This window comes from Colossoma macropomum, unplaced genomic scaffold (assembly GCF_904425465.1).
Source record: "Colossoma macropomum unplaced genomic scaffold, Colossoma_macropomum, whole genome shotgun sequence".
Classification (NCBI taxonomy): Eukaryota; Metazoa; Chordata; class Actinopteri; order Characiformes; family Serrasalmidae; genus Colossoma; species Colossoma macropomum.
Genome location: NW_023494799.1, coordinates 32,716,484 through 32,788,572, shown reverse-complemented (window position 1 = coordinate 32,788,572; position 72,089 = coordinate 32,716,484). Strand labels below are relative to the sequence as shown.

Here is a 72,089-nt window from a genome sequence, read left to right as displayed (position 1 = left end):
TTGCCAGCTTCTTGTTCGAATTTTCCCGTTGCACCTTAAATGGTGCAGCTTCAGGCACCAGAAAGTGACCCCTGCACCATTTAAGGTGGAACGGGAAAACAAGACCCTGGCGAATAGGAAGCCAACTTTAGCTTCGTTCTTCTGTGTATAAAGATTAGAAGTGATTCACACATTGATGGATTTGCTGAGCGTGTGTTTTATCGGAGCTCGCGCTAAACTTGGATTTAACGTCACGTGCAGACTGAATACTTTCCCACTGGTCCGGACGGCCAATTAGCATGATCTCTTAATAAAGAATGAAAAGCTACCGAGAGCAGTTCGTGCAGTCTAGATTAATCTATGTCTGAGGATTATAATAAATCAAATGGGTGAAGATCGGTTGAGTAATAAGGAAGTTGTGGCTGATTTAATCCTGAGACTCTTCATCTCTCAGTACAAGTGAATTTGTTCACAAGCGGATCTTGACCGCTCCAACATGGCGGACGCGCAGACGCATCGCCTCAGATAGAGAACAACAAAAGCACAGCTTTTGCAAGGGAACGCAAAACCTTTGCGAAGGAACGCAATGTCATTAACTTTTTTTTATTTTTTTTTAATAACCACGGCCCCTTAGGGGCTCCGCCGCTTTGGGAGTGAAGCGACAACCTTTTTGCTTTCTCCCTATGCTTAGTTTCTCTGCTACACTCAGATTTTCCCTCTCAACATCCAGAAATTCAAACCGAAGGATCTCCTTTCCACATTGTAGATGATCGTTTTATTGCCTTGTTTATGGCGGACTGTCTGTCCACTGTTGTGTCTTCAGGTAACAACATGGAACAGTCCCTTGTAACCATGGCTGAGGGGTGGGCTGCGCTAACATTACTGAAAATAAGCGCATGTACAGTAAATCTATCCTCTGTTTTCATGCGGCCCCTTGGCTCATGGGGGCCCTGCGTGGCTGCCGCATTTGCCTAGTGGAAAGACCACCCCCGAGTCCTGAGTTACCAGAGGACACCAGAGTTCACCCAGCTCAAGCTTCTAATTCAGTCAAACGTTCTCTTAACTGTGATGTTTCAGTTCTGCACCCTCAGTTAGGTAAACACTATAGAATGTATGTAGCTATAACCACACATGCAGTCGTATGCAAAAGTTTGGGCACCCCTGGTCAAATTCCATGTTTTTTGTTTCTTTTTCTTAGGATAAATGAACACATCCTCCGCAGTGAACACATTTTAATGCCCAATTACTGTTTATTTACTGAACTGAAGGTATGTGAAAAAATAACACAAAGTTTTATAAAAGTCCGTGCAAAGGTTTTGGCTTGTTTTATAGTTTTCAGTAAACAAATACAAACTGTGTTAACACTCTCAGAGGATGTTTTAACTTATTATCACTTAGAAAATCCACACAACATGGAAACTGACCAGGGATGTACAAACTTTTGCATATAATAATGTATGTCCTGTATTGCCTGCACGCTCTATATGCTTTGTATCCAACTAATGTAGGTAATTGCTAAAAGCTGAAACAGGTGTGATTAAAGAATTTTACAGAGCTGTGGTCCAGGAGAACTGGAGTCTAGAACATCTAATCTAGATCAACATTTAAAGACTTTGTCTGGTAGAGGCAAGGAGAAGCTCAACCAGAGAAACCGGCTCTGGCTCAACTCCGTCTTTTGGTGAACAGTCAGCCAATCGCAGCGCAGGGGGGCGGAATTTTGAATATGGTACCTGCTGCCATCTCGCGGCCACAGTGCGACATGACAGGAGAGTTCAAATAGCACAGCTTTCATTTGTTATCACTACAACAAATTAGGTAAAACCAATGCAATACATTCAAATATATCAGTATCATACGCTTTAAAAATGAGATTTAAAAGTGATAAAAGGTGTCCTACTGCCTTTACTAGATCGGTTATGGCTCCATAAGCTCATTCCAATTGCACTACTGTTTATATTTGCACTATTTATTCCCAGAGACCTTAATCTGTATGTGCCTTATGTTACTTTAGTGTTAATTCCAGGACCTTCTTATATTTATATTTTTTTATTATTATATTTTTTTTACAATTAGTGTTTATTTTGTTTAAGATTACTGTTTAGTGTTTTTTTAGTGTCTATTTAAATTCACACTTTTCCTGTTTACCGTCTATTTAATGTTATCGCTACATCATGGGCTCTGAGAGTAACGCAGTCTCAATAATCTGTATGTCCTGTACAAACTGTAGTTTTGACAATAAAGATGACTTGACTTGAGTTGAACTCAGCACTGCTGAATGAACTTCATGTTGCCAACCAAAATAGTGGCGCCAAAGAAATACTATAAATAACAGAAACATATGACATCACTCCTGATCAATCCTCTGCTGATTGACTACTGTTTGAAGGTGTGATTCTCAGTGTTATCTCAGTGACGCTGCAGGGGGGCAGCTCTTTGTGACGTAACAATGATGAAAGCCAGTGAGGCTGCAGGGGGGGCCCCGCTCTTTGTGACGTAACAGTGATGGAAGCAAACCGGCTTTTTTCTAAGACGGTAGTTTTGTTGGAGCGCGTGATGACGTCATCAGACCGAGGTTATAAATAGAGGTGCCGCGACGCCCGCGCCTTTATCCGCAGACACCAACACAAGAACGATCACGATGCCTCGCAGACGCATGCGCAGAGCCACTCGCCCCGTGCCCAAGAGGCGGAGGGCTGGAGCCGCGCGCAGGCGCAGAAGGACCGCGGTAAGCAAGCGCCGTTAGGCGCCTATCCCCCCCCCACCACACACACACACACACCCGTGCTTAAATATAAGCATTCAGCAAAAGCAACTGCACGAGTTTATTCTCTTTATTTACACTAAACGTCCACACACTGAGCTCACATGTAAAAGAATCAGCTCAGCTTAAAATGATGAAGATAAAAAAAGATTATGACTGATAACGTGACTGATAAAGTTCGTTTACTTCACACATGATGATGATGATGGACACAGGACAACACATATGAGGATGAGGACAACACACATAATGATGAGGACAACACACATGATGATGATGATGGACTCAGTTCAACACACGTCATGATGAGGACAAAACACATGATGATCATGATGGACTCAGGACAACACACATGATGATGATGATAATGATGATGATGATGATATGATGATGATGGACTCAGGACAACACCCATGATGATGATGGACTCGGGAGAACACACATGATGATGAGGACAAGACACATGATGATGATGATGATGGACTATGGACAACACACATGATGATGATGGACTCAGGACAACACACATGATGATGAGGACAACACACATGATGATGATGATGACGGACTCAGTACAACACATGATGATGATGGACTCGGGATAACACACACGCTGATGAGGACAACACATGATGATGATGGTGGACTTAGGACAACACACATGATGAGGACAACACACATGATGATGATGATGGACTCAGGACAACACACATGAGGATGAGGACAAAACACATGATGATGATGGTGGACTCAGTACACCACACATGATGATGAGGACAACACACATGATGATGATGGTGGACTCAGGACAACACACGTGATGATGAGGACAACACACATGATGATGATGGACTCAGGTCAACACATTTTATAATGATGATGATGGACTCAAGACAACACACATAATGATGTGGACAACACACAGGATGATGATGGACTCAGGACAACACACATGATGATGATGGTGATGGACTCAGGACAACACACATGATGATGATGATGATGATGGACTCAGAACATCACATATGAGGATGAGAACAACACACATGATGATGGGGACAAAACACATGATGATGATGATGATGACGATGATGATGATGGACTCAGGACAACACACATGATGATGGACTCAGGACAACACACATGATGATGATGATGGACTCAGGACAACACACATGATGATGAGGACAAAACACATGATGATGATGATGGACTCTGGATAACACACACGATGATGAGGACAACACACATGACGAGGATGGACTCAGGACAACACACAAGATGATGAGGACAACACACATGATGATGATGATGGACTCAGGACAACACACATGATGATAAAGACAACACACATGATGTTGATGATGATGATGATGATGATGATGATGGTGATGGACTCAGGACAACACATGACGATGAGGACAAAACACATTATGATGATGATGGACTCAGGTCAACACAGGTTATGATGAGGACAACACACATGATGATGATGGACTCAGGACAACACACATGATGATGAGGACAACACACATGATGATGATGATGATGATGATGATGGACTCAGGACAACACACATGATGATGATGGACTCAGAACAACACATGATGATGAGGACAACACATGATGATGATGGTGGACTCAGGACAACACACACGATGATGAGGACAACACACATGATGATTAGGACAACACATGATGATGATGATGGACTCAGGACAACACACATGATGATGAGGACAACACACATGATGATGATGATGGACTCAGGACAACACACATGATGATGATGATGGACTCAGGACAACACACATGATGATGAGGACAAAACACATGATGATGATGATGGACTCAGGACAACACACATGATGATGATGATGGACTCAGGACAACACACATGATGATGAGGACAAAACGCATGATGATGATGATGGACTCTGGATAACACACACGATGATGAGGACAACACACATGACGAGGATGGACTCAGGACAACACACAAGATGATGAGGACAACACACATGATGATGATGATGGACTCAGGACAACACACATGATGATAAAGACAACACACATGATGTTGATGATGATGATGATGATGATGATGATGGTGATGGACTCAGGACAACACATGACGATGAGGACAAAACACATTATGATGATGATGGACTCAGGTCAACACAGGTTATGATGAGGACAACACACATGATGATGATGGACTCAGGACAACACACATGATGATGAGGACAACACACATGATGATGATGATGATGATGGACTCAGGACAACACACATGATGATGATGGACTCAGGACAACACATGATGATGAGGACAACACATGATGATGATAGTGGACTCAGGACAACACACACGATGATGAGGACAACACACATGATGATTAGGACAACACATGATGATGATGATGGACTCAGGACAACACACATGATGATGAGGACAACACACATGATGATGATGATGGACTCAGGACAACACACATGATGATGAGGACAAAACACATGATGATGATGATGGACTCTGGATAACACACACGATGATGAGGACAACACACATGACGAGGATGGACTCAGGACAACACACAAGATGATGAGGACAACACACATGATGATGATGATGGACTCAGGACAACACACATGATGATAAAGACAACACACATGATGTTGATGATGATGATGATGATGATGATGATGGTGATGGACTCAGGACAACACATGACGATGAGGACAAAACACATTATGATGATGATGGACTCAGGTCAACACAGGTTATGATGAGGACAACACACATGATGATGATGGACTCAGGACAACACACATGATGATGAGGACAACACACATGATGATGATGATGATGATGATGATGATGATGGACTCAGGACAACACACATGATGATGATGGACTCAGGACAACACATGATGATGAGGACAACACATGATGATGATGGTGGACTCAGGACAACACACACGATGATGAGGACAACACACACGATGATGAGGACAACACACATGATGATTAGGACAACACATGATGATGATGATGGACTCAGGACAACACACATGATGATGAGGACAACACACATGATGATGATGATGATGACGATGATGATGATGGACTCAGGACAACACACATGATGATGGACTCAGGACAACACACATGATGATGATGATGGACTCAGGACAACACACATGATGATGAGGACAAAACACATGATGATGATGATGGACTCTGGATAACACACACGATGATGAGGACAACACACATGACGAGGATGGACTCAGGACAACACACAAGATGATGAGGACAACACACATGATGATGATGATGGACTCAGGACAACACACATGATGATAAAGACAACACACATGATGTTGATGATGATGATGATGATGATGATGATGATGATGGTGATGGACTCAGGACAACACATGACGATGAAGACAAAACACATTATGATGATGATGGACTCAGGTCAACACAGGTTATGATGAGGACAACACACATGATGATGATGGACTCAGGACAACACACATGATGATGAGGACAACACACATGATGATGATGATGATGATGATGATGGACTCAGGACAACACACATGATGATGATGGACTCAGGACAACACATGATGATGAGGACAACACATGATGATGATGGTGGACTCAGGACAACACACACGATGATGAGGACAACACACATGATGATTAGGACAACACATGATGATGATGATGGACTCAGGACAACACACATGATGATGAGGACAACACACGTGATGATGATGATGGACTCAGGACAACACACATGAGGATAATGGTGGACTCAGGTCAACAACACATGATGATGATGACGATGGACTCAGGACAACACACATGATGATGAGGACAAAACACATGATGATGATGGTGGACTCAGGACAACACACATGAGGATGATGGTGGACTCAGGTCAACAACACATGATGATGATGACGATGGACTCAGTACAACACACATGATGATGAGGACAACACACATGATGATGAGGTCAACACACATAATGATGATGGACTCAGTACAACAAACGTGATGATGAGGTTCTACACGTGTTGTACCCATGATGATGATGGACTCATGTCAACACACATGATGATGAAGACAACTCACATGATGATGATGATGGTGGACTCAGGACAACACACACGATGATGAGGACAACACACATGATGATTAGGACAACACATGATGATGATGATGGACTCAGGACAACACACATGATGATGAGGACAACACACATGATGATGATGATGGACTCAGGACAACACACATGATGATGATGATGGACTCAGGACAACACACATGATGATGAGGACAAAACACATGATGATGATGATGGACTCAGGACAACACACATGATGATGATGATGGACTCAGGACAACACACATGATGATGAGGACAAAACACATGATGATGATGATGGACTCTGGATAACACACATGATGATGAGGACAACACACATGACGAGGATGGACTCAGGACAACACACAAGATGATGAGGACAACACACATGATGATGATGATGGACTCAGGACAACACACATGATGATAAAGACAACACACATGATGTTGATGATGATGATGATGATGATGATGATGGTGATGGACTCAGGACAACACATGACGATGAGGACAAAACACATTATGATGATGATGGACTCAGGTCAACACAGGTTATGATGAGGACAACACACATGATGATGATGGACTCAGGACAACACACATGATGATGAGGACAACACACATGATGATGATGATGATGATGATGGACTCAGGACAACACACATGATGATGATGGACTCAGGACAACACATGATGATGAGGACAACACATGATGATGATAGTGGACTCAGGACAACACACACGATGATGAGGACAACACACATGATGATTAGGACAACACATGATGATGATGATGGACTCAGGACAACACACATGATGATGAGGACAACACACATGATGATGATGATGGACTCAGGACAACACACATGATGATGAGGACAAAACACATGATGATGATGATGGACTCTGGATAACACACACGATGATGAGGACAACACACATGACGAGGATGGACTCAGGACAACACACAAGATGATGAGGACAACACACATGATGATGATGATGGACTCAGGACAACACACATGATGATGATGGACTCGGGAGAACACACATGATGATGAGGACAAGACACATGATGATGATGATGATGGACTATGGACAACACACATGATGATGATGGACTCAGGACAACACACATGATGATGATGATGACGGACTCAGTACAACACATGATGATGATGGACTCGGGATAACACACACGCTGATGAGGACAACACATGATGATGATGGTGGACTTAGGACAACACACATGATGAGGACAACACACATGATGATGATGATGGACTCAGGACAACACACATGAGGATGAGGACAAAACACATGATGATGATGGTGGACTCAGTACACCACACATGATGATGAGGACAACACACATGATGATGATGGTGGACTCAGGACAACACACGTGATGACTCAGGACAACACACATGATGAATGCGGAAACCACTGATGAATGGGAATGCATGGCTCAGGCAACACACATGATGATGAGGACAAAACACATGATGATGATGATGGACTCTGGATAACACACACGATGATGAGGACAACACACATGACGAGGATGGACTCTGGATAACACACAAGATGATGAGGACAACACACATGATGATGATGATGGACTCAGGACAACACACATGATGATAAAGACAACACACATGATGTTGATGATGATGATGATGATGATGATGATGATGATGGTGATGGACTCAGGACAACACATGACGATGAGGACAAAACACATTATGATGATGATGGACTCAGGTCAACACAGGTTATGATGAGGACAACACACATGATGATGATGGACTCAGGACAACACACATGATGATGAGGACAACACACATGATGATGATGATGATGATGATGATGGACTCAGGACAACACACATGATGATGATGGACTCAGGACAACACATGATGATGAGGACAACACATGATGATGATGGTGGACTCAGGACAACACACACGATGATGAGGACAACACACACGATGATGAGGACAACACACATGATGATTAGGACAACACATGATGATGATGATGGACTCAGGACAACACACATGATGATGAGGACAACACACATGATGATGATGATGATGATGATGACGATGATGATGATGGACTCAGGACAACACACATGATGATGGACTCAGGACAACACACATGATGATGATGATGGACTCAGGACAACACACATGATGATGAGGACAAAACACATGATGATGATGATGGACTCTGGATAACACACACGATGATGAGGACAACACACATGACGAGGATGGACTCAGGACAACACACAAGATGATGAGGACAACACACATGATGATGATGATGGACTCAGGACAACACACATGATGATAAAGACAACACACATGATGTTGATGATGATGATGATGATGATGATGATGATGGTGATGGACTCAGGACAACACATGACGATGAAGACAAAACACATTATGATGATGATGGACTCAGGTCAACACAGGTTATGATGAGGACAACACACATGATGATGATGGACTCAGGACAACACACATGATGATGAGGACAACACACATGATGATGATGATGATGATGATGATGGACTCAGGACAACACACATGATGATGATGGACTCAGGACAACACATGATGATGAGGACAACACATGATGATGATGGTGGACTCAGGACAACACACGATGATGAGGACAACACACATGATGATTAGGACAACACATGATGATGATGATGGACTCAGGACAACACACATGATGATGAGGACAACACACATGATGATGATGATGGACTCAGGACAACACACATGAGGATAATGGTGGACTCAGGTCAACAACACATGATGATGATGACGATGGACTCAGGACAACACATGATGATGAGGACAAAACACATGATGATGATGGTGGACTCAGGACAACACACATGAGGATGATGGTGGACTCAGGTCAACAACACATGATGATGATGACGATGGACTCAGTACAACACACATGATGATGAGGACAACACACATGATGATGAGGTCAACACACATAATGATGATGGACTCAGTACAACAAACGTGATGATGAGGTTCTACACGTGTTGTACCCATGATGATGATGGACTCATGTCAACACACATGATGATGAAGACAACTCACATGATGATGATGATGGTGGACTCAGGACAACACACACGATGATGAGGACAACACACATGATGATTAGGACAACACATGATGATGATGATGGACTCAGGACAACACACATGATGATGAGGACAACACACATGATGATGATGATGGACTCAGGACAACACACATGATGATGATGATGGACTCAGGACAACACACATGATGATGAGGACAAAACACATGATGATGATGATGGACTCAGGACAACACACATGATGATGATGATGGACTCAGGACAACACACATGATGATGAGGACAAAACACATGATGATGATGATGGACTCTGGATAACACACATGATGATGAGGACAACACACATGACGAGGATGGACTCAGGACAACACACAAGATGATGAGGACAACACACATGATGATGATGATGGACTCAGGACAACACACATGATGATAAAGACAACACACATGATGTTGATGATGATGATGATGATGATGATGATGGTGATGGACTCAGGACAACACATGACGATGAGGACAACACACATTATGATGATGATGGACTCAGGTCAACACAGGTTATGATGAGGACAACACACATGATGATGATGGACTCAGGACAACACACATGATGATGAGGACAACACACATGATGATGATGATGATGATGGACTCAGGACAACACACATGATGATGATGGACTCAGGACAACACATGATGATGAGGACAACACATGATGATGATAGTGGACTCAGGACAACACACACGATGATGAGGACAACACACATGATGATTAGGACAACACATGATGATGATGATGGACTCAGGACAACACACATGATGATGAGGACAACACACATGATGATGATGATGGACTCAGGACAACACACATGATGATGAGGACAAAACACATGATGATGATGATGGACTCTGGATAACACACACGATGATGAGGACAACACACATGACGAGGATGGACTCAGGACAACACACAAGATGATGAGGACAACACACATGATGATGATGATGGACTCAGGACAACACACATGATGATAAAGACAACACACATGATGTTGATGATGATGATGATGATGATGATGATGATGATGATGATGATGGTGATGGACTCAGGACAACACATGACGATGAGGACAAAACACATTATGATGATGATGGACTCAGGTCAACACAGGTTATGATGAGGACAACACACATGATGATGATGGACTCAGGACAACACACATGATGATGAGGACAACACACATGATGATGATGATGATGATGATGATGATGATGGACTCAGGACAACACACATGATGATGATGGACTCAGGACAACACATGATGATGAGGACAACACATGATGATGATGGTGGACTCAGGACAACACACACGATGATGAGGACAACACACATGATGATTAGGACAACACATGATGATGATGATGGACTCAGGACAACACACATGATGATGAGGACAACACACATGATGATGATGATGGACTCAGGACAACACACATGAGGATAATGGTGGACTCAGGTCAACAACACATGATGATGATGACGATGGACTCAGGACAACACACATGATGATGAGGACAAAACACATGATGATGATGGTGGACTCAGGACAACACACATGAGGATGATGGTGGACTCAGGTCAACAACACATGATGATGATGACGATGGACTCAGTACAACACACATGATGATGAGGACAACACACATGATGATGAGGTCAACACACATAATGATGATGGACTCAGTACAACAAACGTGATGATGAGGTTCTACACGTGTTGTACCCATGATGATGATGGACTCATGTCAACACACATGATGATGAAGACAACTCACATGATGATGATAATGATGGACTCAGGTCAACACACATGATGATGATGATGATGATGGACTCAGGTCAACACACATGATGATGGTGATTGACTCATTATAACACACATGATGATGAGGACAACACACATGATGATGATGATGGACTCGAGACAACACACATGATCAGGACAACACACACGATGATGATTATCATGACACATCATGACAACAAACTCTGGAAAACACACTCAACAAGGATAATGGACTAAGTACAACACATATGAACATGATGATGATGGTGAGTGTAGGACAACACACATGATGATAATGGACTCTGGAAAATACAAATGATGACGATGATGGACTGAGGACAACACACATGATGATGATGATGGATTCAGGACAACACAAATGATGATGATGATGGACTCAGGACAACACACACAATGATTATGGACTCTGGACAACACATGATGATGATGGATTCAGGACAAAACAAATGATGATGATGATGGACTCAGGACAACACACACAATGATTATTGACTCTGGACAACACATGATGATGAGGACAACACGCATGATAATGATGGTGGACTCAGGACAACACAAATGATGACGATGAAGATGAACCTGGGTCAACACACACAATGATAATGATGGACTCATGACAACACACACGATGATGATGATGATGGACTCAGGACAACACACAGGACAACACACACGATGATGATGATGAACAGGACAAAACGAATGATGATAATGTAGACTCAAGACACAAAACATGATGACGATGAAGGACTCAGGACAACACACATGATGACGATGAAGATGGACCTGGGTCAACACAAACGATGACGATGATGAACTGAGACAACACAAATGATGGCGATGATGGACTCAGGACAACACAAATGAACAACTGCCTATCCTGTGTGGTCTGATGCTGTTGCTTTATCTGAATTGATTGTGTGCCCACTGCTCGCCAGCCTTCTGGACCAGTTTGACCACCAAGGAGCTTCCTGCTGAGCAACGTTATACAAACCTCACCTGCACACCACTGACCCTCCTGATGATACTGCTGCATTTTTAATCATAGACATTGCTACTCCTGCTTTTCCTCTTTTTCTATATCTTATACTAATGATCAAATCTCATTCTCTGCTGTTATTGTTTGCTGTCCAGTGTCGACCAGAGGAGGATGGGTTCCCCTTTTGAGTCTTGGTTCCTCTCAAGGTTTCTTCCTCTTGCTCTTAGGGAGTTTTTCCTTGCCGCTGTTACCATTGGCGACGCTCATGGGGGGCTTGGACCTGGATTTTTCCGTAAAGCTGCTTTGTGACAACACCTGTTGTAAAAAGCGCTATACAAATAAACTTTGACAAAGGTGACCTTCCTTGCTAAAGGGCTGCTCTGGACAAGCCTTTTCTGCTGATGTCAATAAAGAGCACTTCTTGTAGCACAATCACGGCCTCTAGTGTCTCCTTATTTACCAACACGCTACAGTACTTATCATTATGACTGAAAGCCACTCAGCCCTCTGAGTGCTGCGCCAACCATCATCTTCGTTATATTAAACTGAACTGTCAGTGTGAGACTCTGTGTTTGGCTTCAGGTCTGCTGTGAAGGAAAAGCGAGGATTACCAGTTATTTACACACAGAAACAACCAAAATCGTGTATGTGATGTGTGTGCAGATGAGAGGACATGCTACTGCTGTCACAAGACAACATGCCAGTCCAGAGCAAACGCCCTAGGCCTGAGCTAACACGCTAACAAACATGTTTTCGAAACAGTAATTTGGCCTTGAGACATTTGAGGTCTCTCCCATTCAAAAAGATAGGCGTCTGGTCTGGTATGATTGAAATGACTGATGGCTGCCAAGTGAACAGACTTTCCCATAAGGACTTTGATATTAATTAGCTCAAATCTAATTAATATTTTCATTAATAACACTGCTTTACACAAGCACACCCACACAAACAGTCTGTTCATCATCACAGTTTACGTCAGCTTATTGGAAGCACAATAGGTACGGTGTAAACACATTAACACTGTTTATCTTTTTATCTTATTTGCTGTCTAAAAATAAACACAAGATCAGAGCTGATCGAAGTTTATGTGAAGGAAAACTTAAAAACGATCACATACTGTTTATATCAGGGTAATGGGCATTACTGACCCCCATTGCAGCCTCCTCATATGTCAGTTTAAATACGTTTTCAATCTCATGTAGTAATTTACTAGTAAATCTGTGCAGTATTCATTTGTGAATGAATATTTAAAGCTACACCATTGGTTTAACCAGCTTCATAAATAAAAAGTAATTTTACAAACATTTTTGGCTCTATTTTATCTCACACACACACACACACACACACACAAATTTTCTAAACTGCTTGTCCTTCAGGGTCACGGGTGGAGCTGGAGCCTATCCCAGCGGTCAATGGACCGAAGGCAGGAAACACCCTGGACGGGTTGCTAGTCCATCGCAGGTTAAAGAACTTTTAAATATAGTGTGAATTTGTTAGAGTTTAACAGTGCTAAATTGTTAGCCTTTAATTTTGCCACAATATCAGCTTATTATGAATAACTTATGTCAGTTGGCTCATTATACAATATGTGTATCAAATTCACAAAAATGATTGCCATTCTGTACACAAGCACTGCTTATATTAGCCTCAAAACCTCCACTATCAGTAGCTAAACAGGTAACCGCACTCACCGCTTTTTCACACGATTAGAAGACAGACTGCTTTCTGTAGGATTAAGCAATAGAGCAGGGGTCGACAACATGCAGCTCCTGAATGGTCACCAATTCTCAATGGTCACCGTACCTACGGAAGCCTTTTTAAAAAAATAAACTCATATAGTATCTCATATGTATGACTTAGTGTCTTATAATGAGAACATTTTCTCATAATGATAAGATGTTAATTATGCCTAATTATCTGAATTGTCCTAATTATGAGAAAATAAGTTATTGTGATATGCAAAAGCATCCTTATGAGATGACTTATAATTATGAGATACGTTCTCATTATTGTGACTTACCAGATGGCTATAGTCTGTTTCCAGTGGCAGAAACAGGTCACCATTATATTCAGAAAATATTAACAGGGACAGAGCAGGAGAGAGGGCTGCGTCCCCCACCCAGTCCCACAGCCTGTGGGTGCTGGAGCGGCTGCTTCCCCAAAATCACTTTCTTCAACAAGACGGAGAGAATCCCGGTGAGGCAGAGAGAGGAAGAGCGGCTCCAACAAGTTCAGAGAGAGAGAAGAGAAACGGACCTGAACAAGAAGGAAAGAAGCAGAGGAAGCAGGAAAAGAAGAGGAGTCTGCAGAGCGCCAGTGAAAGTCAGAGCGAGAACGACATCAGATGTTTGGAAGAAACAGCGAAACAGCATGAGATGGAGATCATGAGATTCCGGGAGAGAGAGGAAAAGCTGAAAGAAGAGCTGGAGAAAATCAAAAAGAAAACAGCGACGAAAGAGTGGGAGACTCTGAAAATTGTACAGAGAGACGAGAATCTCAAGAGAGAGCTGCAGGCGATGAAGGAGACACAAAGCTGGCACAAAAAAAAAGAGAGAGGATGAAAAGGAGGTCACTGACCAGAAAACAGTGGACATAATCACTGTAAGTTTAAGGGAAGAAATGAAGATGGGCAGAGAAATGGAAAAGTAGAAAGAGGAAGAACAGCTGAAAGAGAGATGAGAAAGACAGAGGACAACAGAGAAATACACAGCATAGGGCTGGGCTCAGTGCTGGAGTTCTGGAGGGAAAAGGAGCAAGTCCTTCAGTGTTGAAATCCAGCAGGAAAGCGCTGACCATGACTGGGACAAGCCTGAAGGAACTTCAGGAAGCTTCAAGACTTTAGCTGGCTAGTTCCTCCAAACAGAGGAGCCCTGCTCAATCTGACCCCGAACTGTTGAGCAGCTGACACAGTTGAAACAAACGCTTACAGAGAGTTGTTGAAAGAAGAGGTGATGCAGTACAGTGATAAACCTGCCCCGTCCCAACTTTTTTGGAACGTGTAAAAATTTCTCAATTTCAACATCTGATATGTTGTCTTGGTAGTATTTTCAATTAAATGTAGGGGTTAAATGATTTGCACATCATTGTCTTCTATTTTTATTCACATTTTGCACAGCGTCTCAACTTTTTCAGAAACGGGGTTTTATACCTAAATGTCTCTTCCCAAAATGAAAAAAAAAAGTTTGCACAGATACAAGGCTATGGTAACATGAACTCTGGCACGCAAAAAAAATCTAATGAAATTTAATAAATAAAGGTCAGGCCTTGCATAATAGGATCCTAATTACCTAACTCCAAAATCTGGGCTCCATTCCAGTATTTCGCATGTTTTTACCTGGGCCTATACCTTTAGCTTTCTTTAAATAAGATATTTGATGTGATATGTAAATATTGTTAAAGTCACTGTTTCTGTGATATCACAAAAATCAACATAATTACATATATACACCGCCTACATCAGTTTAGCCCCACCCATTCTTGTTGAAGTTATAAGGAGTGTTTCAGTCTGGACAGCTTTTTGAACGGGTCAGATAATCATAGCTACATATGTCACTCACAAAAACAAAACAGCTTGTTTAAGGGATAAATAAAGGTTAAAAAATTATAATTGAATTGCAAATATTTGAATTATGTCTAATATTAGTACATAAAGCACATTATGTGTCATATGTGGCAGGATGGGGGGACAAAATAAAATGCACAACAAATGTTTGGCCCTTTAAAAAGGTATTCCATAGTCTGTGTCTATATATATATATATATATAGAGAGAGAGAGAGAGAGAGAGAGAGAGTAACACTGATGTGGTGGTGTGTTAGTGTGTGTTGTGCTGGTATGAGTGGATCAGACACAGCAGTGCTGCTGGAGTTTTTAAACACTGTGTCCACTCACTGTCCACTCTATTAGACACTCCTACCTTGTCAGTCTACCTTGTAGATGTAAAGTCAGAGGCGATAGCTCATCTGCTGCTGCACAGTTTGTGTTGGTCATTCTCTAGTCCTTCATCAGTGGTCACAGGACCCTGCCCACAGGACGCTGTTGGCTGGATATTTTTGGTTGGCGGACTTTTCTCAGTCCAACAGTGACACTGAGGTGTTTAAAGCGTCCTGTGAGCACTCATGAAGGACTAGTGGATGACCAACACAAACTGTGCGGCAGCAGATGAGCTATCGTCTCTGACTTTACATCTACAAGGTGGACTGACAAGGTAGGACTGTCTACTAGAGTGGACAGTGAGTGGACACAGTGTTTAAAAACTCCAGCAGCACTGCTGTGTCTGATCCACTCGTATGAGCACAACACAGACTAACACACCACCACCATGTCAGTGTTACTGCAGTGCTGAGAATGATCCACCACCCAAATAGCACCTGCTCTGTGAGGGTCCATGGGGGTCCTGACCACTGAAGAACAGGGTAAAAGGGGGCTAACAAAGTATGCAGAGAAACAGATGGACTACAGTCTGTAATTGTAGAACTACAAACTGCACCTATATAGTAAACGGAGCTGATAAAATGGACAATGAGCGTAGAAACGAGGAGGTGGTCATAATGTCATGCCTGATTGGTGTATATGTTTGTGTGTGTGTATGTGTGTGTGTGTGTGTGTATGTGTGTGTGTGTTATGCAGACGGACCCAGCACCCAACTGCAGGCACACCGCTTGTATAATCCCAATAAAAAGGCACTGAAAAATAGAATAAGTTGGAGAAGACATTTTTGATCCTGAACTAAACATCCAACATCAGTGCCTGAACTCACTGACGCCCCGGTGGCTTGACATCAGAAAAGTATTTGCAAAATAGTGACATACGGCGCGTATGTGAGACAGTTTCCGGGCGCCAGGGTGCTGATGGGAAGGACTCGCCGTGGTCAGGTGGTCAGGAAGCTGCTTAGAGTAAACAAGCAGCGCTAAGAAGGTCCCTGTCGGGTTTCTCGGGTTTCTGCCGTGCAGTGCAATGACAGATATTTATCTGTACGTCTTCTGGCCAAACCTGAGTACAGATGAGCGGTAACTAAAAGCCCGAGTGAGTCTCTGTGTCAGCAGAATGCAGCGGAGGAAGCTCCGGCTTTAAACACAGCAGCGTCCCTGGAGCTCTGAGGAAACCGAGGAAAGGCAAGTGGAGCAGAAAAATGGAGCTTTGTTTCATGCGTTGTATCAAATCCCAGTATGTGGCTTCACGTTAAAGTAACCCATTCAGGGCCAACAACTAAATATAAATACACGAATACGATTAGGATGTTCTGTTCTTGGTAGAGCTCTGGTGGAAAAGATGGAACATCTAATAGTAGACGTAGCTCTCTTGATTTTTAGATTGGTGCAATTTTCATACATTTATTCACATTAAAATTAGGATTAGTCGTTTGTTGCAAATCAGTAGTCCCATGTGACCATAAACTAGATTTAATACGATAAGGATGATTCCACCAATAGGCCATTTGTTTTCCACTGATATTGCATGTATATTTAAATATGTATGTAAATACAGGTTAAACACAGTTAACACATTCAGTCCTATAAATGTCTGGAATATTCCACAAGTCACTTGTTCAACAGGAATTTGCATTATCCACATTTCCTGAACATCATGAAAAAATGAAAAGTACTTTTTCTTAAATGTTGTTATTTTCAGTGATATTATGGTATTGATTAATATCTAGTTTTATCTACCTATCTCTATCTATCTATCTATCTATCTATCTATCTGTCTATCTGTCTGTTTATCAATCAATCAATCTATCTATCTTTGTTTATCTAGCTATCTATCTATCTGTCTGTCTGTCTATCTAAAGACATAGATAGATAGATACATAAATACATACACATAAATAGAAAAATGTAGTTATTGTTCCTAAAATAGGTTAACACATTTTTAAATATATTATTTTCATAAATTCATTTATTTTCAGTTATTTTAAAAATGTAGTCTACATTTGAAGAATTGCATTGTTAACTGGAATGCCAATTGTGGAAACATCCATAAATTTATAATAAAAACTCACTTTTTAGCCATATTGTTTAATCTATTTGAAGAAATGTTTTAGATTTGTGCTCAGACAAGCTCTGAAAACATGTGGACTAAAGGAAATTTTACTTTTCAGATTTGAGCCTTAAAGGGTTAATGGCCATTTACAGAAAGGAGGGTGTACAGGAGCAGTTGATAAAGGGCGAGAATATTTTAGAAGAGAAACAGAGAAACCAGTGAAGGGGTGAGAATATCCTGCAAGACTTCTCATCTACAGGCTCTATAAATATATTAAGGTATAAAATGTGTTTCTCTTTTGAAAATGGCGATATGCAAAAGGAAAAATGAGAAATTTTTAATGCTAGGAGGGAAATCTGACACTGTGGACTGGTTAATATTTTTCCTGTTTTTGCTGCTTTAAATTGGAAACAGATCTGTATCACCAGCGTCGTGCTGGAGCAGCAGTGAATGGCAACTTTTCCCATTTTTATTATATTTTATCCAGACTACTAAACTTTTTGCTCTTGTTTGCACAGACCTCTGTTCCAGCAAGATGACGTGCACCCTGAAGCTCTTTGCAGTTGTCTTCGTGTCTTGTGTTGTGTCTGGGAGCAGCTCAGCAGAAAAGACCAACCCAAGTGTAGTCAAAGTAGCCAACATTGCCATCGACTTCCACAATCGCAGAAGTAACTATATCTATGCTTATAAAGTGGTGGACATCCTGTCAGAAAGTGTTCAGGTACGTGACATGTGAAGACTTATCGAGGCTCAACTCAAGAGTGCTTGAAATTTCAGCAGTGTTGGAGAGTTAAAGGGGAATTCCACAGATTCTCCATTAATCTCTGCATATTTAAATTGTTAAGGTGTAAGTTAGAGTGGTTTGAGGTGACATTCTAAAGAAACAAGTCAAGAATTGTTCACAGTGGTGGTGATAGGAACCAGATGTCTAAAGTGTTTAATGCTGCCTGGACCGCTCTAGCTTGTCATCTCTGTAATGACTGCATCTATGCTTTATGTTTGCTGCGTACCCACTACCCTTCTGTTTTCTGTTGCATATAGGCATTAAGTTGTTTTGAATACTTATTTGTATTTCAGGTATTTTGTTGTTAGAGAGGAAAGGAAAAGAAAAGCCTACGCGCTTTGGAAAGATGGTTCTTCAGGAGTTTTTTAGTAAATGGTTCTCATGAGTTCTATATAAACCCATTTCATGCTTAAAGGGTTCTTTGCCTGGTGAAATCCTTCTTCAGATTGATGAAGATTGCTTTGTGTATGGCTTTTTGAAGATGGCTTTGGTGCTATGTAAAATATAGAATATATATACAAGCCCCTTTTTGGTGCTATATATAACCTAAAGGGTCTACATAGAACCATGTACAACACGTTCTCCATCAATCTGAAGAACCATTTCATCATGCAAAGAACGCTTTAAGCATGAAATGGTTTATATAGAATTAAGAACCCTTAAAAGAATTTAAAGAACCCTTAAAGAACTATCTTTTTTAAGTCTGTAGGAATAAACAAACTATAAGCTGAAGAAATCATTCATAAAATATGTAGCAGTATCAAAAAAAGAAAGTTTATGATGACAAAGAAGAACAAAAAAATGGGTGAAGCATAGAACTTGTAATGAAATGTCTGATCCTACTTAAGGCGCATCGTCACTTATGTAATAGAAAGTATGTAAATTCTCTTATTCTACACTTTTATCTTATAAACTGCCTTAATAGATAAACAGAGGCTAAGCGTAGTATGTTGTTACTTTTTATGCAGCAAGACTGATATATGGTATTAAAGAACCCATTTAAAATAGTTCAAAAGTGATGTCTTAATTTAGTAAATGATAAATCTATGCAATAACTTTTTTAACATGCTAATTACAGAGTAGAATTAATGTTATATATCTCCCTCAGCTCTACCCACCTACCTGGGTTAAATACTCCATAAAAGCGCAAGTGGCTCAGACGAATTGCATAAACGATGGAAAAGTGAGCCTGGAGGACTGCAGTCTGAGGACTAATGCACAGGTGAGGGGCCTTCTCACTCTGCTTATTATGCTGCAGTTGCATTATAACTAAGGCTGAATGATTTAGATGATATGATTATTTTCTACAAATTAAGCTCTGGGCCTTTTCTTGCCAAGAAATCCAGCAAGAGGTGGGCGATATGGCAAAAATATATCATGACACTTCAAGACCTTTTCATGATATATAATATATATCATGATATTTTGTTTTTTTCTGAGAATGAGAAGTTTAAACAGATAAAATAGAACCTATAGGGCCACATATAGAAATACTACTACTACTAATAATACTAATACTAATATGTCAGTTGGTCTATAGGAATACTAAAATAATAATAAAAAAACTGCAACTGGAATTATTTTTATTCATTTTACAAACAGGCCTAATTATGCTAACTTTGTAATAAAACATGAAGTCAGTGTTCTTTAAATACTGACAATGTCCACAGTATGCTCAGAAAAAGTGTACTGTGACATAATTTATCACGATAATTTTAAAATATCATTATATTGCCCACCCCTAGGTCAAGCACATTAATTTTTTCAGACTTTAGGCTTGATCACTGAATGTAGTGTGCCAGACTGCCAGTTCATGAACTTTGTGTTATTAGGTTAAAGTTCTCCAGTTAAAACTTAAGATTATGTTGAATAATGTAAGATATAATTCAAACTGTAGCCCTTGCTGGTTTAAAATTTCACTCTTTCAAGTTGCATTTCCAATACAAAAGCGATTAATCTTTCAGCCCTAATTATAACATCTGTACATCATTAAGTATTCTTTTTAACTGACTGCACAGCACTTCGTGCAGATGTGATTAGGATCTTTAAAGGTCCCACATCATAGAAAAACAAATTTTCCCCAATTTTTTTTGAAATATGAGTTTGATGTGCTATGTAAACATTGTTAAAGTTTTAAAATGTACCATTCAGTCCGTATATGGAAATGTGAATGTAAATACAAGAAAATGTAGGATATGAGCCTTTTAAATGTATCACAAAGTATCATGCAAAAGTATAAAAGTTTCGTTTGTAGTCCGTATATAAAGTATTATAGTTATTAAGTTATTACTAACATGAGACGGAAGCAGTTCATGTCCCAATATGCAAGTCACATATAATATGTTGCTGTAGAAAATAATGAATGTCTTGATATCTTCTTTTTTTCAGACTATGGCCTGCAGCTTTGTGGTTCTGGCAGTTCCAGGAGAGAACACCATACCCAGCCATGTTCTGTCAGACAGCTGTACCTTAATTCCATTAGTCATCACTGAAACGTATTAGTCATTGTTATAGAACACTACAAAACCCCGCACATCTTACAGCCTCATTCTGAGTAACACACTCTAGACTGTATCCTGCGTCATCAAGGGCCCAGTTTCCCCAAAGCATCTTAGTGTTAAGATCATCTCAGCTGGTAGAGAGAGGGTTCAGTTCATCATTTAAGACTCACCTTTGTGTTAAGATGCTTTTGGGAAACTCCGCCCAGTTCATGTAATGTGTTCATGTATCTACCTGAGTCATATCATAAACCTGATCTCATTATGCCCATGCTGGGCAGCTACAGACCACCATTGTTGCAATATTGCATTAAACAGAAAACAAAAGAACAAGACGTGTATTTCATCTTTTAGCCACTCGGCATGCAAAAGTGAATGTAGACAGAAGAGAGAGAGATGCGTCATTATGCTTGAGTTGTGTGGCTATGTAAGAAATTCTCCTATTTTGAAACACCCTCCAGAATAAAGAACCACTTTTGATTATGTTCTGAATCTGTTCATGAAGTAGGGGAGGACGGACTGATGCTCTGATACTGATATTTCTTTTTGATACCTGATCTTCATGCAAAAATATTAATACTGTGTTTTTGAAGAGTAAACTCAGTATCTATCTTTTTATGATGCTAAAGAAGTGAAAGAAAAGATCTTGGCAAATAATGCAGGAAACTTTTTGTTCCATTGTCTCCCTCTGCTTCTCATAAACACTTTGCACGAGAGCAATTGGCACAAGACTGAATACTGTACAAAGGAAGATCACATGAAGTTATTTGACTCCACTAAAAAGTCTGATTATGAGACAGCTCTTTAATATTTTTCCTTGAAACCTTAATTTAATCAGGCAGACAGTTAAGAACAAATTCTTATTTAGAGTGGCAGCCTGGCAAGAGCAAAAGGACGCTTGTAAGGAAGAGGAAAATGGAGGGGGGGGGGATGCTTAGGGTAACAATAAAGCAATGAAGACACGGCAACAAATGACCTTTTTTGTCTGAGTTAATTTTTTTATGTAATTTGAAAACACCAGCTGCCATTTACGTTGTTGAAATTCTGTGAGGAACAGATCAATAGCAATAGTTCAAAACATCTTAGAATAAAATGTTGTTGCATTAACTTTTGATATAAATATATGTAAAGAATCACTAACATAGATAATGTTTAATGGAAAATACATTTTTATTTCTCTAATAATTGAATAATTTTAATAATAATATAGCATTGATAGTGTATGTGTAAAGCATATAGCATAAAAAGAGAACCTTCTCAAAAGTATTTTTCATTACAGAAATAAAATTTACATACATTTACATACATTTTTTTACTCTGGCACAGACTTTCAAACATAATTTGTCCACATTTGTGCATATTTACTTGTTTTCACCGTAAAAATCACAAAGAAGTCTTGTTTTTATGCGCGCAAGAACCCTTAAAAATATGGCAGTTGCTGTGGAATCCTTGGTGGTTGCAAGGGTGTTGCTAAGTGATAAATATGGTACCCCAAGTGGTTGCTAAGGTGTTTGCTATGGTATCCCAAGTGGTTGCTATGATGTTGCTTAGCTATTTCTGATGGTTTCTAGTGTGTTACTAAGTGGTTGCTTTGGTATCCCAGGTAGTTACTAAGGTGTTGCTAAACAGCTGCTAGGGTGTTGTTGTGGTAACCCAAGTGATTGCTAGGCAGTTGCTAGGGTGTTGCTGTAGAATTCCAGGTGGTTTCAAGAGTGTTGTTGGATGGTTGCTATAGTGTTCCAGGTGGTTGCTAGGATATTGCTAGGTGGTTACTATAGTGTCCCAGTTGGTTGCTAGGTGGTTGCTATGGTATCCGAGGTGGTTGCTAGGAGTGTTGCTAGGCAGTTACTATGGTATGGCATATAGATATTAGGATGTTGCTAGTGTACTTATAATCATTCTGTAAGCGGAGTGCAGTTCTGTACCTTTTGCACGGACATTTCCATCATTCATTCCTGGGGAGAACTCATAATTTTTTTGATAATTGTACAAAAACTGTATGTCTGATTAAAAAGCTGTTCACAAGCAGACTATTTCTGATCAGACCAAACATTCCAGAGTTGGAACAGTGTCGATATCTCGAAAACTATGATTTAGCTAGCAGACAAATGTAGATATTAGCATGGATCTGTTTATTAATGTTATTATTATTTTAGAGAAATATTACATTCATAAATGCAAATATATGAGAGCTCTCCCAGACGTTTGGTTTTTAAGATGGAATTGTTTTTGTATGTCCTCTCTTTAGAGAAAATGACTTCATTGTGCTTCAAACATTGTGCTCTTTCTGAAGGCCCATAGCAATATTTTAATTTAACATTTTTTTGTTTTTGTTTTTTGTTGCTGGGTGCCACTGATGGTTTTCAGTGTTTCCTGCCTTAATGTTGATTTTGTGCTTATTAAAAAAAAACGTTTTTTTGTGCTTATTAAAAAGTCTATTTTCTTTTTTTAATTTATGCAATTAATGTACAAACATTGTACACTTGTTTACTTAACACAAACCGAAAGTCAGTAAATTCAAGTAACCATATCAAACTATATATATATATATATATATATATATATATATATATATATATATATATATATATATATGTATGTATGTATGTATGTATGTATATATATATATATATATATATATATATATATATATATGGGGTTAGGGGAGGCGCAATTACTCCCTAGCGTCTTTCAAACCACTTTCATAAATTAATTTTAGTAACGTTTTGGCCATTTTTCTTTTTCATGCACTCTAAGGTACCAAAATAGGACATGAGCTCCTTATGATTATATAATATACCTTACTTTATGTATGAAAAGTTTTCCTAACAATAAAATAACACTTACAACCATTTCAGAATCTGTGTCTCGGAAAAGCATTCCATATATAATATCTGCCTTTGTGAACTCACTTAAACCAGTAACGAGGAGAATGAAATGTATCGTCAAGTTCTCTGGTATCGTCCATCCCCATCACGGAGTCACCGTGGAAGCGTTTCAACTTTGACCCGTGACGCTTTACAAGTTTCGGAGTCGCGTCTGTTTTTAGCAGAGAGCCGCTGGACTGAGTAGAGTAAAGCACAACGGAGTGGAAAAACCATGGGAATCCAGCTACTACTCCGATAATTTATCTGCCGGCTTTTAAAGGACGTCCTCGAAGATGACGGAGCTGAGTTCAGCTCTCGCTAAGGAAGGATGGTGGGTAACAGCGGAGAGAGATGCTGTCGACAGCAGAGCTGTTCTGAGTGACGCTAGCTAGGCTAACGCTAGCATTGCATGTTAGCTCCTGATACGTGGGCTCAGTTTTACATCAGATTTAACTGCTGGCTGAGGTAAAGAACTGTGATGTGTCGCTAATGTAGCTAATTAGCCCGTGGACGTTTAAATAAGCTGGCTAGCTACGTGTGCTAACTCGCTCAGACCCCCCGATAGACTAGTATAATCCAGCTAGCAAGCTAATGTTAGCAGCTGCGAGTTAGCCTCACAGTGTATTGCTCGGGTAGCTTTTGCAGCAGCTGTTACAATAACAAGGCGTTCGCTGTGAGGCATTAAAGTTGTCAGTTTGGTGGCCGACGTCGGTTTTTGCACTAGTTTGCCTTCTAAAATGACTTTTAAAAAGCGTTCTTTAACAATTCACCTATCTCAGTCAGCTAGCTAACATTCGTCTGCTGCATGTCTGCTTTGTGTTGGCTTATTGCCGGCTAATACTGAGTTTAGTCTGAATGTAAACTTTAAAATTGATAGCGTTTTTTGTGATGGGGCTCTAGAAGGAATCCCTCCGATTTTCCAAGATTTCTGTAAATTAAGTAGTTGAGATATGACTCAAGTCATACAGAGTGATTTAATGTGAAGTGGTTCATTTGCAGAGAAACCCACCAATTCTGATATCTTTACAGTGGTGGTGATGGGAACCAGGGGTCCCGATGTCTACAACACCAGTCATTTTATTTACTATCCAAAACCACCAGTGAACCTACACGTGTCTTCTGAGTGTTTATACATAACATGGATGGTGATAAAATAGTGGAAAATCTTTGTTGCGTAACTATTAAAAAAACAATGTCTGAGACATCAGGCTGGGTATTCATAACCATTTCATGCAAAAAGCTTCTCGAGGCGTTAAACTCCTCAGACGTCTGGCTCCCATCACCACCACTGTGAACAATTCTGGCTCTGCAAGTTTCTGTAGAACGAAGCATTTCTCACAAAACCACTCTGAATGATCTTAACCATTTAATTATACAGAAATTTTGACAAAATGGTGGAGTTCCCCTTTAACATTTTACCCCTTATTTGCTTTGGGTAGCATTTTGTCAACAGAAAAAGCCATTAGCCATTAGCTAGCTAATTGTTATCTTGCTTTAGGCTGGGAAGGCATTGGCTGCGTCCCAGTAGGTTAATAAAAGTTCCCTTTCTATCAGCATTTCTTGATTTTGCCTGCTCATTTAATGTACTGGCGGAGCTGACTAGCTTGTGGACCCTCATGTATACCAGATCATGCAAAAACAGAGAAAGCAGGTGGGAAAAGAACTTTCATTCAACTATTCGGATGCAGCCGTTAAGTCCCTGGAAAGCACTGTCCAGCAAGACACAGACACGCAGACAAGCCATGCCTGAAAACCTTTGCTGTCTATTAAACAGAACATGAACTTTAAACTTTTATGCACTGATGTCTGCTGTGACATTAAGCATGGAAAAGTGAGCCTGAAAGGGGTGTTCTGGCCTAAAACTAGCATCTGTTATTTGTCATGTTATGTAGTATTCTGTAGCCCTCCATTGAATCCCCCAGCCTCATCGGATTGAGAGAATTCTCCTTTTTGTGTTTGTCCATGTTCTCTCAGTACAAATAACCATCATACATTAGACATACAATCATTAGGACCCCCCCCCTTTATGGCACTAAAGAAATCCTGACTTCTAGCATAGCCACTAATGTAGAGGCTAATAAACACGGACATTGTATTCAGTTTCTAAGCATTGGCTCGGTGGGGAGGGAACATTTTTTAACAGCCTGTTTCAAGTTATCTGCCCCAACAGCAGTTAATGATTTTCAAAAGTTCCTCCACCTTCAAAATACATCATCACAAAGGGGCTTTTCCAAGTCTTTTAACCAGAAAGACTCACTTTAGAGAGAGCCACAGAAAGAGGTGAGTAGGCATGTTTGCAAAAGATGAAGCTTTGCTTGCTTTTTCGGTTGGGCAGGAGTACCCCTGTAATTCATTTATGTCTGTATCTGGAAATGTATTACATGTATTAATTTTTTGAGGTCCATTTGCTGTCTGAGCTTATCTGAGAACATCTAAATAATTTATTCAAATGGCTGAAAAGTGAATTTCTTTTTATTTTATTTTTTATTTATTTATTTTTACTAAATTTAGTTTACAGATTTTGCTGAAATCTCAAATCTTATTTTCATTCATATAAATAAATGTTCAACTGTGTGCATTCAAATAGTTCATCTAAGGTATAACCATTGAAAATAGTCAGGACCCATCAGTTTTTTCTTATGATGCTACATTTAAGGAGAATTGTGTGAAGGCCAGAGGTGCTAAACTTGATGCATGCAATAAATCAGACAAATCACCTTCTTGTCACAAATTGTATAGATTTACATGTAACACTTCTGGGATCTTAATGGAAACAAACAGACCAACATCCAAAGAAACATCATAATTTGAATGCAGTTTTAATTTATTGTGCACTATGAATGCAGTTTAAGTAACAGAGAGCGCCACTGACCACAAAGGTACCAAGGTCTGCTGGTCAATTTTGTAGCAATAGTCAGGTTTAAATGCATTTACAAAGATACATTGCTTTCAGTATAGTTCATTTCAGGTGTACGTCTGTAGTTTAATACTGGAGTCTGTTAACAGACGTGGTCTATGATTTTCTAACCATGCTCAGCAGTGAATTACAGTGATTCATGGGAGTTGTTTGGCACTGATATTCAGAAAGGTCTGAATACAGTGAGCAACATTTAGCAATCTATAGAGTCACTTTTAAATGCTCTGCGGGTGTTTTTGCATTGTTTGTTTGGGGTTAACTAGTTTATTTATAAACTTACATACAGCATTATTTCTAAAAATATTTGAGACTCAATTTAATATGAACAAAAACAAGCTGAGAAGCGAGAATCATTCTCAGCTTCAAAATGACCGAAGCAGGACTAATAGAGGGGAGGTAATATACATTTGCATAGTAGAAGCATAAGCAGGCTCTAATGGTTAGGTATATTTGAAGGTAACATGTTGTTTTTTTTTCTTTTAGGTATCTCACAGATGAAGGAATAGAAGAATGCAAGAGCCCATCGGAGAAAGAGAAAGCAACGCTCAATGACATCATCAATGTAGCATTAAATGTAAGTTTATATGTATATAGAAAGGTATTGTAATTGTTATTCTGCAGCAGGTAACTACTCTGCCAGACTGTAACTGAGCATTTTTCCTGTTTGTTGTAATGATTCAAGTTTGGAAATAAGTATTTGTAGAGATTGGGTTGGGGGACATTTAATATTAATTTCAGCATGAGGAGCCAGTATGTTGCCGTTAACGTCATTTTAAATAGTGCTTTATTATTGTCTTCCACAGAGTGATCTGAGACCCATTGGAAAGAGCTTCCTGCCTACTGACATCAATGGTGGCAGAGTGGAGAAAGTAATAATTTCAGATAAATAAATGTGTGTATGGGACAGAGTGTCATAGTGGGTGTTTGGTTATACAGTATGTTTTTATAAATAGTGAGTGAGGTTCACTTTTGTTCGTGCGCTTTCACATGGTGACCACTGGGTGTCCCTGTAAGTAAATCTAAGTGGAGCTTACTCAAGGGGCGGGATAAGGAATAAGAGGGAATGCGTGAATTGCTTCTTTTACGCCTCCATTTTTATCCTTTTCTAAAACACATGAAATGAGTTTGCGGGAAATATGTAGTTTTGGACTGGTAATAAAACTGTTGCTTGTTTTCACCCTCTCAGTTGGAAGGCCCATGTGTCCTTCAGGTTCAGAAGATCCGGAATGTTGCTGCCCCAAAAGAGAATGAGGAATCCCAGGCTGCGCCCCGAATGCTCCGCCTCCAAATGACTGATGGGCAGACAATGTGCACAGGGCTTGAATTTAAACATCTGTCAAAAATCAGGTAAACCGTTCAGAGGACATCCCTGAGATAACCCCTTTTTTCCCCATTAGGAAATCCATGTGTGTTGCATTTAACTATAACAATGTTGGGGGATTTTATATGTATGTATACTAGGGATGTATCAGGTCTAGGGTACCATGCTAATTTACTCATACTCATAAAAATGCACCAATACCAACATGCAGATACCATGTGATGTAAGCCTAGTGAACGCTGCCATGCTAATGAGCAAATGGCTCAAGCTGGCAGTGACCAAGGGTCTGCTCACACAGTGAAGTGTTGACTGACTCTGTGGCGGTCAACGCAAAGTTGTAGGTCACTTTAAAGATTCTGCCTTGGCATATTCCTGAATATGTTGTGCGATTTTAGCCCATTTTTAAATGAACACAATCACAGCCAGTTCCCTAATACAGTAGACACACACAGACTAGCTAAACGGAGGCAAAAAAGTCAATATTTGCGATGCCGAAGTCTATATATGCTTTAGTCTGTTTGACTGAATTTACATGTGAGGTACAAACTGATATCTCGTTAATATATATATTTTTTTGTTTGTTTTTTAAATTTGTCTTTGGGAAATAGGCCGTAGAGTCCGTACTGTCCTGCAGTGAACATCACTGCCTGGTTTTGGTTTACTGCACAGAGCTGCTGGAGCACAGTTATTGCTCAGTACTCGGGCAGACAGAGCTGTCTGTAGAGGCAGCATTTCACATAGCGTGTTAATCAGACCAAGCATTTTCGAGCATTCGCAGAATATAAATGTAGGCTTTGTGATTACACAATGGTCTGTTCGAATGTGCAGTGTGACCAAAAAAAAGATTTCTAAAACTGCACAATGTATGCCTGGCTTTAGAGGACATTCAGCTACAATTCAACCAGCCAAAAAGACTTTAACAAATGTAATGTGAGGTCCTCGGATGTGATGAGGATGAGGAACAGGTTTCAAAACCATGAAACATGCTTTACTCAAAGCTATACAGAAGCGCTTTTCTGACATGGAACAAAACCCACTTTTCTCAACTGCAGTGCTACTCGAACTAATGTAGCATAGCTAGCTAATGCACTTTATTTAAAATTAGCTGGATTTTATTGATTTAATTGTTTAGGTACATTTGCTCTCATTTACGCTAACAACTACTTAATTCTGAGCAGGTTTCTCAGCATGTATCGGTATCGGCAAGTACTAAAAATGTACTCATACTCAGTCTAAAAATATGGTATTGATGTGTCCCGTGTGTGTGCTTGTGTGTGTCTTTTTAAAAAAGAATTGAAGCTGTAATAAAGACAAAGGGTGGACATATTAAATCTCTATATGAAGTTCATCACAGTTCAGTTGCACATTGCAAATTGTGCTGACCGCCCACATTCACAAGTAATCACTTGTATCTAATTAATGTGGCTTTGAGCATTATCATAATTAATCATGCATTAAATTAAAAACCAATCAGTCCTTTTAAGCTAATGTACGAATGTCTTGTCAGTTAAATTTTAATTCCCTGTGTAGTTGTGACTTTTAGATTTGCTAAGCAATTAGGACATAATTAGCTCAGTTTTACCCACCAGCCTGAAAATCAATGACTGTAAGACTGAAGAGTTTAAACACATTAGTGTAGTGCTAATAATTATGCCTAATTGGCTGATGACCCATCCCTGCCTTCATCATGCACACAAAACACTTAACATTGAAGTAGGAGTGCTCAGAGTAAGGGTTGCCACTTGTGGGAATATAAGCCTGATCAGAGTAAGAACTCTCCTGATTGCCTCAGGCCAGACGAAGGACATGTTGCTGCAGTCAGGCTGTGATTTTTAACTGTGACAACTGTAGCAAGTAGCTCAACCTGCCATGTCAGATCTTGCAGAGACACTCATTGATGTGTTTGTCAACCTCTCCCAGTCAGATTTGTTAAGTTTTTCTGAAAATGAAATTTGATTTACACAAGTTGCTGTTGCTTATGTTATTTCCTATCATATAAGCATATATAAAATTGCATTATTAAAATATTTTGTAATTGTAATAATCCAATTTAAAGGCAGTGTGGCACAAATTAGGGCTAAAACAAATATTCTACACTATTGTTAATTACGACAATAAAAATTGTCAACTGATATTTCCTCTGTCGCTTTTTTATTTACATTTTCAAAATGACGTCTGATCTAGAGTGAGTTAACAGCTTAACCTATGTGAGCAGGTACCAAAGAAAACGGACACTTATGGCTGAAAGTCTGAGTGTTTTCTTAAAATTAAGAATGAAGTAGTCACATACAAGATATGCAAGTCTTACTTGGCTTTCCACGGAATTATCTTTGACTACCGGCAAAGAAAACAAACAGGTGTCGATAGATTGGTCAGTAAATGGCAGCTTTCCCTCTGTGCCAGTGTTACGACAAACCAAACTACTCCCCAGGACGTACAGTTCAGACTGTAAGTGATTTGTCAGCATGTCCTAACATTACCCTTATAAAAATCACTAAAACTTATCATTAATGTTAGGCACTGGAATCACTAAGCTGCTTCGGTTTCTGTTAATTACAAAACTACAGAACGTTCGTAAGCTCATCCTCTCACAACGTTACCTACGTTAGATAGCTAACTACATACAACTGATTAATAACCTAAAAATATATAAACATAGTCACAAACATAGTTTTCCTTTTAAAAAAAGGCCCCCATCCTGGAATCCTGTACATCTAGCTTGTCTACTGAACTAGCACATTGAAATGTTAAATGAAGCTGCAGCCTGAAGACATTATTATATCACTTATTTTTAGCTGTTGTGTATTACTTACTGTTGATCAAAATTATGGGAAGCCTTAAATGAAGTGCCATATTTTTCCATGGTGATCATTCAGCCGAACAGTATATCAGTTTGTCATGTAAACATTGCCAAACTTTTTTTTTTATTATAGCTCTTCAGATATGCAGGCAACGTTTGAGCAGATTAATGGATTGTCAGTTAATTCTAATGGGTAATTCAATATCAATTTTGATTATTATTATTTTTTTGCAGCCTGATTAGAAATACATAGCTGATTATTTATTACACTGTTTGTTCCTAAAGCCATGTTAAATGACAATAAATGTGTTCAGTTGCTGCAAAAATTATTAATTGAGATAATTGGTGTCAGGAGATTTTGTGTAGACAATAGTCCTATTCAGATTCAATTCATGTATCAGGGGGATGTTTATAATAAAATTGTTATGCATCTCCTCAGTGATAAAACTCTTGCGCCTGGATGGAAATAAAGGTACCACAGGATGAACAAGTTTCTAGTGGGTTGTATTTTCTGTGAACCCAGCTGTATGTTTCACACAGTCATATGATCATAGAAAACTATGTTGTTGATATTATGAAAGAAAAGTAAGGATTTATACCTGCACCTGCCATTACAATTGTCCCTTTAATCAGCCTGTGGGATCTTTTTTTGTTTTCTTTTTTTCTCTTCTGTTTTTTCTCCTCTAGTGTAGAGGACAAAGTTGTACCACTCCGACTCTTTCTAAGCATCCATTGTTTCTTGATTCATGTGTTTAATGTGGATATGCGCAATAGGAGTACGCAAATATGAAGAGCAGTAGCGCTTAAAAACCTTTTTTTATTTATTTAGTTTCCCCTCATTGCGAGGCGGCAGCTGCCTGGTAAATCCTGGTCCCCATGTAAATTAAAATCTGTCCGAAACAGGCTAATGGTAGATTTTAATATTCAAGAAAGATCCACTGCTTGTGTTTTGACATTTGCCTTGCATGTACCGCATTAGGAAAATGTTGTTGTGGGTTTAGCCTTGTTATCCAGTTCAGTTTCACAAGGAGAAATCTGATCCTAGATCAGCATGTAAGGCTTCTTTCTTTTCAAGAGCTGCCAAATACACGCTGCACACTGACCCATGTGGCCTCTCCTCGCCTCCCCTTCCTTTAACCCCTGTTTCACCCCTCTCCATTGGGCCGTCATCCTCCAATCGCCCGTCGTAGTTACTGCTCTGGCCAGGCAGCAGCCGTCGTCATGGCGATGCGCCAGCCTCTACAGGTGGAGACTGTAGCATTGCCCTGCTGTCGGAGGAACAGGCTTCTCTTTATCTACGCGGACCTCCTTCCTCCCTTCCTCCCTCCCTCCATCACTCTTGCCCCGCCCCATCTCTGCCCATTCCCGTCTCCCTCCCTCCTCAGTTTCAGGAGATAATACTAACTACTGTTCCACTACCAATCTTAAGACATTTTTTTTCTTTCTTTCTTTTTTTTCTAATTTAAGCAACAGAGGTAAAATGGAGGGTTTGTTTTGTGTGTTTCAGTGTCGTACTATTACCAAAATCATGCTCTTGGCATTTATACTGAAGTAATCTCAAAACACTGCAATCAGCCTAATGCATTTCAATGTTTAGAGGATGCCCACTGCGCAGCATTTTAAAATTGTTAGGTCTGAAAGCACTACTTGTCAAATATTTGAATCACTGGAATATTACACGCGTGCTGAGACTGTCTTAGAGTTCTGGGCAAATCACTGATATTAGTGCTTTTTTTTTTTTAAATTAAAATTGAAAGAAGCTGCATTATTGAGTCAGGAGGGAGAAAAATGTATTCGTGTGGTGGGTGTGCACTGCTGCAAGTCCAGTAAAGGAAATAATAGTAAAAAAGGTTTCGAGTCAGATATCACAGTACGTCCTTATACGCTAATGTAGGCATCGAATTTAAATGCAAAATCAACGTTATACTGGTGAGGATATGATGACAGTAGTAGATAATTCACTTACATAATCAGAAGACATATCCTTCTTTGAGTTTTGAAAGAGTTCTCTTTTAAATACGCTTTCAACACGTTGGCAAAGGGCAGACATCTTGGTGCTGTCTTGCACCGTGTTAGCGTGACATTTGCTGCTGAGAGTGAACAGGATGTCAGGTGCTTGAGCTAAGATGGTATATATTTCCACATTTAAACAGTAATTTTAAAAAAGTGTAAATGTATTAAAAGAATATACTGACAAAATGTATTGTGGCGTCGCCTCCCTGCGTTGTACTGATTCAGAGAGGAAATGTTAATTGTTGGGCTGTTTTAGGTTTATTTGTACTTTTATGTTGAAGAGCCTGAATATGGGTGCTGTGGTGGTTTTCCAGAGTAGAGTAGAGGGCTGTGCTTTTAGCTGTTAACGCTGGTGAGGCTGTGTTTCTTCTCGTGGTGTTTGGTGCTGTTTTCAGCAGATTAAAAATAAAGCTTCAGTATTTTGCAGTTTGCCTTTATTGATAGCCTACATATTGCCAAAAAACACCAGAATATCCAAATCCCAAAATTACAAACAGAATACCTATCCAGTGAACGAATATCTGAATAGTTGAATATTTGAGTCCAGCCCTAGAAATCGCTTAATTTTTATACTTGCATAGAGGTAGACAGTGTGAACACTTATCTTTTGTTTTTGTATGGGCCAATTCTGTGAAATACTCATTTGATAATGTGAGTAGTGATGCACGATGATATCAGAATCATTTTTTATCAGCAGATTTTTAGATTCGTCAAATTTTAGACTGTGTGTATTGTACTATATAAGAGCAGAAAGTTTAGGCAATACTGGGCTAATATGCAAACAAACTTGCATTTTATTCATTTTACTGCATTTGTAACCCTGAAGAAATAAGTCATTTCTTTGTAATGCTAATCCAAGTGGATTTATTCCCAGTTACCACGTTTTATGAATGTTTAATCTGCATTGGCAGATATGTGCATGAAAAATATTGGATGTTGGCATTGGCCCACAAATCCTGTATCGATGCAGCCCTGGTTGGACATGGTTATCCTTCCAATATGGCTCAAATCTTTGATTGTGCCATTTCAGATAATGCCGGGTTTAAATTGAAAGTGAGTGACCCGGCTCTGCGAACGAGTGAAATACATGGCAGGATTGTATTTTGTGCATGTTTTTGTGGCACCACACTCACAGCAAGTGACAGTATTTTGGCAAAAGACATCTATCTTACATGGAGTCATGCGCTGCTGATATTACAAGCTTTCATATTCCACTGTGACACTTTGTTGCAGACACTCTGTTAGCTTCTGATAACACACCTTACTGGACCATTAATGGTCATTAATTAATGACCATTAATGACCTGATGTAATATTAAATATCGGCCAATAGCAGTTCTTTTATAGTGATTAATTAATATTAGCTATGTGGACAGCTGGCACGCGATTACATTAAAACATGCATGGATCAACATATCACTAGAATATACCCATCACTGACAGTCACAGTTGATTCTGGCTGGAAATAACCAAACTGATCCCGGTTGTCCATGTTATGCAGCGTAGCTTTGTTTTTGCCCTATCACGGTGCTGATAAGTAGCAGATGAATTTGTCTGGGTCACAAATTCTCAGTGCTCATGTTATCTTAAGCCAGAAAAAAAGTAGTAGATGAGCTTAGCGGGCTAGCCAGACCCACTACATTGGGCCTCCCTTTTGGCTTTCGTTTTGTGGTGCTTTATCCCCGCAGGAGCCTGCTCGCCGCAGCTGGACGGGCCTAGAGGAAGATGGCTCTAATTGCAGTGGTGGCGTCACGCATCAGCTACTAGAATCCTGCCTAAGTCCCTGGGCTTTTCTAATGAGAGGGCTCAGAAGAGCCAGGCCCAGGGGGAGGCTGTCCAAGCTGAGTGGATGTGGGGAGGGCGTGACTGAGGAGAGGGGCGCGATTATTTTTAGCTGGGCTGTTTTCGGCAGTCCACCGTGTCGTATTGAAATTTGGTCTGGGGCATGGGCAGGGAGATCCATTTGAGGAAGTAAGCTAACATTTTGGCACATTCACTGCACCAAGTCTCCCCTGGCTTATAGCTTATTGGAATGTTTGTGGGGGGAAATTGAGTTTCTCCCTCCCTCCCTTCTGTTTGCTTCTCTCTTGCTCTCTCCTCTTCTCCCTCCCTTTTCGCTATCTCCACTTTAATTAAAATCAGACTGCTGGCTGCTAATCCACACTTGCACAGCAAGTTGATGTGAAAAGTCTGTCTGTGTCAGGGGATATTATGTTCAGTCAGTAAAAATCAGAAAGTGCAGTGAACTTGAAAATGTGGATTCTCCCTCTGATAAGTAACTACTGTGTAGTTGAATAGGGAAGCATTGTGTTGCTATGCTGCAGACTTTGTAACTACATAATTCTGTCAATTTTATGCATCTTTGGTTATATTTAAATGTTTATACACTATAATATCAGCAATTGCTAGAGCCTGATCAGTATATAAATTTGTTCTAATTCTCTTTTATAAGCAGACTTTTTTGCTGGCTAGTATTATGCAAATTTCTGCCATCACATCATATTTTGTGTTATGTTAGTGCCTAAAGGTGGCATGCCACACTAATGATATAGTAATACTATTTATGGCAGTTGTGACATTTGATGTAAGATGCGAACGGTGAACCTCTCAGTAAACGCACAAAACCTAAAGCCTGTATTTGCATATTACTGGAGGAGTCTGTTAACTTATTACGCTGCGTTTACATTGCTCTGGCACCGCATATCCCATTTATTTTTAATGGGAAGCGGTCCTGTCCATCACGGCCATGCATTCCATGGTCAGACGCATCATATTTAGGTTATGTGGTGCATCAAAACATAGAGTGAAGCTGAACTTCAAACACAAAGCATCAGGATACAGGTGTTGTTTGTACGATACATGTCTGCAGGTCCGTGCATGAAACATTCACTCCACTTTTCAAACATTCTTGTGCAAAATGGAAGACCAGTGGCAAAAGCTCATATATTTAAACACAGCTGTTTTACCTCCAGAATTTAAAATCTGAGTGGGAAGACCATCTGTTGGCTGCTAATAGACTGAAATGACTAATGCAAGTGGAAATCGGTGCCCTTAATCCTAATCTGACTTGTTTGACCTCAACATTTTGGAAGGAATTTGTTTAATGATGCATATTATGCTGACTTTCTGATTATTCAATAAAATAAAAGCATAAATTACATAAAAATTGACTTAGCAAGACTACATTTCAATTTGGTTTCACAGGAACTGCCCTCCTGACACCCATATGCAGCCAGATGAAGGGGAAGGATGCGTTCACGTTCAGTGCTGCACCAGATCCATGTAAACATAGCATTAGCAGTCTGCGGAGCTGGTTATTAAACGAAATTGCGTTCCTTTGTAGGGTATGTTTAGAGTCCTTTGGGCCTATTTACTTCATATGCACACAATTTCTTGACTGCAAACATACACTCTCTGTGCATTCTCTGCTTTTCGTCGCTTCATGCTCAGTCAGATACTGACCCCTACTAGAAAGGTTATATTTGTAAAGGCTATAAATCCATTTTAGTACAGTACGTTTTCTGTAAAAATGTATGGTCCTCGAAATGCTTAATCTGAAGTGCATGTACTGTTTTGTGCTGACTGTGTGAGTTTCAGGGAAAAAAAAGTGAATTAATAATAATATTGTCTTTGTTGCTTGTTACTAGAAGAATAAAGAAAAAGGTTATCACTGATTGGCTGTAATTTGGCTGTAAAGACATCAGAAACAGCCATAAAAATTCAGGACTTGTGCACCCTTAATGTATGGATTAGGGGTAGATGGATCTTTCAGTGTCTGCAGAAATCACGCTGAGACGTCTAAATCTTACAACCATATAAAATTGTATAATCTATTATGCTGATTTTTAAAATTCTTGCCTCCTTAAAATCATTTTAGTCAAGCCCTAGTAATGCATGTTTAAACCTGATCTTTGCTGATGTTTCATGCTGTGCTTGCAGTTTGAACACCCCGCCTGGAACCAAAGTGAAGCTCCTGGGCACAGTGCCAGTAAAGAATGGCTTTCTGCTATTAGACGATACCAAGATCACAGTCCTCGGAGGAGAGGTGGATCACATGATCGAGAAATGGGAGTTACAAAGGGTGAGCAGGAAACACTACTTCTTGAGAAAACTTAAAGTATTAGCAATTACTGGAAAGAAAAATGTTGCTGCTCAAACTTTGTCATTAGTAGTTATCTGCAGTGGAAATGTCATGTTGCTCATGCATCTTATATAAAGTCATATGTACTAAATTCATTCTGTTTTCTGTGCCTTTTGTTTTATGATATAAATGTGTTCTTCATTGTGTGGCCATTAACTGTGTTTACTGAGTGTACATTTGATTAAACATTAAATCCTCCGATTTTAACAGAGTCTGGCCAAGCATAGCAGGAGTAATATAGGCGCAGAAGGTGGACCACCTCCGTTTTTGCCCTTTGGACAGGTAAGTTGAGCTCAATTTAGATTCCATTGCACAAAATATCAGGCGACCTGTCTTGTTACTACGTAACCATTGTATATAGCAAGAAGATAGCAGTTGTTTCTGTCCATAGAAATGTGTACGCAAGGAGGAGGTGGACAGTAGGGCTCTGGACCAGAGGAAAACCTTACAGAGCAGCAATGCGGCCAAAACAGCAAACGAAAATGACGAGTTTGAGAAGCAGAGGATTGCTGCCATTGCTGAAATTGCTAAAAGCAAAGAGGTGAGGTTAGACTTCCAGGACTTCTTGTACTGCCTTTTTCATGGGTGCATTTTGTGTATACCCAAAATGCCAGCAGGTCTACACTGGCGGAGAGCACTGCTTGATATAGCCTGTTTCTATAGCCCATTTGCTCATGTACAATTTTCTGTGAGATGACTAAGGATGTAAATGATTAAACAAATAATCAACTGTTCCACAAGTACTGGTGGTTAAAAATTCATTTCATTTCCAATTAACAGCAGTTCCATTTTGAATAGGCTGGTTTATCATTTAAGTTCAGGATTGTTTGTGAATTGTACACATGATGGCACAATAGGTGGTTAGGTTTGCGAAGTAGGCCTTAAAAAAATGAAGCCATGGCATTTATGTTTGTTTTAATTTGAACTAGTAAATACACAAAAAATACAACTTTAGAACTTTGTTCTTGAATGTTTAGGAGCCCTTCATTGTATCTTCCAGTGAGTTCATCAACGTTTTAGTTGCTGATCATATAATCATGGACGTATCAGGTCTCTCAGAGGTGTCAGTCCCTCAGTTTAAACAAAACTGAGTTTTATGTGGGTTTAATATAACTTTAATATAGTTTCAGGCCATTTACTTAATATACACACCTGGCTGACTGGCTCCACCTATCAGTACTATGGTTGACTTTTCATACAAGAAACACTTTTTATCTCCGTGCATTAACACAGAATTCAGTTAATGTGTGTACTCATACGTGTGCGTATATAGTGTTTTACGGTTGCTTTGAACAAAATTTAGCCAAAGACTTCCTGATTTTAGAAACTGAACTATTCATTTTATAATAAATATTTTAATGGGTCGCATCCTTGCTGGTTAATAACTGACTGGGTTATTCTTACGAACATTACGAGTAAAAAAAACTCTTTGAATAAATCTGTAAATAATGATTTTACTTTCAGAAGCGGTATACTGTTGTCAGACTGTATTTTGATGCTATTCTTAAAACGTATGTATTTTACAAAATGTAGCATTGACACTTTGACAGTTGTATTTTGCCACACAACATTTTGTTACTTCAGTTCAATCCTTACAAGGAAAACAAAGTAAAGAGATTCAACAGTGATGCACACTCAAAAGCTATGTACACTCATTTTTTTCTGAAAAGGAGAAAAATGGTAAATGTCAGTAGTGAGAAACACATATGTGAACATGTTGTGGTAAAAGAAAAAATCCTCAAACCTTTTGCTGTTACTATAAAGAGCTCCAATTGATCCATTAAATTCTATGAATAATTATTTATCAGAGTGATGTGGTTGATGGTAGGTTATCCGTCTTATTATGTTTAATGATTTGCAGTTACAGGTGTTAATTGAGTTCCTTAATATATAGGAAGGTCTGTGCTTCATCGCAGCACTCACAGAATACTCTTGGGATGTCACAACATGCTTAGCAGCAGTTCTGCTATAACAGTAAAGATACACTAGATAATCGCTGCATTCCTCAGGCAAATAATTGCTGAGGCCAGGAATCACAATTTGATTAAGATTTGACTTGCTGTTTTGGATTTCATTAGTAGAAAATTCATTAGATAGAGAAAATATTGTCTCTAAAGTGTTGAAATAAAACCTTCCAAGGAAATGGCCATTTAAGTCTAATTGATTTGCTTTCTCTAAGATTTTAGCCCTCACGTGGAGATGAAAAATGCATATTGATGTAATATGTAAATGGGTTTGTTGTTCATTTCTGCCACCCTTTAGGCTATGAGTGAACCTAATTATTAACATATAGGAAACAATATGTCAAGTCAATAATGAAAAATGTAATCTAATCATTTTCCAGGCTAGTTCCTCATTCCCAGTATTACAGTATATACCCTTCAATTTCTGTACAGCAATCTGTTTTATCAGAAACAGCTTTGAAATGTACCAAAATCGAAATGAATCTCCATCACAAATTCTCGATGCTCATGTTTTCTAAAACAACTGTTGGACTGTCCCTCTGTTTGTGTGCAGACACGCACGTTTGGGGGTGGAGGCAATGCAGGGAGCAACCTCGCAAACCCAGGCTCCACTTCCAAGAACCGGGATGCATACCAGAAAAGGAGGGAGGAACGAGATAAGACCTGGACAGAGAGCAAACCAGATGGAGTTTACCGAGAGCTGGTAAGACCTGAGGGGCCCTTACCTGATAAAAAGCCTGTACATCTGTGTTGGCATCAATCAGTTATCATGATGTGGTACTGCGGTACATAAATTCAGAGGATGATTAAAGGATTGAGAATGGAAGTAAGGACTTCAGTAGAAGTGAGTAAGAGCAATTCAGTGAGTTATTTTACTCTCCCCTGGTTTTCATGTAAAATCTCTTTTTTGTAAGTGGCCTTGCATAAAAGGTCTTTCTTTGAGGATATGTCCTTTGCTGAGTAAATCTGGATTTTAAACATGCTACTTCCCACTCGGCAAACAAACGGCCCTCAAGTATGCGCAGCATTTTCTCTGCAGCTCAATCTCTGCTGTAGTACTTCCTTTGATCTCCAAAAGTCTCCCCTCATTACATCCTGTCTTCTGTCTCATTCTATCTTAATTTCAGGTGGATGAGCGGGCTCTAAGGGATCTCATGGAAATGGGTTTCAATAAAGAGGCCGCCAGGCAGGCTTTGCTGGACAACAACAATAATGTAGATGTGGCCCTCAATTACCTGCTCACTGGGGTCAATCAGGCCAAATCAGCTCCGGTGGAGTCGAGTCGTCCACCACCCAGAGGTATGAGCTCCAGGGAATTAGCTTCAAGTAATAGAGTTTCACCCCTTCTAGGGCTCCAGATAGAGCTGCTCTGGTTAATGAATTAGAAAGACAAATATCAGAGGCACATGGGTCACTGGTTTATATCTGCATGCAGTATCTGGAGCAGTTCTAGAAAGCTGGATTTATAGATTTACTGCATGTTTTTGTCATAAACAAAGTTTTGTCGGGATCCTCATAGTATGTTGCCTTTTGTCTTGCATGTATCAGGGAAGGGCAGAGGGCGAGGAAAGACCAGACAAGATGATGATGATGAGGGAGGAGGAAGACCCTCAGGCCCCAGCACGCTGTTTGACTTCCTTGAGTCTAAAATGGGCGCTTTCTCTATTGATGGTAAATGGAATCTGCTCTTTTCTGTTTGTTTTTTTGCCCCTAATGTTTCTTTTTTTCCTGTGTAGATCATTCAGTTCAGATAAGAAGCTTTACTGATGACATGGAAACAGGCACTGCATGAGTAATATTATTTTTATGACATCAAAGCCTTGATGCATTGTCCTTCACAGCGATGGAAGGAGGAAGCTGCCTTTTTATTTTTTTAGAGAAACCTTTTATTATTTACTGCACATATCCTATGCTGTCTCTGAGCTATGACACTTGGGAGATCCAAACAGGTGGCAAATCTCAAATGAAGGCATTAAGCCAGGGAAAATAGTTCTATTAGATGGCTTTTCTTAAGTCTCTGTCATTAGGACTTGCTGGCGAGCTCTGATTGACATATGGTCTGCTGATGAAATAAAGGGGGCCAAGATGATGGAACACATTGATCTTCTTTATTACGGAGAGGTGTAGTGGTCTGCTTTTTTGACTTGCGCTCTCTTTCAAAAGTTTCAATCACTTGTCATATTAATAGTTGTTATTCAATAATAACTTACAGTGTAGACTGAAATAAACTAGACACCAAAATATAAACCAGTGGTTATTCACAATTTAAAGTTTTTGGGAACAACAAAAAGTTATGAAATGGTTAAAAAAAAAAAGTGGCACATGATATTAAATAATAATTTATCTATAGTAATTAAGCAAAATTTTTATGAATAACTTTTAATGGGTGTTTTTCAAATACGAGGCATTCTATTTAGTTATTTTATTAATTTATTGATTGATTTTAATTATTTAGTTCATTGTCAATGCTATACAGCTTTCTCACCTCTTATTAATCTCATCTACAGCTCTGTTTATCATCAAAACTTTCTTCATTTTACAGCCTTTTACAAATAGTTTGAAATGTATGCATTATTATCGTAATAATGGTAGTGTTTGTGGTTTTAACGCTAACAGTCATGTCATGCTTTGTTTATTAGTAAGTCGTAATTTGTTCTGAAATAGCATCCAAACTTGATTGCACATTTTGTTTTGAAGTGCAGCAAATGCAGCACCCTGGTGTTGCACTCCCATTCTTTTGTTTCTGTTTTTTATTTTTTTATTTTTTTTTCCCCCTTAATGCAGAAGCAAGATTGCATGTGATCTGCATGCCATTACAATAGCTGACTCAAATGATATTGTGGCCCACGATCAGCTGAAACACTTTCCAGTTTTAGGCATGTAGGACTTTAGATTGCCTATCTAAAAGCTTTTCCCATTGATTCTCCCTATAGAGTCAAAGAAACAGCCACCACAGAAAACACAAGAGTATCCTGGCAGGATGACTTTCCCAAATCCTGATCAGATCTCCCGAGACGCCCCCCAACCCAAGTACAGTGGCCGTAATGAGGGGAGACCACAGAGGAATGACCGACCTCCTCGCTTTCAGAGGGACGGAGACTTCCACAAATCTGGTGGCACAGAAAATGCCCATCCAACCTCCTCACAGTCGCAACCCCAGAGGTGGAGAGATGGTGGAGAAAAAGGAGGAAGAGGTGGATCTGATCGATGGAAGGATGAGAGACGAGATGCAAAGGGTGGACAGATTAACTCTACCTCTTCGGGGAGCCTGAGGTCAAAGGAGCAACAAGGTCCTTCTGGAAACTTCTCCCAGGGCTCAAAAGACCATGGAGGGTCAAAGGGGTACCAGCATATATCAAGGGATGGAGGTTTGAGAGAGCAAGAGCAGGTAGGTGGATATGATCCACTTACTTTTAGGAAGAGCCAAGGAAATGGGCCACTGGGCCCCAAAACTTTGGAAACAGCTGTCATGGCTCCTGACTCTAAAGGTAGACCTGAACCACACAGCAGAAGGAAAGGCAGGTCAGAGAGGCCCAATTCTGCCCAATTCGGTCATCAGGAGACAGTGGGCAACTCGAATTCTGTCCACATTACAGGAGGAAAAGATTCTACCATTATACAGGATGGGGGGTTGGGGGGTCAATTCGCTAAAGGAGGAGGGAGTTCAAACATACATCTCCAAAACGGCGACTCGGATCACAGACGGACTGGTCCCATCAAACCACAGTCTTCGGGTCCACCTCACAAGAACATCAGCTCACACAATTCTGCCTCCAAGAAGAGGTCTGGACCAATCAAAGCTCATAGAGGGTCAGAGATGGGTCACACAGCAGACACAAGTAGCCATGGAAACTGGAAACCCGGTGACCAGTGCCTTGCACTTTATTGGGAGGACAACAAGGTCAGTCAAAAATATGGCAGCCAGCCATGTTTTTTGTACATATTGTTGCTGTCAGGAAAAAAAATCAATTCTTCAAAATGGTAATTTTACAGGAGAATGGAAAATGTTCTTAACTTTTACTGGAGGTTAATGTAACAAGATTTTTTTTTCCAAGTAATTTTGGACAATTTCTGTTGGTCCATTCACCATGAAATTTTAACACAAGGAAAAGGCTAATTGGACTTTTTGAATTATTAAAAAAAGACGTCAGTCAAGAAATGGAAATTTTTGTGAGACAGCCACAATATAATTTCTGATTAGCTCCATACGGTGTCATTTATGATTTATTTGACATGCAGTAAATACATGCAGAAACCTTTGACATGAACAGACTTTCTTGAAAACCGTCCAGAGTACATCACCTTTGTAGCATAGTCAAAACATAAAAGTAAGTCTGCTTTCAGAAGTTAAAAGGTAAATGATAAATAATCTCTTCCAAGTATTTTCATATTTTAAACAGTTTTCTGCACACCATGTTTTGCATTGTTATAATCAACATCTAAAGAATATTCAACCTGAATGAAGACACCATTGATGGAGAATATTGAAATTGTTAAAATGTCTTTAATGGTAAAATGTCATAATGCACACATTTTTACCTAAGAAATTCTGCTCTGCTGAGATTCTGATCGAAAGGCCCATCTGTTCCAAGGATGTGAGTGTATTTACTGCATGTCATACAAGTTCTTTGCCAAATGGAGCTATCCTTTTTAAAGCCTTTTTGAAATACTGAAGGAAGGTAATGGCAGGCAAGTTGTCCTCCTATAATTTGTAGATGGCCAAAGCACCGTCAGCTAATGCCATAAAGAGCCACTTTTAAAAGCTTTAAATGGTTTGTTTATACATGCTTTGCTTTTAAACCTTAGAAACATTCTTTTTTTCACCTGGTATTAACTACTTTTATATTGCTGCATGCTTATTAAAGCCGCTTAGAACAGTAAAATTTAGTGAAGGCTGCCTCTGTTACTTCATTATATTGCGACCTTTTCTAAAGTGTTGAACTGCTGGATCTTTGTTTCTGGTGTCCTGCTGTGTGCAGTTCTACCGGGCCACGGTTGACGCAGTGCACCCTTCCGGCTCCACCGCTGTGGTCGTGTTCAGTGACTATGGCAACTGTGAGGAGGTCCTGCTTCACAATATTAAACCTCTACACATGGACCTGTGGGTAAGTACATTCAACAGTAGTATGATCCACACTGGTACAGAAGCTTTCTCAAAGTACATTTCATTTCACAGTAGAAAATGAAAGGAAATTCTAGTGTTAGATATAACTGTTAGCTGAGAGAATGTCTTAGCAAAGCTGTTCCTATGAAGTTTTATCCAACTTATGAAAACTAGCCTAACATAGTGGGGGGAAAAATGGCACTTTCATTTTCCATAAGGCTTTCTGGGAACTACGGCCCTCGGGCAGAAGCCTGGGAAACTCATTGATTCATGACTGTGGTTTACAACAAAACATGTTTTGCATAAACTCTTACTGACAGAATTTAGCTTTGCATATTGCCTTCTACTATAAGTCTGTTTTAAGTCAACAGGTTTCCTGTTCTTTGCTAGGTAAAGGGAAATGCTTTAAAATGACTGATTGTATACTACGGAAGTGCAAAAAATAAGTTGAAAAAATTATTCCTTTATTATGTTAAAAATCAGCTTGTAATTTGGTTAGTGTGGTTTTTGGGTTTTTCCATTCTAACTTGTCGTGACTTGCTTGTTGGCGTCTTTTTGTTTGGATTGGCAGCAATAGAACAACTGTTGTTAATCACCTGTTACACGATGCCTTTTCAATAGGATGAAGACGATGTTTACTATGAGAATTCTCTAGAGTTTCGACGGGGGGGAGACGGGCAGCCCAGGCGCACTCGGCCAACGCAGCAGTATTATCAACCTCCCAGAGCACGAGACTGACGGTTTGTTCTCTCTCTCTCTCCCTCTCACACACACACACACACACACACACACACACGTGCAAAAAAAACAAAGTTAAGCTAAGGAGAACAAGTTTGGGGAATATACAGCCTTGTGCAAAATTCAGAGACCCTTTGTTTATTTCATTTTTAGTCAAATCGGCAAATTATGTACAAATTATTAATGTTTAAATGTCAGGAAAAGAGAAATTGGATATTTAACAGAATATTACGCAAACATTAAGTATAATATAAAATCTATCAGTATTGAATTTATTAGTCTTTTGTGCACATACTGTCGCTTCAGCTCCACCATTTTTCTAATCTTAAAACCCACCAGTTGTAGTTGTTCTCACGTCAAAAGTTGTTCCCAGAGGAGTCACTGACATTATGCTCCCCTTCAGACAGACACTAACATTCACACAAGTAAACTGAAACTCTATGGAGAGGAATTTATGCTAAATTGAAAAGCAGTCACTATGGTGGCAAAACGTGAAATGCAGTGCACACATTATTTTTCCATAGCAACATACAGAATATGTGCTAAAATGAAAGACAAAATTTCTCTTACATTGTTTTAACATCTCTTGACTTTTTTACTGAAAAATAATGCATGAGTATAATGCATTTGCATTTCAAAAAAGATGCTGAATTCATGTCAGAATTGAATACAATCTGCCTTAAAATGTAATGAAGGCACTGCTAAATTGCTCTCTACTGTGCAGTACTTTAAATAGATTTGTCTCATTGAAATGCAATCATGACAGTGAAAATAGTGAAATACAGTTTGAACATATTACTTTTCCACAGGTGGCATGCAGAACACATGGCAAAATGAAAAGCAAAACCTCTATTACATTGTTTTCATATTGCTTGGCCTTTCTTTGTAGTTCAGATTTATTTGCCTTGGTGAATTTCAACCAAAACAGTGAAACATTTCATTTAAACAGTAACATGCAGAAAACATGCCAAAATGAAAAGTAAAAGATGCATTGCGTTTAAAGTTGTTTTAAGTACTGCACAGAGGAGAGCAATATAGAGGTGCCTTCATTATATTTCAAGACGAATTGTGTTCAATTCTGACATGAATTCAGCATTTTGTTAAAATGCAAATCATCATGCATCGTTTTTCTGTTAAGAGGTCAAGCGATGTGAAAACAATGTAATAGTAGGTTTGTTTTTCATTTTGGCATGTATTCTGTATGTCACTATGGAAAAGTAATTTGTATTGCATTTCACCTTTTTCCACTGTAGTGATTGCTTTTCCATAAAACTTATATTAGCTGCCTTCGAATTTCTTTCTCATATGCACCTAAAATTGCTAAAGGAGATGTTTCTGAGGTGACTAGATATAGATGATCCTCTTGTGTAAAGAAGGGGAAGTCAACAGTTTTTCCAAAACTGGAGTTCAAATCTAAAAAAAATGCACAGGTATTTCTGTCCATCCTTCCAGTGTGAGAAAACAACAGCGCTGTAGGTCTGAAAGGATGTGTAGCTTCAAGAAACAGCCGAGATGTGGAATAAAGATTTAGGGACTGTGGAGTCTAAATCTGTAGCTGAGATTACTTGGACTGTGAGACTGAACCTTGGAAACTGAACTTTGGAGGTGTGGAAAAATTTCCCAGCAGATTTCTTTGAAAAACTTTCTTTGAAGCAAGTGTGAATAGAAGGATAGAAACTGTGATAAAAGCAAAAGGTAAATCAAATGAAAAACTTCTCTGTTAAAATGTTTTCTGCTTGTTTCCTGACTTTGAAAAATAAATAACTTGAACATAATCACCCTTTTGATTAGAAATGTAAAAAAATTAAGGGTAGTCTCTGAATTTTGCACAGTACTGTAGGCAGATCTCTCTGTAAATCTCTCAATACCCCTATGTTATGTAAAGATAATACCAACACATTTTTTTGCACACAACCAACACATGCAAACCCAAGAATGTAACACTCTCTGTAGGCGCTGGCACAAAGAGATTGTTTAAACCAACCTTTTGTTTTCCCTTTAAAGTAACTGACACGTCCTCTTTTTATTATTCTGCTTTGTTAGTTTTGCAAAGCAAACACTGTGGCTTCTGTGAAGATGATAGATGAGGTATAGCATGCAGCGTCAGGTCTTCAATGAACACACTCACTGAGCCTGTCTCCTGAACTGCAAGTCAGAAGCGCTAATTGGCTGTCATGCACTACGGTTGCCAGGCTTTTACATCATCATTTAAGTTTGCCTTATTGGAGACAGTAAGCGAGAGGTTCTGTGGGACAGTCTGGCTTTCAGATAGTCTTATTTTGACATCTTGTTTACTGTTATTTGATTGTATTTTCATATCTGCTAAAGATATTTTTGTGCTTATTGTTTGTGAGCAGGTGTGTTTAAGGATATATAAGAGCCTAGAAGAAAATTGTTTCTGTTTGTTCCCCCAGGCATTCTATGCTGATGACGATCTGTCAGACCTGATTTAAAGCTAAGGCTCAAGATGAAAGTCAACACACACACTAGCAGATGATCAACTCTGAAATCTATCTCTCTCTTCTGTCTCTGTGGTGGAGAATGTACAAGGAGAAACCTGTAAGGGCTTGCTGCACAAGATGCATCGACCATATCCGAACACAAACGCGATAATGCAAAAGGCTGCTGTACTCGGTGATGATTTGTACCATACTTGGTTATAATGATCATAAAAACTCTTCACCCGTTTTTTCTTTGGAGTCGCCTGTGTCCTTTATTTGGCAGTGTTGTAAGTGCAGTGTCGTAGATGCTTTATTTAAAGTTTACAAACCTCAATTACAGATAAGTTGGAACAGTATGTAGAATGCTGATAACAGAAAGCTGGGAATAGTAAATTCTGTTTGACCTGTATTAAATTAAAAACAGTACAAAAATGATATTTAATATTTTACCTTACTTAGTTATTTCTTTTTTTTTCCCTAAACATATGCTCATTCCATATTTATTACCTGCAGCATGTTCCAAAGTTGTGACAGGAGGGTGTTTACCAGTTTGTTACATCACCTTCCTTTTTAACAACGCACATCAGCTTCCTAATTCCCCAGTACTTTTTCAAGGGAAAAGAGGTCTGAACTGCCGGCAGTACAATTTAGCACCTGCGCTCTCTTAACTACACACCCATGCTGTTGTAACATGTACAGTGTGTCCCAATTCAGGGGCTGGATCCTTCAAAGGATGCAGTCTACGTAGGCGTGTCCTTCGAAGGCTGCTTAGACACACGAAGGCTGAACCGAAATGAGACTGTCTGCCCTACGGCGGATTTTCTGTTTGCGTCACAGCACCGTTGTTCCCGCCCTCACTGTTGCACCACAAAACACCGCTCTTTGATTTTAATTGTTTATTTTATTTATTATGATTTATTTATTTATTAGAGTTGGAGATGCTTAACCACCGTCTACTGATGAGATTCTTTTTATTTTTTACATTTTGATGAGATTTTATTTATTTTTTTCCTTTTTTTTTACATTTCGTATCGTTAGCCATTCGCCTAATGCCGGCCTTATACCAAACGACTTTTCAAGCGATTTCACTGGTTCACAGGTTAATTAATACAATTCTGAATGATGATCTGCCAGAATATACAGTTCTACAGTGAACTGGGCTGAGCCCCAGATCTTTACACACCCAGCGAGCGTATCTTCCCATCTGTAGCACTATATAGTGGAAGGAAAAGTGTTTATCTGCTTGTAAATTTCCACCAGGTGCATGATGGGGAAATAAACTCAAAACTCTAGTTGCAGTCTTGCAAATAGTGACCCTGCAAGATCCCCAGTCTTTGCAAAATCATAATCTGTGACTAAAAACTCTGATATTGTCTTTAGATATGAGAGGGTATCAGACTTTAGTCTTTCGTCTTTTAAAAGTCTTTTCAAAGTCTTCTAGTGTATGATTAGCATAAGTTTAAACCCAATACTTATATATATTTAACTTGTATTTAAGAGTGAACTCTTCAGCCGCCGTTCACTCCTCTGTTGATGCCGCCAGTTCTTGAGTCCTCGCCAGCATGCAATGAACCTCAGGATAGGTTGGCTGGCGAAGGATCCACCTTTTGGATCCTTTGTTGCCATGGAAAAGAAGGACACATTTCTCGGCCTCCGAAGGACGCAGCCCCTGAATTGAGACACACGAGTAGAATGTGGATTGGTGTTACGTTGAAATATGCATGGATGTCCTTCGTAAAGACATCATCAGGAACACAGTGTTTGTTGCTTCAGAACGTGCCTATACCTTTCAGTGTTAATGGTGCCTTCACATATGTGCAAGGTGTAATATCTGCAGCCATGACAGACTCTGGCTTTTGAACTTTACGCTGGCAACAGTCTAGATGGTACTTTCCTCCTTTGACATAGAGAGCCTGCCCATTATTTTCATGTAGTTTCCAACACATGGTCCTTGAGGCCCTGTGTGCTCAACATTTTGGCATTTTCCTTTCTCTAAACACACCTGATCCAACTAATCAGCTCATTAACAACCCCTTAAAGCACGTTAAAGCAGGGAAAGCACTAAAATGTGCAGACCAGTGGGCCTTCATAACCAAAATTGAAAAAACATTGAAAGCTTGACCCATCACACTGCAGTACACATTTCCACTGTTCATCAGTCCATTTCAGATGAGCTCAACTCCAGAGAAGTCATCGGTGTTTTCGGACGTTGTTGACATGTGGCTTCCGCTGTGGGTAATACAGTCTCTAATTGCGTATGTGAATGTCGCAATGAATGTTCTTTGTTGACAGCGGTTTATTGAAGTAGTCCTGAGGTCATGTGGTGAAGTCCATCACAGAAGCATGCTGTTTTTTAATGCAGTGCTGTCTGAGGAATCAAAGGGCTCATACATTCAGGTTTTCAGCATGGTCCTTTACACATAGAGGGCCTCATTCGCCGAACGTACTTAAGAAATTTCTACTTAAAACTCAGAGTTTAGATTCTCTTAGATTCTGACATTCACAGTTTTCTTATTTGGGATTTGTTCTTGGGTAAAAACAGAATCTGCAGTTCTGTGGTTTAAGAACACATCAACAATCTGATGTGGACTTTTTCTTAGGACCTTTCTCGAGAACAAGTTTAAGAAGAAACGTAGGAAGATATTGATGAATGAGGCCCAGAGATTTCTCTGGATTCCAAGAAACTTTGCCAATATTGTGCACCGGAGATTGTGAAATAGTTTGAACCCTTTCAGTTGTTTGTTGAGGAACATTGGGCCTCATTCTCCAGTATGTTCCAAAGTTTGTTTTTCAAAGTGTTCTTGAGGAAGTTTCCTAAGAAAAAAGTCTTGACGTGTTCTTAAAGCGCAGAACTGTTCACACGTTTGTGCTCTGTGTGAGTGAGTGTGTGTGTGCGTGTGCGTGTGTGTGTGTGTGTGTGCGTGTGTAGATTCTGTACAAATCCCAAATAAGAAAACACTGGTGAACGTCAGAATCTTGAACACTGTGTCAGTGGGTTTTAAGAAGAAATTTCTTCTTAAGAATGTTTGGCGAATGAGGCCCATTGTTCTTAAAGTGTTGGACTATTCGTGGACACATTTTTAGTTCCATCGTTGCTTATACAGGACTAGGCCTTTTCTGAATGCTCCTTTTATATCCAAACATGACTGCCTTATCTGTTAAACATTTCTTAGTCTAAAATTGCTCCTGTCCAACTTTTCTGGAACATGTTGCAGGCATTAGTTTTACAACGAGCATAAATTTACTAAAAAACAATAAAGCTTATAAGGTACAACATGAAATTCTATATGTTTTTTTTTTGTTTAAATACAAGTCAAAGTGGGTTTACAAATCGCTGCTTTCAGTTTCTTATTTTCACTGCACACACTGTTCCAACTTCTTTGAAGTTAGCAGGTGGTGTTTGCAAATACACTTGACCACAGAGCAGTGAACACCGGTTAATATTCAATAGGGTTTAATTTTGCCCTGCAAAGTAGCATCAGCCATCTGTTGCACACATTCTACAATTCAAAGGGAAGAGCTTTTCTTTAATCACACATGGTTCAGTTTGGCCTACACTTTGGCTCTCATGACAGAGCAGGGGGTTCATATCAGGTTCAGTTTTGCTGTTCGATGTAATGAATATGATTAAATGAACAGGGAGCAGTTGACCCTGGAGTAGTACTCTTAGCCTGAGATGCTAACGGTATTTGGACTGACAAGAACTGGCAACTGCCAGCACTGACCAATAACACTGATGGAGCTGCTCCTGTGCTCGTGTTATGTGTCATTTGTTATCAGCATGTGAGGGTTGTGCCATCCCTCCAAGCTCATTTGTCGTACTGGCCCTGGGTAAGCCGATCACATCCGCCTGAAACGTAGAACTTAGTGCTGAGGAGAGATCATGTTTCACTTTACAAAAGCCATAGATGATACATTCGCTCAGTTGATCGCAGTTTTAACATATTAAAGACAGAGAAACTATCAGGGTCGCCCTCAGTCCGAGGTGCTTTTAAAAAAGGATGAGATGGAAACTTTGCCCATGATAAAGTCTGGTGTTTGTTAATTTAACTTGGAAGTTAGCGTGTGTAAATTATTGATGTGTTGTAATATGGACACCATTGTTGAATGGATGAAAGTTGAGTGGCCTGAGTCTGGGCTTGAGTGAGGAGGCGTAGCTTTATACTTCCACTGATCAGCAGAAACAAATTAGCTCAGGCTTGTTCTGCCCCATCCAGCAGAGCTTATCTGGGGAGGTGACTGTACATCTCGACTTCTGGAGAAAGTAACTAACTCTAAGAGGGACACTCCGGCAGCAGTACTGCAGTGGTGCCCAAACTTTTTGTCTTGAGGGGGCCAAAATGCAGTGTTTATGGTGAGCTGAAGGCCCAGAAAGACAAAACAGTATAAAACTAAACACATAAAAAAACTTTTAGTTTCTTATAGCATTATGTTGTATTTTGTTACTAAAAATTAAGTTTTAAAAAGAAAATAAAAAGTAAAACATTTTTGTTCTCATTGGGTGAGCAGGTTGGATAAGACTAACCTTCTAGGGGGCCAAATTAAATGACCTCAGTGGCCAACGTTGGGCAGGCCTAATATAGAGTGAGTTTCTCCAGTAAACTTCTAATGAGCATTTGAAAAACTACCACATTTTTGGGAATGGGCTGTTTTTTAAATGTTTTATTTCATTTTTTTTTTTTTCGTTAGCTGATGAGTGAAGGCAAAAAGCTAACTTATTATAAATATATGAATTATCTGTATAACTATCTTTATAACTGTTTTAAAGTCATCATTGCAGTGGAAAGAATGGATTACTGGAATGAAGGAAAGAACTCATCAAATGAGGAGGACAACAAGCTGAAAGCTAAAGTTAGCAGTGTGGCTACATGGCTATCCATTACCCTAGCACAATTTGGCTTCATTTTTCTGGCTGAATGGGTGAAAAAATGTCTCTGGTGTCCATTTTTTGCTAAATAAAGACAGGATCGCTGTTTTCTTTATGATTTTGTTTGATGACTGAGAAGAGGTTCACCAGTGCTAACTTGATTGTATTTATTAGCCTGTCAGTCAGTGGCTAGGCTAGCGGTCAGGATTGGTTGATATCCCTGGGATTCCTGTGGATGTAATACATGCTGAGAACACTGATGGCCTAAAACAAAACAATATAAAATTGTGAATTCTGTCAAACATTTGAGGCTGAAGGATACAATGCTGCACTACAGAATACTGCATAACAACAAATAGCATTAAACTCTGGTTTTAGGGCCCTTCAGTCCGAAAGTGCCAATCAGGGTCCTTTTGCCGCAGCAGAAGAACCACTTTTTTGCCCTAAGAATGTTTTAAAAGCCTGGTTCTATAAGGAAAGACAAAATAGGAGTCAGTTTTGTAAATGAGACCTGTGTGACTTGTGAAGAACCTTTTTAAAGGTTAAAGAACTTCCACAAAGATCTATACTAGTTAATGTCCAAGTCGAGAACCATTTAGGATTAAAAATGTAGGCTTATCTTACTCATAGACTTGTATTATAAATTAATCCCTGGGTATATAAGGCACTGTTGTAATAGTTTAACCGAGCTTCATTTGCTGTAGTTAAACTCTTATTTTATTAACAGCTGTCACCAGTTCTTACTCAAATCTTTAAAAGTTTGTCTAGGGAACTGAGATAATGGTGCTGCTGAGTCGTTTAAGCACCGGCTGAAGTAGATAATGAAGACAAGCAAAATTGCTAAGCAGTTTTACCGACTTCTGCTCTTTCTGATAAAATCCCATCAGATGCAGTGTGTGTGTGTGTGTTCTGCTAGGCCTAATCGCCTCTCATTAGCTTCACTGTTAGGACTCCTCAGGCGTCCCTATTATATTATACCATCTGGGAAAGCCAGCAGCAACAGGCTTTAAGTAGCATGTCTGCAGTTTATGAATTTAGTGATGCTAATATGCAAGTGTGACGCAAATCCTTTTTATTATGCACATTTTCACCCTCCTGGATGCTTCAGTCTAGTGTAGGGAGAGATTTTAAAGAGAACACCAAGGCAAGTAAGAACATGGTGACTTCTCTATTTAAACTCCAGACTTTAGTAGTTTTAGTGACAAACTGTTATGATGAAGAGCCATTAAAGATGGATAACTCTTTGCAAGCAAGCTTTTAGGGTTCCATTTGTTCTTTTAGGGCCTTTATCCTACATTTTCTTGTATTTTATGTTTGTCCCTGAGGCACACTTAGGCTGTTTGTGTGGTTTTAAGTTCCAAAAACAGCCATAATTCATTTTTACATGGCCATTTCCCCACCTCTCTTTATGCTTATTAATTAAATTCATTACTGTGCCTTTAAGACTGATACGTGTAAATTACCTCTGTTCTGATTGCTCACCACTGTGCCTCATTCAAAAAAAAGTAATTTTATCTGGAATTGGCAGAGCCGAGCTGCAGGAGGCTCAGTAAGTGGACATAGAGTCAGCTCCATAATTACTGGCACACTGGGGGCTTTTTTGAAATTAAAGCTTGAAATAATAAGTAAAAAGTGTCAAAGTTCTGTATTACTCCCCAGACAATGCTTTGAAAAATATGGGCTGGAAGACCAGCAGCACTTACATGTTACCAATCAAATGTTTAGACATCCTGATTGAATGAATGCTGTTAATAATCTTAAAACATTTTGATCTACAGCCTTAAACACTATATGCAATTTATGAATTTATTCCCAAAATGAAAATTTTCATTTATGTTCTTTTCAAAAAGCCCCCCAAAACAGTTTTTTGACAGTCAACAAGGTAGAATACAACACCGTCTCCAAAAAAGTTGGAACACTGCAAAATGTAAATAAAAATAGAATGCACACACACACACACACACACACACACACACACACACACACACACACATCTTCTAAACTGCTTATCCTTCTGGGTTGCGGTGAGGTGCTGGAGCCTATCCCAGCTGTCAGTGGGTGGAAGGCAGGATACACCCTGGACAGGTCGCCAGTCCATCACAAGGCAGACAGACAGACATACACATCCACGCACACTTTCACACCTAGGGGAAAATTTAGCATGTCCAATCGGCCTGACTGCATGTCTTTAGACTGTGGGAGGAAACCAGAGTACCCAGAGGAATCCCACACAGACACGGGGAGAACATGCAAACTCCACACAGAAAGGACCCTGGTCGCCCAGCCGGGAATCGAACCCAAGCCATTCTCGCTGTGAGGTGACAGCACTAAAATAGAATGCAATGATGTGCAGATCATTTAAAGCCTATATTTAATTGAAAATAGTATAAAGACAACATATTAAATGTTACAATGAAGAATTTTTTTGTTTTTTTGAAAAGTATATGTTCATTTTGAACTTGATGCCAGCAACACGTTTTTAAAAAAGTTGGGACGGGGACACAAAAGACTAGTAAGGTCATGTAATGCTAAAATAAACATCTGGTGGAACGTCTGGCAACTAATTAGATTAATTGGCAACAGGTCAGTAACATGACTGGGTATAAAGAGCATCCCAGAGCGGCAGAGTCTTTCAGAAGTAAAGATGAGGAGGGGTTCATTACTCTGTGAAAGACTGCATGATCAAATAGTGCAATAATTCAAGGATAATGTTTCTTGTAAAATAGCACACAACTTGGGGATTTCATCATCTACAGAACATAATAACATTAAAAGATTCAGAAAATCCAGAGAAATCTCTCGGGACAAGGCCGAATACCAATACTGGCTCGGTATCGTCTTTGGGCCCTCAGGCAGCACTGCATTAAAAACAGACATGATTCTGCAGTTTAAATCACTACATGGGCTCAGCAACACTTACTAAACCATTGTCTGTCAACACAGTTCAACACTGTATCCACAAATGTAAGTTAAAACTACCCTGCAAAAAAGATACCATATATGAACAGGATCCAGAAATGCTGCCACCTTCTCTGGGTACAAGCTCACATAAGACAGACTGGGATGAAGGTATTGGAGGTTTCTCCAGGTTTTGGAGCAACATTTACTGCTATCCAGATGACGTCTTTTTCAGGGAAAGACCTGCTTATATCAGTAAACCACATTCTGCATGTAGTACAACAGCAGGGCTCCATAGATAAAGAGTCCGGGTGTTAAACTGGCAAAAAAATTTAGACCGTACCACAGTATTTTTACCAGAGTACACATACTTCTACATGTGTATGGAACTTGTGTATTTCTGCCACCTCTGCATTCCATGAGTGTGATCTTTCAAATGTTATTGAATGTTTAAAGGAATTTTGCAAGTGCATTATCATATTCATACCTAAGACTTCGTTTTTTTCGGGTATGGGTGGTTGGCTGTAGTCTGTTCTCATTATGTTGCTCAGTAGGCCTGTCCTCCACAGATGCTGCGACAAAGTCAGAAATGAGTCCCACATCATTTCCCTCAGTGTTGTTGAATGATCTGATGATCTGTCAGTTAAAGTCTGCTCGAAAACCACATTTCAAGCATTTTAAAACCACATCTGTGTAGCACATAGTATAAAACAGAACATAGACAGCCAGTCAAAGGTTTGCTCACCAAACTAAATATGTATTTTTTACAATCTTGAAGACATTTTCTTCTAAAGTCCCCAGCATGCACTGTAATGTAATGTGCTCCGACTCTCCTACCCCAACAACAGTCTATGGGACAGCACCTCAGTTCCACACCAGTTGTATCAACAAAATGCATTTCAGCTGCAGTTCAATCAATACAAACACTTAACATCAGCTCAGCAGCTCAGAAACTGAGCGCAAGTCTTAATGAACTTGCAGCAAAGAAAGGATGTCAAGTGTCTAGTCCAGGAAAATAGGTAGGTTTAAAAGACGGAGCTCCTGGGGACAATTAAATTTTGAATATTTCAAGTATTCATGTAATATTTCAAGGTCTACTACAAGTGTCTGTATTTTACTGTTGAAGCTTTTGCATGTTTTGAAAAAACAGTGGCCAGTTGGGGTTACAGCACAACATTAATTAAAAATGAATAAAAACGTTTTTCTCTGGCCCACAGATTTGATGAGATTTTTAATATGGTCCCTTTACTGGTTGAGTTTGACACCCTTGATCTAAAGGGTTATTTCTAAATGCAATTGGAATTTTGATTCTGGACTTTTGCATTTCTGGTTTTGTTTGAGGATGATTTTGTGCCAAGCTGGAAATCAATAACTACAGTGGGAAAACATGAAATGCAGTATACACATGTCGTTACTTTTCCATAGTTAGATGCAGAATATGTACCAAAATGAAAAACAAAACCTGTTCTGTTGTTTTCACATCGCTTAACCTCCTCACTGAAAAACAGTGCTTGAGGATTTGCCTTCATTTTGCATTCATCTTGAAATGTAATGAGGGCACGGCTATTTTGCTTTCTATAGTTTTGAGTCTTGCTTGACCGTGGAAGGCCGGTGGGTCAGCACATAACTTTTTATTTCAAACTGGATTTCACTTTTGTTTTCTGGGTAACATTAGAACCTCTTTTCTGTTCCCGTGTTTTGGTTTGGGCGCAACAACAGAATTCCTGCCATGCCTACCTAGAACTGTCTGCAAGTTGATTATGAAACATAATCTCCCACTCAACCATGTCAACCTGTGGGCTAAACTGAAATAGTAAAGGAGAGTAAGAGAGCCTTTTATGGGCTTTGTTGGAGGAGTTGTTTTGCTTTTTCCTCAGATCATCTGTCTGCCTCCATCTACGTCGTTGTCAGTTGTGCTTTGCTGACTGAGGACAGTATTTATTCTGCTCTCAGCACATCGTTCTCTCCGTCTGAAGCCAGCGCTGACTCTCTCTCTTATTCTGCTCCCTTTATCCATTATTACTCTCTCTCTCTCTTTCTCTCTCTTTTATTTGTAATCTCTCCCTCTCTCATGCTTTTTTCTCTCGCTTCTTCTCTCTCTGTCATTTGCTTTTTCCTTCTCTCGCTTTCTCTCTCTCTTGCTTTCTTTCTTTCCTTTTCTCTCTTGGTCTTTCATATTCTCCCTTTCTCTTTCGCCTCTCTCCCTCCTTTTCTCTCACTCCAGCTCTCCCTTTCCTTTCTTTGCTTTCTCTCATTCTCTCTCTTGCTTTTTCTCTCTTATTCTTTCTGTTATTTGCTTGTTTTTTTTTTACCTCTCTAACTTTGTCCCTCCATTGCTTTATTTCGGTTCTCTCTCTCTTGTTCTACCTTTCTCTCACATTCTCTCTTTCTTTCCCCCACTCTCCCTCTCTTTCTCTCACTACCTCTCTCTCCCTGTTATTTTCTCTTTCTCTCTCACTTCATTCCTTTTTCTTTCTTGCTTTCCCTCTCTCTTTTGCCCTTCTCTCTCTCTCTCTCTCTCTCTCTCTCTCTCACTCTCTCTCTCTCTCTCTCAGTTCTTTGCTTTTTACTTCTCTCACATTCTTTCTTTTTCTCTCTCCACCTCTTTCGCTGTCTCTCTTCTTCTCTCTTTCTTTCGCTCCCCCTCCCTTTCTCTCTCCTTCTCTCTACCTCTTGTTCATTCCTTTTCTCTCCCTTTATATCACTCTTTTTGTCTCACTTAATTTCTTTCACTTTCTTTATTTCTTTTTTGCTTTCTCTTTGTCCCTCCCTCTCTCTCTCCCTCTCTCTCCCTCTCTCTCAGTTCTTTGCTTTTTACTTCTCTCACATTCTTTCTTTTTCTCTCTCCACCTCCCTCGCTTTCTCTCTCTTCTTCTCTCTCTTTCTTTCTCTCCCTCCTCCCTTTCTCTATTTCTCTCTACCTTTCTTTCATTCTTTTTCTCTCCCTTTATATCTCTCTCACTCGCTCCATTTCTTTCTCTTTCTCCTTTTTTTTTCTTTCCCTTTTGCTTTCTTCCTCTTGCTCTCTCTTTTACTTTTTTCTCTCACTTTCTGTTCTTCTCTTTTCCCCTCTTTGCTTTCTCTCTCTCTCTCTCTCTCTCTCTCAGTTCTTTGCTTTTTACTTCTCTCACATTCTTTCTTTTTCTCTCCACCTCCCTCGCTTTCTCTCTCTTCTTCTCTCTCTTTCTTTCTCTCCCTCCTCCCTTTCTCTGTTTCTCTCTACTTTTCTTTCATTCTTTTTCTCTCCCTTTATATCTCTCTCCCTCACTCTCTCCATTTCTTTCTTTCTCCATTTCTTTTTTCTTTCCCTTTTGCTTTCTTCCTCTTGCTCTCCCTTTTACTTCTTTCTCTCACTTTCTGTTCTTCTCTTTTCCCCTCTTTGCTTTCTCTCTCCCTTGCTCTCTCTCTCTCTCTCTCTCTCTCTCTCTCTCTCTCTCTCTCTCTCTCTCTCTCTCTCTATCTTTCCCCCTCTCTCTGATCTGCACAGAGCCCTTCAGTGTTCCTTGTGCTGTTTTCTCTCACAGTGCTCAGCGCAACACAATAAGCTGCAGTAACAGGAGAGCAGTAATGCTTCTCTGGTCGTGCTCTCTTCCTCCAGCCCTCTGCCGCCCCTCCAGAACCTCCTCCACTCTCGTGTGGAGTCCCTTTCTGCCATAAACGTCTGGTCACAGTGACATATGAACCCCGCATTCTGTCCTTTCTGCCATCTTCCCTGGGGAACGGTGCGGAACAGAGGAGCAATAGGCACCGAAAGGCGAGGACGGGGTGAGGGGGGCATATAGAGCAGAGAGTAAATTACCCAGCCAACAATAGATATGTAAGATTCTGCTCTTACTTTGGGACGGGTGGGTGGGGCACTGAAGTGTTTCGTCCACTTGAGTGGAGTTCAATGCAGCGAAAGAAAGGGAGGAGGGACTTTTCTGAGATATCAATTTCGAAATTTCACCCTAAGTAAATGAGTGCACGGCCCCCCACAGAGCCTGCTGACCTCACAGGCTCACATTTGTTGATCTGCTCAGGAAATAGGTGCTAAAATGAACACGGGAAGATCATTGAGATGTAAAACACTGTCAAAATGGATTAACAGAGATTCCCCACCATAAATAATAATAATTTCTCTGCTTTAATAATTATAAGCCCTTAGCAATCAGATCTCATGTGAGGGTTGGGGTTAAAGGGGAATGCCACCAATTTTTTAAAACTTGTATAATTAAACGATTGAGATGTAAACAAAGTCATCTAGAGTGGTTTGATGTGAAACTCCGTTCTAGAGAAACTTACAGAGTACAAACTGTTCACAGTGGTGGTGATAGGAACCAGACGTCTGAAGAGTTCAATGCCTGTAGAAGCCCCCCACAGAAAGTTATTACATGAAGTGGTGATGAACCAATAGCTTGGTACCTGAGACATTCCCCCGTTTCAATACTGGACTTAACAAGCCCTCGTCCACTTGGCTTTGTCATTTCCCCTCAGGGGGGTTTCCCAGCGCCATCTTAAGGGCTGTTCCATAACTTTATTAGCTGAAGTGAAGGGTGTTCGATGAGCCCATCAGCTTCAGCAGCAGAACTTACCCAGAAATCATTGTAAATAAAATACAGACAAAAACTTTTTCTACTGAAGGCTTAACATTTCAAAACTATAACATTTGATATGCTGGGTTTTATGTTACAAACTACTCCATCTGTTATACGTGACGGTTGATACAATGCTAAAGGCTGCACTATAGCGTCAAATCAATTGCAAAACAAGGAAGACCATTGGAGAAGTAGGAAAACTACTCTCGCGCTCGCAAAGACAACTACTCACGTGAGGAAAAGTACACTCACGTGTGCAAATACAATTACTCGTGCGCACAAAGAGAACTGGCCGAGAGTGATTAATCATGATTACTGAACATTCACAAAGACAGAATTAAGAAATTGCAGGCAGTGTTTCAGCTAACGCCAGTGTACCAACAGACTCTGAAGGTAGTCTTTTGGAGTGAAAGTCCTGTTCCTGGTTTTTTATATGCAGCAACTGACAGCCAGCCAATCACAACACAGTTCCAGAAATCAGTAATAACCAATCATATGTCGGGACCCGCCCACAACTGTCAAAAATGAGTTAACCTCTTGCGTGAGCAGAAAAAACAGCTGAGTATCGGGGTGATTTACTTTGCGCATGCGCTTCTCCCTTTTGTGGGGATGCTTTTTTCTCCTTTTGCGGGGAGACATTAGTCTCTCTCTCTCTCGCAAGAGTAGATTTCCTTTCGCGAGAACGGTCTTCCTCACTTGCAAATTTTGAATTGGATTTGACATTATAGTGTAGCCCTTAGCATCGTATCAGCAGGTCATGTATAACAGATGGAGTAGTTTGGAACTTAAACCCCAGCAAATTAAATGTTTTGAAAAAACAAAAAAAAAGACATTAGTCTCTCTCTCTCTCTCTCTCTCTCTCTCTCTCTCTCTCACAAGACTAGTTTTCCTCGCACAAGAACAGTCTTCCTCGCTTGCGAATTTTGAATTGGATTTGATGTCATACTACACAGCTAGAAAGAAGAATGCTTACGCTATGCTCAAACCTCATCAAGCCTCATTTGCATGGCTAGCTGATTAGCTCACTGAGGCTAACCTGCTATGACCGAGTGTGTTCTATTCGAATAATCTGCCATAAACTTTGCTCACTGCTGCTCTGTAATGCTGCATTTTATATTAAAACACTTCAACTTCATTTACATGTCAACAATCATTCAGCCAAAAAAGGTGCATTTTTTTCCTTTTAAAAAGTTTTGATGTAATTTAAAAAAAAAAAAAGTGAGCTCCTGCCAACCTGTTAAGCACAACCTCCTTATGTCTCTGGAGAGTTTTTGCAAAACCTGTTTAGTTGAAACCCCATTAACTGCCAAGGCTCATATGTGGGCCCACGCTTCAGTTCCTCACTCTGATACACTGGCAAAAGTGCTGCATTGAAATTACTTGATTCAGGTGTACATCTGTTCCACAAGAATAAAAAAAAAATACATCACCACAATATATCAAATATATCAACTCGTTCATGTGAAAATTGTGTGCACATTTGATATAAGTAAACTCAACAAGTTTCTTTTTTCAGTAGAACTGTGCACAAGTCAGACCACCCCTTTGTTTATTAAATTTCCAGTCAAAATGGCAATAAAGTACATTTTTTTACATAAGGAACATATACCGATCAGTGCTGCTGGAGTTTTTAAACACTGTGTCCATTCACTGTCCACTCTATTAGACACTCCTACCTTGTCAGTCCACCTTGTAGATGTAAAGTCAGAGACGATAGCTCATCTGCTGCTACACAGTTTGTGTTGGTCATCCTCTAGTCCTTCATCAGTGGTCACAGGACGCTATTGGCTGGATATGTTTGGTTGGTGGACTATTCTCAGTCCAGCAGTGACACTGAGGTGTTTAAAAACTCCAGCAGCACTGCTGTGTCTGATCCACTCAGACCAGCGCAGCACACACTAACACACCACCACCATGTCAGTGTTACTGCAGTGCTGAGAATGATCCATCGCCATATAGTACTTGCTCTGTGAGGGTCCATTGGGGTCCTGACCACTGAAGAACAAAAGGGGGCTAACAAAGTATGCAGAGAAACAGATGGACTACAGTCTGTAACTGTAGAACTACAAAGTGCACCTATATAGTAAGTGAAGCTGATAAAATGGGCAATGAGCATAGAAACAAGGAGGTGGTCATAATGTCATGCTTGATTGGTGTATATTTAACAGAAAATGACACAAAAGCTTTCAGAAATAATTGTAATATTGTAGCATCTTGGTGAACAAGGAGACACAGGAGAGGCCACAATTTCTGCTATGTGAAGTGCTCTTATTAACACCTGCAGAAAAGGCATTTAACACAGCTGGGACAGATGCTATCTCACCCACAGCCCAACACAAAATAACACAAGTAACACATAAACACACCTTAAACTAACAAATGATGACCTCAACAACATTAAATGACAACATTCAATGTCCCTTTGGCAGAGGGAGCGGGGCGGTTGGCGCAGCTCTGCATACCATGCCTCCAGAGCCCCTTCTGGAAAGTGGAACATAGCCACATCTCCCACATGCCAAGGTCAGCTATCTTGGTGACCTACACTGAGGAATCCCTGAGGCGTGCGGAGTCATGGCCAGCACAAGCAAGCGCCCCCCCCAGTCCTCGCTCAGAGCCGCGTCCGCACCCTTTTCTCTCGCCGACTTCTCCGCAGCCAAGCCTTACTGCTCCGGCTCTGCTGTCGAGCCTTGTCACACCGTCTTCACTGTGAAGCCTTATCGCACTGCTCTCTTCAGGGTCTTTCACCGGGCTCTGACTTCTTTGTGGTCCACCTTGAAGTTCTTCAAAGCACTGTTCCACTCCTTGTCGCTGAGGGAAGCAAGAGAGCGCTATCCCACTTCTGACACCAAATGTAGCATTTTTGCCATAAAGGAAGACTTGGGAGAGGCCATGATTTCAGCTACAAGAAGTGCTCATTATTAACACCAGCACAAAGGCACACAACAAGGCTGGGGATAGCAGGCAAGGTCACTACTAGCCACACATACACACAAACCAAGAATGACGACATTAACAACATTAAATGATAACATTTAGCATCTCTTTGGCAGACGTTTCTTTCTCATGTACATCTAAAATGGATAAAGGAGATATTTTGGAGATAGCGAGTTTAAAAAATCCACTGATCCACTGAATGATGAAGGAGAAGATCAAAAGTCAAAGCAACCATGCAAGACCTGGTAGACCACCAAAAATGTCCCCATCAGAAAACAGTACTTCATCTTTGAGAGAGAGGAGAAAATCAAGCTCCACTCTTACTTCAGATCTGAAAAAATCCACAGGTGTTTCTGTCCATCCTTCCACTGTGAGAAGACAACTCAGCGCTATGAGTCTGAAAGAATGTGTAGCTGTCAAGAAGCCCTTACTGAGAAAAGGAAAGAGACAGATTTTCACCAGAACACCAAAATTGGACATCTTAGATGTGGAATGTGGTTTTATGGACTGATAAGTCTAATTTTGTAATCGGAATGATATGGAATGACTTTGTGGGAAGCAGAAAATGTAACCAACTGAAAGCAAGTCTCCCAAAAAGAATGAAAGCTGTAATTAACATAAAGGATGGACACACTAAATACTGACAATGATACACTGAGTTGTTGTGGCTTTTGTGCAGTTTTCTGTGAAATGTGTTTTCTGCTTTAAATGAATGGTCTCTGATTTTTCCACAGCGTTGTGCATATTTCATAGCGGTTACTGGATAGCAAGCCTGTAGATTAGTAAGTGAACAAGGAGCTTGCAGGAGGCATTGTTTGTGGTCATTTGGCCCTGCTTTGTGGTTGCAGGACAGTGAAAACATTTCCTCTATGAAATGGGGAACATTCTGTGTCATATTGATCCAGAGCCGGCCCAAGTCTACTTCACATTCACGGCAGCCTCAGTGCAGAACATGCTCTGCTGTGGAAATTCTGTGGTACTTTCTGAATCTGCTTTATAAGAATATAAATCAGGCTGCTGTGTTGGTTTGCTCTTGCAGCAGCCCGGCAAGCTTTGCCCTGGTTAGTGCGATGAAAACGAACTGGGGCTGAATCTGCTCCCCAGCTAGTGGCAGGGCTTGAAAGAGGGGCGAGAAGGAAAAGATTCTGTTCACCGAAGATAAACATGTTTACTGCGAGCAGACGGCCATGATGGCTTTTGGGGGACCGTCCTAAGGCCATTGCCTGTCCTGGCCTTCCTACTAGTGCACATATGAGGGTGACAGAGTGTACTTTCACTGCCAAGAAGGGAGGATAGCGCTGAAGGGTCGAAAGAAAACGGTCTTACATTTTTGAAACCTGCTATACCGTGAGACGTGAGCCAGCCTAGCGCCAACTGACAAGATAAAGATACAGTGCTTTTTTTTGTACTATTGAGCAACAATCCTTTTCCAAGGAAGACTGGAGTGCTCTGATAAGTAGAGAGCGGTATGAGGAAGTTTAGAGAGTGATGTTCAGATGAGTCTCTTTCTTTCTCCCTCTCTGCCCCTCTCCCTCCCTCTCGTCCTCTCTCATCCTTTAAGCATCAGCATTGGGTATTCCGGTCATGCAGGCATGGCTGGTCGGTGTGAAAGGACTGCGAGGATAGATGAGAGAGGGCTATCTGAGGGCTCAGCTTCAAACTGAAGGGACGGGGTGAGTGCAAACCAGCTCTGAGGCAAAAAAAGCTGCAGTGCCTTTGAGTTCTCAGAGAGAGGAACGCTCTGAGTTGAAAACAAACTTGTGAAAAATACCGCAAAATGTTGCTTGGCCCTTTCCCATTTTCGAGGTTATTAAGCTGCACTTATAAGACGCATGGAGGCTTTCATCTTTTCTGGTATGTATGGGAGCCTGCTGGAGGAAACACTCCACACAGCATCGCCACAGAGTAGTCATCTGCTATAGAAGATCCTTTCCCACAATTCCTTGTGTCCACTGTGTATATTTATTAACTACCCTCTTGAAGGCTTGAGCTTTATATTATTATTGTTTCGCTACATACAATTTACACCACATAATTATAGTTTATTGTTCGGCTTCTTATTATTCTACTTTTTTTACATTAAACTTCTTAGGATCTTAGAGACTATATGGAAATAGTGTGCTTGACGCAGTGTTTGTACAGCATTTGTTCAAAATTGCCATAACAATGGCCTAGCTACACCATACCAACCCTCGGGACACCATAGCAACAGTTTAGCAACAACCTAGTAACCACCAGGGATGGTAACATAGCAACGGCCCAGGAACACCTCAGCAACCACCTGAGGTGCCATAGGAATGGCTTAGTGACACCTTAGAACTACCTGGGATAGCATAGCAATGGCATAACTTTAGCAACCACCTAACAACCACCAAGCGATGCCCTAACAACTGGACTACCATAGTAACCACATGGAATTACTACATAAATACAATGAAGTTACTGAAACAATCAACAGTTATCCGCAACTGCTTCAACTTTTGAAAGGTTATCAGCTGTTTTTTTCGGCCTAACTTAAAGTTCATATACATGCAGAAATACCCCACTAACCAAATATTACAAACCCACTACTTTTTGTACCTGCTTCTGTAGCAGCAAGTGACAAAAAACGAAGTCAAACTAAGTGTTGTGTGCACTACTGCTGCTTCTCTCACACCAGATATAAAAGGCTGCATCACTTTCTGGGTTTGAATGCATCAGTCTGTATTGGTTGTATTATAGGTGTGCGCTGTATGTTGTGGGAAGACGGCATCTCTCATAGCAAGAGGATAGGGAGAGTACGCCACTGTTAGCCTGCTGATGGCAAAGCTGGCAATCCACTGGCATTTTGTTCAGTGTTTTCCGGGCGGCCCACCAGTGGTTAAGCAGAGTATTAGACAAAATTCTAGTAAATTTTAGTAAAATATTTTGACCTGGCACAGTGTCAGCAACAACATTTCTATAAAAGCCCCAGTTAAAAAAAAGGTACTATTTATTGTTGGTTATGTTGTTTGTTAGTTTGAAAGTGTGTGATGTGTTATATGTGTTATTCTAAGTCAGGGGTTTGGGTGTGTGTGTGTGAGGGGTGTGACTGGTAGCGAGAAGCGTGTGGTTGGTGGTGACCTTGCCCACGGGTTGGCTGTATGTGATGTGCCTATTTCCACCTAGTTGCTCAATATAAAGCTGTTCTTGGTTCAAAGTCACTCTTCTTTCAAGGGAACCCAGAGAAACCTCTGTGCATAAAGAATAAGGCCGAAAACCACAACTGAATGCCAATGACCTTTGAACCTGCATTACACATTGGCATGCTTCTGTGATGTATATTACTGCATGGGCTAAGGAGTGCATTGAAAAACGGTTGTCAATAAACACCATTTGTTGCTGCGTCCACATCCTGCTGACTTCTCTGGGATCAAGCTCATCTGAAATGGACTGGTGGACAGTGGAAACGTGTAAAGTGGTCTGAAGTTCTTTGGGTCAAAGAAGAAAAGGATCATCCAGAGTGTTACCAGTGTAAAGTTCACAAGCCAGCATCTGTTTTGGTATGCAGGTGTATTAGTGGGTAACTTGTACATTTGTAAAGGCACCATTAACGCTGAACACATTTTGGAGCAACATATACCGCCTTCTAGATGAAGGGACGTCCATGCTTATTTCAACATAACAGTTACAAACCACATGCTGCATGTGTTAAAACAACATGGCTGCATTATCAGAGAGTGTGGGAGTTAGACTGGCCTTCCTGCATTCTAGACCTGCATCTCACTGAAAACAACAATGAAGGACCCGTATGATTGCACAACTAACTTGTGTTACAGAGGAATGGAGAAAAATCTCGACTTTTTTCAACATGCCATCAAATTTGGAATGAGCATGTATTTACAAAAAAAAATGAAGTTCATAAAGTAAAAGATAAAATAACGTGTTTTGTATCATTTTCACCTACGGGTCAAACAATATTTACTAATCACTGCTTTCTGTTTTATTGGCATTTCATATACTGTCTCAACCTTTTTAGAAATTGAGTTTGTACATGACTGCTGGTATACCTTCCTTACTTCACTGTGCTAGCCTGCTAGTTAGCAATTTTAAGTCGAGCTAGCAACAATGAAAAAGAAATGAAAAAGATGCAATTATTCACAGAATTTATGTACATTCTGTTCAAATGTCTCAAAACGTGTTTTGTAATACAGTGTTTAAATGGCTAGCTAAATCCACTCCTTACTTTCAAAAAGCACTTAAATATGCATCTCTATCTTATGTATCACTTTGGAGAACACAGTAAATAAACAATTGGTTGTTTTCTTGTGCTTTTATTTGTGCAGAACTAACAGTAGATGGGAAAATGTATTTGAACGCCACTTGAGTTTAGCCTGTAATGTTTATATGTTATTCATGTATTTTAAGTATGATGAAAATTGAAAAAACAACTGAAATAAACCAGACAATCAAACCAAATTATCAAAAATGATATATTTTTACTCCCCATACAAAACAAAGGCTGTCTGGTTGTGATGGCTGAAATCTGGCAACCCTAGTGGTGAGTTGAAGTTGAGTGCATGTTAAAAAAAAGAACTGAAACAAGGAAGTACTTTCTTTATCGTGTTGAATTACGGAATAATTCTTGTTTTACTATAGAATATGGTAAGGATGGTGGGGTGCAGACCCCCAGGTAGGATGCTGCTTAGGGCCTCCAAATGTTCAGAAAAAGCCCTTTGTCATATTTATTTTTTTACTTTGTTTAAGCTAAATATCTGATTGAAAAAAACAACAACAACAGCTTACAATTTGTCCCAGAACTTTACAGAGACATTTAATGGGACATAAAATGATAAGAATATGGCCCACTTTCTTCAGCATCTGTTTTGTTGGTGCATTCCCAACTACATATTTCAATATTTTTTCATATATGTTGAAATACAAGTCATATAAAAAGCAATAGTGCATTTAAAAAGATTAGTTTTCCTTTTTTTTTGTCTTTCAGCAGCTTTAGCGCTAACTCATCGCGGCCCTATAAGCTCTCCTCACTCACTGTGAACTGATCCTAAGACAGCCTGACTGGTTTATCTGAGAGAATAACCATGTTGGCCCTCCCTTCCACATCTTTAGCTCTATACAGGTGCCAGGCTGCTCCGCAATGAATCGAGACTCAACTTTACTGTTTTCTTCTCATAAATCTAAAGGAGGCAGGCAGTGTATCCCACACCCTACCATCATTCAGGAATGAAGGGAAAATCTGGATTTTGCTCTGAGCTGGAGGCTGAACACATTCCGTTCTTATTTCTTTTGAGAGGTTCACCACTTGTGAAGAAGAAGCTCAATCCAAAAGCCTCAATGAAGATTCTTAATGAGATGAAAGTGGTCAGCACACCCTGTTCTGGGTTACAGAGCAGCTTCTGGCTTTAATTAGATTTGCGCATTTTTGTTCTCAGTATAAGGACACGGACGCAAGTGCTAGTACAAAGGTTCTGTTTGTTTGTAGAATTGGGCTGAATATTTGCTTGTTGCAGATTTTGGTTTCTCTATGGAGCTCATTAATATCTCCAGCAGCGTGGCTTGTTATGGACCAGTAGGGAGTGAAAAACTAAAAGAATAAACAGTCACTTTTTCTTCTTGGTGCTCCATTCTAAAGAACTTAGAATAAGAAAAAAGAGAAAAAAACAGGTTCACATTGTGCACAGTGGTGGTGATAGGAACCAAACGTCTGAAGTGTTTAAATACCTCTAAAAGCTCCCTCACTGAAAGTTGCCTGATACAGGGGAACACTGTTTTATGATTGTTTGTTCATAAAGTTTTGGCTTAAACGAATTATTTTTAATTATTGTTGGTGCATGCAGCGTGCTATAAGGCAAAATATGCTCAAAAGAAAATTCATTTTTTCAGATTTACTACTATTTTATTGTAGTAAAACCTCAGAAGACACATGTAGGTTCACTGATTATTTTGGATAGTAAACATAATGGTGATATTGGTGTTGTAGACATTGTGACCCCTGGTTCCTTTCACCAGCACTGTACAAATATCAATGCAACATTTACATAAAGCCTCTCTGAATGACTTCAGACTAGGAGTTAGATGATACTGACCAGTACACTCTGTCAAACTCTAACTGTATTTCTTCTGCTACACACACACACACACACACACACACACACACACAGTATTGCCTTCCTGCAAAATAACCTTTTCTAAAATCTATGCATTGTCATCTTCATTTCTTACTCTTATTTATTATTTATATGATACACTAAGAAAACCTAAGTGGGTAGCTAGTGATGAAATGAAAACCGCTGAAAGCATTTATCTTTAATGTGATGTAATCATGACAGTCAGTATGCTACAAATGAATGCTGGCTAAGTGCTCGGATATGTCCTCATCCTCCTAAAGTTGCTTTTTCATTCGGTTCAGTTCTTGCCACTGCTGTCCATCTTCACATGATTCGCATATAAAAATTAATACATCAATAGTGCAAAAAAAAAAAAAGAACTCTGCAGAGCACTGCCTGTTGTATCAGATTTACACAGTGATGCTGAATTTGATGCACTAATCTCTCAAGGCTGAATTTAGCTTCTTATCCAAATTTCCATTCCACATTAAACAGTGAAGCAGTTGCACACTAGCGCCTGTCCAGGCGTCTGAATGTAGCTGCTACATCATTTTAAGGTGGAACAGGAAATGAGAATAAGAAGCTAACCTCAGTTTTATCTGATCTCTATCCACTGTATGAGACTCAGTTACAGTCAGCAAATGGGGGCTGTACCACTTGAGGTAGGGAGCTGCTGGTTTGACCCCTACATTACTACAAGTATGTACTTGGATGTAACATTTACAGTTTGTATGAGCGTTCTTCTGCTTATATGTGTGACTTTATACATTAGCTCACAGTAACTGGTCCAAAACGCTACTGGACCATCAGGAATTCCCTGACTCTCCCGATTACCCACTCCGGCACTGCCAACCACTGAACTGTGCAGAAATTTTGAAAAATCAGTGGAATTCTCCTTTAAAGCTACCTCATGATGGAATGTCAGTTTGGTTGCCATTACCTCACTGTTATGCTACTTGTCTTGTATCAATGTCCATTCCTTGTTCTCCTCAATAATATAATACTTTGCTGTGGCACTAAGCTTTTAATCAAAGTGTGAACCGATCTTATTATGGACATGATTTTTTCTAATTAATGTTATTGCATTTCCTTTTCCAGACAGATGCTTTGCAGTGCTGCGGCGCTCTGTTATGATAGTCATTTATCAACTTCATGTGCTTAATGAATCTGAAATATAACCCAAACCCCGCAGTGGAGACTGAGAAATCTCCCTTCTTGCGTCTTTCTTGATCACACTCACTCAGCCAGGCAGTAAAACTGGTTTATTTAAATATTGCAATATCTTTAGAAATGACTGACATTTTGTCAGGTTGAGACCTTTTTCCCAGCAGATGGTTCACCATCTTCAAGCTATCGTTTTCTCCTGGATTGTTTCATCAGCATGAAAAATCTTTCACATCAAAGTGTCTTCTCAGCGTGGAGGATGCATTGCAAACATGCTTTAGGGTGAGCAGGTGAAAGTGAAGTGACGCAGAGCTTTTTGAGGGGCATTTGAGCCGCGCTCTTCACATTTGAACTTACTCGAACTTGCTACTGATGCACCAGCCTGCTTTTCCAGTCTGGTGGATGTACGCTGTTAAAAATGAAGGTATCAAGTGGTTCTTTGGACCAGTGCCATAGCAGAACAATCTTTGGTTCACTAAAGAAGCTTTTAAAGGGGAACTACACTGAATTTCTGCATAATTCAATTGTTGAGATATAAGAGTGGTTTGATGTGAAATGGTTCACTGTAGAGAAACTTACTCACTCAGATTTGTGGTGATAGGAACCAGGGGCCACTATGGCTACAACACAAACATAGCCATTTTTATTTACTATCCAAAAAGAGTGGTAAATCTAAAAAAAATGTGTTTTTTGGGGACTATTTTGCCTTAGAGCACCCTGCATGTACCCCTCCACCAAAAAAAAATGGAAAAAAATTGAAAAAAATATGTTTTAGGCCAAAACTTTTCATCACAATGTCTATAACACAAATATGTCCATTTACTATCCAAAGTGACCAGTGACCAAAAAATAAAACACACAATATGGCCTGTGCAAAAGTTATGGCACATTCTGTATATTATTTGTTTTTTCCAAACTCACCAAGCAAATATAAATTTCCCATCAAACCACTGTGACTGGCTTTGTTTACATCTTGACGAATTAATTATGCAGAACTTTTGAACATTTGGTGAGTTTTCCCCTCAAGACATTTAGGTTTCACCTTTATCCCTATCCATTTGTTCCCTATTTACTCACTTTCACTTACATTTTCA

The 72,089-nt window shown here is 39.8% G+C and overlaps 2 protein-coding genes across 4 annotated transcripts; both read left to right on the top strand.

Moving 5' to 3' along the window:
* The first annotated feature begins 17,744 nt into the window (after positions 1-17,744).
* zgc:194981 (uncharacterized protein LOC561073 homolog) lies at positions 17,745-22,499 on the top strand. Of its 3 annotated transcripts, none has more exons than XM_036587206.1 (4): positions 17,745-18,016; positions 19,403-19,605; positions 20,777-20,890; positions 22,057-22,499. In XM_036587206.1, exons 2-4 carry the CDS (start codon positions 19,420-19,422, stop codon positions 22,168-22,170), a joined length of 414 nt encoding a protein of 137 aa, XP_036443099.1. In that variant the 5' UTR covers positions 17,745-18,016; positions 19,403-19,419; the 3' UTR covers positions 22,171-22,499. The 3 variants fall into 3 exon arrangements, with proteins under 3 accessions (XP_036443099.1, XP_036443100.1, XP_036443098.1); XM_036587207.1 differs by lacking the exon at positions 17,745-18,016 and adding an exon at positions 19,001-19,110; XM_036587205.1 differs by lacking the exon at positions 17,745-18,016 and adding an exon at positions 19,003-19,162.
* Positions 22,500-25,180: 2,681 nt separating this feature from the next.
* On the top strand, positions 25,181-48,722 carry tdrd3 (tudor domain containing 3). Its single transcript, XM_036586514.1, has 14 exons — positions 25,181-25,364; positions 28,434-28,524; positions 28,754-28,819; positions 29,137-29,297; positions 38,024-38,165; positions 38,436-38,507; positions 38,617-38,766; positions 40,743-40,892; positions 41,317-41,488; positions 41,738-41,860; positions 43,123-44,090; positions 45,169-45,294; positions 45,915-46,033; positions 48,446-48,722. Exons 1-13 carry the CDS (start codon positions 25,327-25,329, stop codon positions 46,029-46,031), a joined length of 2,376 nt encoding a protein of 791 aa, XP_036442407.1. The 5' UTR covers positions 25,181-25,326; the 3' UTR covers positions 46,032-46,033; positions 48,446-48,722.
* Positions 48,723-72,089: the final 23,367 nt, after the last annotated feature.

Excerpts from the sequence above, each read along its gene's own strand:
- zgc:194981 (XM_036587206.1), top strand. The coding sequence starts at position 19,420 with ATGACGTGCACCCTGAAGCTCTTTGCAGTTGTCTTCGTGTCTTGTGTT. Across the intron at positions 19,606-20,776 it reads TCCTGTCAGAAAGTGTTCAG|CTCTACCCACCTACCTGGGT; the intron begins GTACGTGACATG and ends TATCTCCCTCAG. Across the intron at positions 20,891-22,056 it reads GTCTGAGGACTAATGCACAG|ACTATGGCCTGCAGCTTTGT; the intron begins GTGAGGGGCCTT and ends TCTTTTTTTCAG.
- tdrd3 (XM_036586514.1), top strand. The coding sequence starts at position 25,327 with ATGACGGAGCTGAGTTCAGCTCTCGCTAAGGAAGGATG. Across the intron at positions 29,298-38,023 it reads AAACATCTGTCAAAAATCAG|TTTGAACACCCCGCCTGGAA; the intron begins GTAAACCGTTCA and ends CTGTGCTTGCAG. Across the intron at positions 44,091-45,168 it reads TTTATTGGGAGGACAACAAG|TTCTACCGGGCCACGGTTGA; the intron begins GTCAGTCAAAAA and ends TGCTGTGTGCAG.